Raw genomic sequence first — 69,152 nt, 5'->3', positions numbered from 1 at the left:
TCCTAGAATTCGAACCACTTAACCACATCCTCATTGAATGTCGGCAAGGTGAGCTTAGGAAGGCTGGCACTTATAGACGCAGAGGTGTGATTTTGGGAAGATGGTAAAGCCGCAAGAGGAAGTGTCTCTTGAGACGGTTGTGGAATAAGCGTCGGAAGACTTTAGTCTTGCGTCGTTGGATAGTCGAGATCCGAGTTGCAAAGCGGGCGAGAGCATCATTAGAATCAAGAAAGACATGAATCAACCCATCCTCTCCATTACAAGCACGATCGTATTCATTTCCCAGTTTAGAAAGTCTAACACTACTAGTAGATGTGCACCTATCATACTTGCGCGCGCGCGCGCGCGCACACACACACACACACACACACACACACACACACACACACACACACACACACACACACACACACACACACACACACACACACACACACACACACACACACACACTTGACCTTTTGAGCTGTCCATCCTCAATGGATGATAACAGTGTCTCTATGGACAAGATGACAAAGGAGGTACAATAAAACTTAAAAACTTATGACGAGCTACGGATGTGCTCGCAAAAACCAGAATGTCTTGTGAGATCTCCTTTCCTCCAAAAAGATCTTCTACACTGACAATGAAACTGGTAGTGCTTCTCAGTTGATGGACGTTCTTCTCCAGATGTCGAACTACTTGTTCTGTCTGTTTATTTGAGATTTCCACATAGTCCTTTCCTGTAATAGTGTATACCAATCTTTTTCTGGTATACCACGGAGGTTCATGTCACAGGAATCTGTATCGCGCCATCTTTTCTTTGCACCATGACAAGGTCGTTTTGAAGCTAACTCCCCAAACAGCATCTGTTTAGGGAGTCGTTTATTGTCCATTCGGGCGACATGACCAAGCCAACGGAGCTGATGGTTTTTTAAAACATCTGACATTAATTCTTCCATGCCAAAGTCTTTTGCTAATTCCCTGGATGGAATTCTATCTTCCCATTGCTGATATTTGGTAATTCCCATGATGGAGCGAACACACTAATTGTGAAAAGTCTGTAGGTGTCTCAGGTTATCAGATTTGACTGTCCAGGTCTCTGACCCATACAGCAAAATTTCCAGGACCATCGCTTTATACACTGACCTCTTTGTATCGGTAGACCAGTGCTTATTGCGAAAGGTTGAATTTCGTAAACACCCAAAAGGCTTAGCTGCTATAACAATTTGACTGGAAATTTCCTCTCTAATTTCACAATCGGTGGCCGCAAACTTTCCAATCTCAGCTTTCGTTGCTTTGTCAAATGGTGCCGCTCGTGAGACTTTCGTTGCTTCGTCAAATGGTGCCGCTCGTGAGACTTTCGTTTCCGTCCACTTTTTTGTAGACCGATGTTCTCCCTGTGTACGGCTGCTACAGAAGTTGCTGGAGCAACTTCTGTGCTGTCTACAGGCTTGAACCAATGGGTAAGCGACATTACTGGTCTTACGCAGTACGCTGCTGTTCGAAAAGGCGTATGTAAAGCACGCGTGCGCAAAGTAAGAATTGCTTAACGTAATTTATTTTAACGATGAGAACTTGTTCGTTATATTCGTTAACATTAAATGATCGCTATACTTTCTGGATTTACAGTAAGCTAGAAACTGTACGTATGCACTAGCTAACATACAGACAATGTAACTTACTGAGGGGCCGTTACCTGCAGACCAGACAAATATATCTAGCTATGGACTGTAGATGGATATATAAATTTCTTCAATCACAGTACAGTACATCTTCACATACAGACAACACGCATGCAAAAACAGAGCGACTAGCCCCTGTCAAATAGAGCATGGAAAACCATGGTATTTCCATGGAATTTTCATGGTACTTTTACCATGGAAACACAGGCTTTCCATGGAAAACATGTGAGAAACATTCCATGGAAAGCATGTTAAAATACCATGATTTTCCATGGTTTTCCATGGTATCATGGGTTCATGGAAACCATGGTTTCCATGATCATGTGAGCATTAATTAAATTCCCAGGTCATGCAAAGAGAGGGCCTGGCGTCAAAATTCTTGTGGGTTTTTCTGCCTCGAACGCTGCATTTTGTCAATTCTTCCTTACTAAAAAGCTTGACTGCCAGGTCTCTGACAGCAATTGAAGGTTTCTGGGCTTCTTTAGTTGTGGCTTTTAGAGTTGCTTAATAACGCATCAAACGTTCAGTAAAGTGTTGGAATTAAAATTAGCACTAGGAACTGTCCTACTCATGCTGTGGCCATTTGTGTCTTCGGAGTTGTCCTAAAATTAAAAAAACAAGCAATCATTGTTACTAAGTGACTATTTAATCAACAATACATGAGCTATTATAACTTACATGATCACTGTCGCCTTCATATTCATAAGTTCTTAATTTTGAATTCAACTTCGAAACTTCCTGTAAAATCAAAATATACCAATAATACAAGATAACAAACTAAAAGAAACATTCTCCAAAATTACGTATGTCCAAGTAAAGTCTAGCAATCAATTTAACAACAACAATCAAAACCCTTCCAAGTGCAATTGCATACAGTTGACCCTCAATTATCCGACCTCCTTTGGTCAAACTCAGAAGACAAAAGATGAAAGAACAAAAACAAGCAAAGTGTCTGAGCTTTAATTACACCTTGAAATTTAAGTCCCCATTAAAGCTATTTTCCGGAAATATGACTTGAGAAGCTCTGAAACATGTATACTACAAACAAACCTAGTAATGGCATGCAATGCTGGCACATACAATAGACGTAATTCTTCCATCAAGTTACAGGATTTTAAGCACGAGCAAAAAAGAAACAGTTCTAGTACACAAAACCAGCTACTTTTTTTTACTAATAGTCAATAATAGTCAGTAATGTCTACGGCATGTGTACCCTTTTAGAGCTGCACTACACCTTTTGCAGCATCACTGCCACATGATGGTATCCTATTTTCATCAGCACAAAGATCAAATATGCAAGGATCAAATAACAAAAAATGTATTGCAATCGAACAAAAATCATTCATACATACATATGTCATGATATACACACGTATGCATAAGGTAGATGACAGTAATACATAAAAACCCTGTATTGTTCAAAGAGGAACTGCTGTGACTACAAAGTGATGATGCCAACCTTCAATTAAAGCAAAGGCACATTTAAAACGGCTGTGTAGCATCACTCAGTTATTATACTCAAGTATCTAATATTGTAGAATAACACTCTTTCATAGTTTACTGTAAATAGTTAGATAATTTACTCAAACAATTACACACACTTTACCTACAGAATGTATGAGCAACATACATTTATGGCATTCCTACAGATCGCTTCCCTGAGGTTTGCAATGTCAGAGTACAACTGGAGACTATAAGGTCACAGTCAAGCGAAAACTGTATAATAGCAGGCAGTCATCAAGACCAACTGTTATGGCTGACAGAATATGATTGTGTCTCCATGTGTACCTCCCTTGCTGTAGCTATAATGGGCAAACATTCAGAACATGTCAGTGTCTGTACCGTGAACACAGCAAAAGAAAGTTTGTCACAGAGTTAGATTCCAACATGAATAGATCTGTATGCATCATTCTGTGAAGCACCATACATGATTATGATGATGATGATGATGATGATGATGATGATGATGATGATGATGATGATGATGATGATGATGATGATGATGATGATGATGATGATGATGATGATGATGATGATGACGATGATGATGATGATATCATAATGATGACAGCGACGAGTTAATCATTGACTTCTACACTGTCCAAGAATCGACATGATGGTGCTACAAAGTAATCTATAGTTTGATCATCATGGTATGATTTTTTTCAGCGAGAGTCAGTTCAGAGAGAACGACAAAGTAAAGATATCGTAAGATTTTCAAATACAAATAGAGTGAAACGTTGAGTCCACACGACCAGATATCGTTGTATTGAGCAAACAAGACAAGAAAGCATGGTTTATTGAGGTCTCTATCCCTTATGACTCAAATGTTCAATCAAAGGACATTGCATGGGAGTACAGAAGACTCGAAGATCTACCTACTGCAGTCCAGATTGTACTGATTGTCATTAGAACAACGAACATAGTGACAAAGACTTTCTACGTTATTGTGAACGCATACCTAGATTTGAATGACATTTGATAAGAACTTGCAGACTGCTGCTATTTTAGGTACATTTTGCGTAAATAAGCCATCTAACACCATCCTGCTGTTATATTACGTTGCCCGTGTACAAATTTGAAATAAATGATGATGGTATGTCCATCGCTACAATGAAGACTGTATATCAGTTCCGTTGTGCAACATACCTATATACATTGGTTTATGATACAAATTTGCATTCCTTAGTTATCCACATTTTAACCCTCTCCTTTTATTCTCTCCTATATCAACAGTCCCTCAATAAAGGTTTTCCTACTTCCTGTCACAAGCTGGTGTCTCTACAACTGCTACTGTTGCTACAACCCTACAACGATAGTAAACTGTTACAGCTATCCTAATTACAGTTGGTCACAGCAGCGTCACCAGCTTTCCGTGGTTGAGGGGGCCAAATGTCAGAGGTCCAGGACCAAGCCCAACTACATAGAAATCAGCCATAACTGGGAGTGATTCAAACTGCTTGTCCATTGCATGTTCCTTTTAGAGCTTGTAGTGTCAAAAAGTCTACCATGTGCCAAAGTCTTGAGGGAGCTAGCTAGCAATTGCCCCCCCCCTCTCCGGACTTGTGATCTGCCCCATAACAACACCACTGAGAGTGACATATCAAATAAGAGGAGGTAGTCAGTACATTTTAGCTCCAAATGACAGACTGAATAACTAAACTTATAGTGTGAAATTATTGAGGTACAGTTTATTTGGTCAAAAGATCAATTAATTAATATGTACACATGGTCAATCATTTAGTAAATCTCTCAATGGCATTCAGTCTAGAAGATCTATAAGCTAGAAACTGTACGTATGCTCTAGCTAACATACAGACAGTGTAACTTACTGAGGGGCCGTTACCTGCAGACCAGACATATTATATATCTAGCTATAGACTGTAGATGGATATATAAATTTCTTCAATCACAGTACAGTACATATTCACATACAGACAACACGCATGCAAAAACAGAGCGACTAGCTACTCATAACTAACCTCTTTCAAGCTGTTCAGCCCTGTCACAAGACTTATCACGACTTCCTCGGCTTTTTCAAGTCGTTTCGTCAGTAGACGATCGCCAGTCACCTAAAAAATACAAAAATACATAAATTAAGCAACCTGCTAACCACTCAAACTCGATCCAAGTTGACAGGCCGATTGTTGACAGTTACAGAGACGAATAACGAGTTCATTAACGCACGTTACGTAGGTAGGAGCACATGTAAACGCCTACATTTACATACAGACTACCGTTTCTTCTAGATCTTCCTCTTGATCTGTCCACATATCATCAGAAATTGTCAGGTCTGGGCTGTTGCTGTAGTCATTGCACAGAAGGCTCGAGTCAAAACACATAGATTGTAGTCTTTAGGGCACTAACCTTTCAGGTTCACTAGGAAAACTTCTTCCCATCTGTTTTACAACAAGATCGCCTGCCGTTAGTTCAGCCCATGATTGCAGTTTCTTCTTTGACTTCTGTACGTGGTAGATCGTGATACTTTCTATTGCATGCACATTGTAACTAGATATACCACTCTATAATTACTTTCTTTGAAGGTTGATCCGTATCATCATTGGAGAATGTCTTCCGTTTTGGCTGTCGCTTTGATTGGCTTAATCTCTCAATCTCTGATCGCTTGATTTTTTTGTCAAGCTGGTCAGCTAGGTAGCTTTTGTTGCCTACAAATCCAAACATTGATTTACAAATTAGTTACACGCGCACGGTCCCACACATCCACACAAATACACACGCGCGCGCGCGATGTCACGTCACAGCCAATGGCCGCTTAGGACCCCAGTCAATGACCAGGTACTCATTTATACTCCTGAGTCGAGAGAAGCAAATGTGTGTTAGTTTCTTGCTTAAGGAAATTATGCCATAGCTCGCCATCACTGTGACTTGAACTTGCGACCCTTCAAGGTCCCGGATGTAAACACTCCATAAAATTGACTCTCTAACCAACTGAGCTATCACACACACCACACACACACACACACACACACACACACACACACACACACACACACACACACACACACACACTCACACACACACACACACACACATGCATACAAGGTAACGTAGATAAAATTTGCAATTCATTGGTATTGTCGGTATGTCACTGCTGTAGAAAATTAAAAGAGACCAAACTTCAAAATCATTTAATATGTATTTGCAATCTTTGCTTAAAGCCTAGATGGACTATGCATCTAATAATTACCAGCATATTAAATCAATTACCATAGCGATAGCCTAACAGATTTGTTTATTTCACCCTTCACAAATAGGAGAAAGATCTTTCTGCTTCTGAAGACATGAAAGCATGTGTGCCTTGCCTACCTACAGCATCTTACCAGTCACGTACCCGTAGAGTTAGGGGAACGTAAATCACTCTAAGTAATTTAAATAATATAAGTATAGTTTCACTATACAGAATTACATACTGCTGTGAACCATCAAACAGATGGTGACCATCATATTAAGCTTATACAATTCAGTTGAATGTTTCACTTGAATTGAAAACTTACTGAAGCGTGGTGTTTCTACTTGACACAATAACCCGCTCACAATGTTTGGGGAGGCTGAAGCCTCCCCCAGCCTCCCAATTCTACGCCAGTGCATGTATTATGTTTCCAATAAATATACCTTTGCTATAATATACATATATTCATTTTATTGATCGCCATCAAGTTTTCTAACTTTGAGAATAATCGCTTTGAAAACAACTAGCAAAAGTGCTATTACTTTTCAACAGACTTTTGAAAACTTGATGCAACAGTTATCAGTGTGCTTGTGGAAACACAATGTGAATATATATATATATATATATATATATATATATATATATATATATATATATATATATATATATATTATAACATACAGGCTTGGTCACACCCTAGTCACGTGACCTGACTGCATTACTATTCATAACGTTTCACGTGTCGGGTAATGACTAGCATTACATCTCAGTAGTAGCTATAATGTAGGTACACATCACTATGTTTGTATTATGCAGAGACGTAAATAGACACTACAGTAATAGATTGCAATTGCATGTGAACCTCCACTGTACTCTAGTGCTGCTGTACTTTATTCAGAATCACAGTAACATATCCTTAATTAATTATTGCAGTAGTATACGTACCATGGTTCATCGGATTCTTTCAGGATGATGTCCAGTAAGTAGATAAGCCCTACATACTAGCACTCATTCACTCTCGATTGAAAGAAGAGACTTAAAAAGATTCCTCATGCTCCTGTTGCAGAAGGAGCGGACAGAAGCGTGTTGCCGTCACATTACAGCATACGGGCGAATGAGGCTTCAGCCCACTAACGCACGCAAGCATTATACGGGTGTGTGGATCGGGGACGTGTCACTATAGCCAAACCCCATAATTTGTGGTAGGTATGCTATTTATATCACTAGGTTTTTACACTGATCTATATCCATGCAGGAGAGAACTTCTGCGGTCTCAATGTCCACAATATTTGTCACCTCCCCGACCAAGTGAGAAACTGGGGACCGTTGTGGACCCATTCATGCTTTAATTTTGAGGATTTGAATGGATGGATCAAGACGTTCTGCCACGGAACAGGAGACGTGTGTCATCAGGTGAGAAATGTGCTGCATGAGCATACTCATTGTCAATATCAAGACAGCACATCTATAATGCAGATTGTGAGAGCAATGTCGACGTGGCAGGCGAACGTAAGAGATTGTGTAGCAGATTCGTGTGACGATACTGCGTCAAATGCATTTATTCAAGACATGATGACGTCCCTCCCCTATTCGAAATTGCATACGCGACTTTTGCAGTCTAGGTATGTGGTCGTGATCTTTCACTAACTCATGCGGTACACGCAATATTGCACATCTGCTATTCTTCAGAACCAAAAATTGCAACATTTTTCAACCATGCAAGCCCGCAATTTTGAGCAGCAACCTGTACGATGCAGTAAAAGAGTTAGATTCCAATTGTGGAGAGCTAGGGGAAGTGTCTCGCATCTTACATAACGGTGAAGTCTTTTACGCTGTCACCTACATCAAGAGAGAACCCTTTGTCGTCTTACTTCGCAGTTCGTCTGTTGCTATCATAAAGAAATTCCTTTATTCTAGACAGACCAACAGAGTGTGTACGTAGTCGTAGATGACTTTCAAAAGATGATGTCGGTATTTCGTGACCGACTGCCGATGCTAACGAAGATCAAGAAAAACAGCCAGGCGAACGAGAGGTATATACAATATCACTATTACCAGATGCTTTTTAAGCATGTACACTTGTTGATTTACACAATTTGTATCTTTCTTCTAGATCTTACATTGTCAGAACAGAAGACGTGATAAAGAAAGTCATTTACATGAACACCATCCCTACCGAAACATATGCCTACATTACTCAACAGCCAAACCATTTTGAGAAATTATGACTGCCTGTTGTGTACATGCAGGCGGATAAATTAGCAAAGACAGTCGCTGAGGCTTTCTTTCTGGTCTATAGAAGATTACAGAAATTTAGAGAGAAGAGACAAGTATAGATCGTGACTCTTGATCATCAAATGCACAGTTTCATTGATATTTTCCAGTATAGTCTTGACTTGTCATTGTTCCAATTCTCGACAATACTGTATACGTACCTGTGTACGTATGGAAATAAGTCTGATATTGAAGCATAACTGTATTTGAATACAGGTTAATTGCAAAGCTCCAAATCTCTGAGCAGCAGCTACTACAACTAAATATACCAACCAGCAAAGCTACAAAATATTTGTCTGCAAACTTACACTCTGAAAGCAAAACACACACACACACACACACACACACACACACACACACGCACACACACACACACACACACACACACACACACACACACACACACACACACACACACTTCACTACACGAGATCATGACCACAAAAACTGTTGAAACGACGTTTGACTAACTGGCATACTATACGAGAACTGCATTAATTGGTGATGCAGTGATTTAAGAATGTAATCTATAGATTACGATCATTGGCATATGTTATGATACACGTACATGACAAGCAATTTTTAGTACATACGTACATAATTTTTAATACATACATACATAATACATACATACTATAAAATGCTAAGCATGTCTAAGTGCCATGCCACGAAAAGTAAGTTATTGTTGGTATACCATGCTATCCATGCTATCACCATGCCATTAGAAAGCTTAAAAGACTCAGGTACTCATGGTGTACCATAAAAACCATACTAAATTGTATCATGCCATTAAAAGTATAGTATTCATGGTATACCATGCTATCCATGCTTTTACCATGCCATGAAAAGTATGGTATTCATGGTATACCATGCTGTCCATGCTATCATCATGCCATGAAAACCAAGGTATTCATGGTAATACCATGAAAACCATACTTTTACCATGCTCAAAAAAGCATGGAAACCATGGTATTACCGCGAATTCCATACTTCTACCATGCTCTATTTGACAGGGGTATTTCTAGTCAAGCATGGAACATTTCCATGCAATTTTTTCTTCCTTCCATGGATCCATGGAAATAACGGTGGTGCTAAAACTAGGGTAGTATACCCTGAATTCCATGTTGCATGGATGAGCCACTTTTTCACACGCGGGAACTTTATTTGGCACAAGAAATAGTAATTGGAAATTGATGTATTGCACAATTGACATCTAGACATACTTTTGTAGCTATAATACCCATCCATGCAATGTCATTGGTTGTCTTTTACTCGCAAGTATTTCATTTTGTCTCCCAGGATTTGGTTGATCTCCCCTCCAGAAATGTCATGGTACTTTTTGATCATGACTAGGCACACAAACCAAGCTCAGCTTCCAGTAGCCACATTGCACAGTATAGCAACACAAACTATTACATTACATTTTTATTGTTTGAGACTCGATTATTGAATGCTATTATGGGCAATATACAGTGCACAGGTAGTCTATATCAAGTTACTTGCTATTGTAATTAATTATTAAAGGGGTATTGTACTTGTACGTGTGTGTTAGTAATGCTGCTGAGACTAAACTTTCTTGGTGCTTGCATATAATGATTTTAAGACAAATATTAATATGAGAGCAAGAAACTTATTGTCATTAAGCAATATGGAGGGTTGCTTCAACTGTACGAACGCATGTTGACTATTCTAGCTGCATGAATTCCAGACTGAAAACTTACAAGCAATATAGCTCGCTATAAAGGGTGTACGTGCCATGAATGGAGTTATATATTAGTCAAGAAGTAGTTTTTTGTAAACTGTGGTCATACTGCACTAACTGTGTAATTCTTTAAGCTTCTTAGGCGGCTGACAAGGCTTTGCTTGCTTATCTTTGTGGGTTCTCAGCCCACTTACACTGCTGGTAATCAATTCGTCTTTTGTAAAGACAATTGCAGCTAGTTCTCTCACGACCACAGAAGCGGATGATGCAGCTTTGCATTTTGTTTTCAAAAAAGGCTAGAAAGACATCAATCATGAAATTAGGTCTCTGAATTTCTGCTAACAATGACGAAAAACCACAAACCATGTCTAGATTGTTGCCATCTTCATTCTCCTAAAACAATTAACACATTATTTAACTTAATAGTAATAAATTGAAGACACAAGGAAGTTTAGAAAGATGTTTTGTGACGCAATTGTTTATCTAGAGCAAATAATGCAACACGTGCAACAAACTGCACGCAGGGTGTGCTCCTTAAGCAGTGTCCAGCAATTGAATCTTACCTTTTTCAAGTTATCTGCCATCTTTTTCACAGTGTTCTCCAGCCGTTGTACTCGTTCTCGTAAATCTAGATCTCCAGAGTGTTGACCTTGCTGTCAAAACAGCAGTAAATAATTAACTTATGGCTTCAATCAAGTTAATCTAATTATAACACGACTATGGTATAGTAATTAGTGAAGAGTGTGTGTGGCGTATGTGTGTGTGTGTGTGTGTGTGTGTGTGTGTGTGTGTGTGTGTGTGTGTGTGTGTGTGTGTGTGTGTGTGTGTGTGTGTGTGTGTGTACACAAATCTCAAATTTCTCCCCACGACCACGTTTCATGATAGGACTTACCTTAAAAATATCGGTTCCGTGTCCGACTGCAGATGAGTCGAAGAACGATTCGTCTATGTGACCAAACGGCGAAGAAAATGCTTCATGAAGTTCCGTCGCCCCATCCTTTTGTATGGTAGCTAGGGACTGTGTGTACTTGACAACCAAGAAACACCTTCAGTATCTGACTGGTAACCAGTAAGTGTTGCATTGTAATAGTGTACTTACAGCAAGGACCACAATCGATTTATACCTGTCTTTCTAGTGCACAACAGCAACCATCAACACATGTGCGTCACATCATACTTAATTTAACTAACTTAATAATTATGTATTAATGGAAAACTAAACTGCAGGGAACGGCAATTGCGGAAGAGACTTCGAGTCAACTATGATAGTTTTGCAAAAACCGGAATTGCTTACGCAGATGAAATACAACAAGAACAAGAACAATTACAACGAAAAGCACGCCGTCTAGCAGAATCAGCGGTAATACGGCGGAGTACAGAAGACGCAACTGCCAGACAAAGACGATTAGCTACAAATTCACGAGGGCAGTATAAACGCTTTCCTATTTTCCTATTTTCACATCCGGTCTGCTCACTTTCTTTTGCCGCTGATTGGTAGAAGGTTACAATCTCGGATGTGAAAATAGGATCATCCTTTGTAGCACACGCCAGACGGCGCGCTGAACGTTTCTCTTCGGATATTAAAAGAACAAGGATAGACAAATACTCAAGCACAAGCGCGTTCTCTAGGTAAGCCGTGGTATTGAGGAATTCTGCTTCAAAGTCTGACAGGAAAGCAACTCTACCGAAACCATTATACTTTAGAGAGGAACCACTGACGGCAAGAAGGCAGATCTTTATAATATCTTCGCATTCACATTCGTCATTCTCGATATATCCGTAGCAGTCATCCGTAAACGCATTGATTCGTTTGCAGTGGGCGGGCTTAATCCACCAGGAAGCGCGGAGCAGGTGCGTGGGCGTTACACGTCACAGAAACATCGCTCGTTCTCGTATACAAAAGCGAAGATAACGGAGTAACTTATACCGATCGGTTTGTCTTGGTAAGATCTACTCGTACAAGTTAAGTTCATTTTTGTTGGACTTCCCCTTTAAACATGAAGCAGCGACATCAGCTTCTGTCTCAAGCAAGACTCTACATGCATCGAAACCCTATCTATCATCTATCTATCTATCATCGAACATCTATCATCCACCAGATGAGTCGTACCTGTCAGTTACCTTACAGTCTGTACAACAACAACAACAAGGAACAGCCGACTGTGGCTTGTTTGTTATAGCATGGGCTGCAGCACTGGTTAATGGAATTGATCCTTCCTCAGTTGACTATGAGCAACATGAAATGAGGACATACCTTCTCTACTGTCTCCACACAGAGAAACTGACACTTTTCCCAAAAGCAACCAATCAGCATTGTATGTCAAAACACTGTGAGCAATAGCAAGTCACTGTTGGTGTTTGCTGTTACTGGCAACTGCTACGAGCATTTTTTCTACCGCGCAACGACTTTTCTGTGACAATTTCTGTGCTTACAAACAGTACTAGGACGTGGTACTGTGTGTTTTATCGTCTAAAGAAGTCAAAATAGAATTATAATGAATGGTATTTTTGATTGCAGTTAGCGTAGTTTCTATATGAATGCGTATGCGTATGTGCTATGTGTTAGACCGACCCAAATTAGGTACATACTATATTATAGACTCTACAAGCTGTAGTACAAATCATCTGTGTAAAGCCACGTGTCCGTATAAGATTCACTCAATTGCTCTATCTTTATACGTTTTGTAAGAATCTGTGCACTTTATAGAAAATCTAGAAAGAAATTCTTACTGTACCCTCTAATTTCCAAGCATCTTAATTAATTGGTTTGCTCTTCCATCAGCGTCTGGAAATTCTAAACTGTGTACGTATTATATATTATAAACATACTTTCACATGCTAGATAAGGTCTTAATCAGTATAGGAACACTACCACTCTGTTCACACGAGTTGTAATTAATAAATTGATACATACACATTACGCAGCGTATTTGCATAGAACCCAATTAACTCATTTTCGTATATACAGCTAACTTAAAATACTTATGCAGTACGTGTACCGTCCAAAAAAGCAACACAACACAACATATTCTCTCCAACAACAAGTTTACTCTCTATTTTCCTCCAACCAGCAAGCCTGTAAATCTACTAAACTCAGCAATTCCATGAGTCTTGCAATTAAAAAACAACTATGCAGGCTTTTGTCGTCCTCCTGATGACTTTCCGTTTTTTCTTTAGGTCCGCGTACACCGAATTCTGGTATTTTCTATTGACAAATCCCCTATGATTTCAATCCGAGACGTTTCATCGATTCCCGTCTGTATAGAAGACACAGATTTGATAATGGAAGTCATCTAACTGCAACCGTTACACAATTGATCGCATCCCATACGTAGTAATCAAATGTATACTTACGATAGTAATTCGCACGTCTGCCCAGACTAAAAATGTGGTCGGTTCTTTGTCAATTGCTACTGAACTACAACTACACTGCATAATCATGGACAATGTCAGACGAAAAAATCGTAATCAGTCCGTGACTGTGAGATACTTACAAACCGACAAAAATGTTACACAACACTCACCTCCAAATATGTTGACGCCCACGTTTATAACACATGTCTCAAGTAACAACACCTGTTATCTGACCTTCGGCAATCACCTTCATAATTAGCTACCTCATTCTTAGCATCACCTGTAATTGAGCGAAAAGAGAAACACACACACTTCATAAGTCAATAACCATTTACAAATGGCGCTGTCTTCACTAGTGTTACTTTACTCGACAACAGTCTCATTGCTTTTCTCACCTATCACGTCTGTCTATACCTAACAGCTACCGCTATTGGTGATACACCACACCTGGATATGTACGATAGCACCAGCGTCGAGTCGTTATTTCACGTACAACGCTGTCCAGACGACGTCACCACTCTAGACAAGGTTGAAACATTACCTAGTGGTGAACTAATCACTGTAATGGTAAAAGTGGTGTCTTTGAGCGAAACAGTTACCATACCAGGCAAAAAATTTACAAAAACAAACGGTGACCATTGCTGACGCTCTTCGTCAACTGTATTTACTCTTTGGCAACAACACGTGAACACTCTGGATGTTGCAAAATCTTACAAACTAAGCAATGTTGTCATCACCACTTACAAGGAAAAACGGCAATTGAGCTATCAGCGTTTCGGCACTACGGCTACCTCTGTTGCCAACTTAGGCAACACCTGCAAAACGTCAATCAACGACGGCACTCGAACATTAGAAAACGTCTCTCTTCTTGGTGTACAACAACTCACCATATATGTTGCTTGTCAGAAATGCAACGCCAAGGTCACTGCTCAAACAGACAATTGGAACCTAGGAGTGTGCACCAAATGTTCTACGACGAAACTCATGGACAAAGCCCCAAGCAAAGCTGCAGCTTCTGTCCTCATTCAACCTGAGCTACAATTCACACCTATTACTGTACGAGCATTCGACACCGTCCTCTACAAACTCGCTCATCTTCCGAAAGTTTCGTATAAACAACTGAACGAAGCGACTCTTCTTTCAACGAACAATTTTGATGCAACTGTCGACGAGCAACACACACTAGTCGATGTCAAATTGCTTTGATCCACCTCGTCCTAATTCATCTCCTGCATTGACACTGTCAACTATTAACACGTCCCGGACTACAGTATCATCGCAATCCCTACGTATGTACACTAGCTCTACTGTATATAACACTGTAGATAGTCAATGTTTAAGGATATCACTAGAAATATCAGCAAACATACCATACCACTGTCGTTACAACGGAACTGAGTGCACATTTATGTCTTGATCACAATCGCGAAACGGCGACGGCTGTCCAATACCTACCAGGCTTAAATACGTAATTACCGAGCGCAGTCTAAATTACTAAGAAGTTTGTATGTTTGCTTTCATGACAGGATTTCAACAAATACGTATTGTGTAGCTAGAGCGCGGCGTTTCAGTAGACAGCCAGAAAACTCCGTTGCTACGTGCTAATCACCAACGCGAGGCGCCTCTACGGATACCGTAAAACTAGTACGTCAGCAAATCGAGCAACCGGGACACCAGCAGTAGCACGAACTGGACGTGAACAGGAAGCGCAAACTGAGGGAGAACGACAGAGGAAACCGAAGAAGCTGAGCCAGAATCTGCGTCGTCGTCGTCATAGAAAAGAAAGAGCCGAACACGGGTGGAAACAGGTTGAGAAGTAGTAGCTTCCGAATAATGTGCCGGCTGACGGCGTTGAGCGTGTGCTTTAGTAACTCGACCGGTAAGGAGATGGGATATCTCGTAGACCAGTCTGAGAGTTTGTGCCGAACTCGGAAAGGACCTTCATAGTGGTTAGTGAGCTTGGGAGAAAGATCGGGCTTACGAGCGGAAGAATGAAGAAAAACAAGGCTTCCGTCGGCAAAGTTTCCAGGCGACGATCTACTTCATCTCTGGTCGAACGTGGTAGACAATAAGGCGGCACGTTAATTGGCGGGTGATCTCCAGTGTCAATGTGATGTGCATGTGCTAGCACATTAATACGACCCAAATCGTCCGAATGCTGCGCAAACAAGTCAGAATAACTGTTCAGAAGCGCATTCAGTTAAGACTGTTATGAAGACGAGAGTTGGTCGTTAAGCAAAGAAGACGAGCTGACGACAGAGTCTGAGCACGACGGAGGTGCATCATTGCACAACGACGACGACAGATCGCTATCAGCGACACCAACAGGTGTGACGGTTGTCGGGTCTAGAATAACGGTTGAAGCGTACGAGACAGTAAGAACAACACAAACACGACCGCCTGAACCAATACTAAGATCAAATGCAACATCAGGGCGGTCTTGATCGGTAAAGACACTAAATATTAAAAGTGTAGATATGGTACTTGAACGAGGAGATTAAAACGTTACTGCACCGTTACCGTACAGAATACTGTAAAAGAAGAAAATGTAACGGGAAGAAAAGTTAACGATTTCCCCAAAATTACATGTTTTTGCAGGTTAGCGGAAGAAAAGTTAACGATGTCAGTACAACCAGTTGCTAGTACGCAGAATCCAGTTGAACAGTAGTACAGTAGTTTATAAACAAAACAAAACCAAACTACAGTACCGACCCATTGAAACACAATGTCACCTGGTCAACGTCAATGCTACAGCAAACTGAAGAAGAAATAGGAACTACCACCAAACAAACAAAAGTGACCACAAACAGGACTGTGAAGTGCGCTAGCACCCTTATGGTACAATAGTAACAGTACTTATTTGGTAGCAGCTGTGATCCCTGCTTCAAAAAAGCCACATTTAATAGTACCTTGCTGCTCCTTGGGCCAGCAGATGGTCTTGACAAGCCACTGGAAGTGAATGAGCTTCAGCCTAGAGGTTTCATGATAACCTTTATGTCTTCAATTGCCACGTTGCTGTCAAGGCTAGACTTCACCTCCTCTGCATACCATTCTCCAAACTTCTTCAAATGGCGCTTTAAAGGATCATTGATGGAGATGTCCAATGGCTGTAGCATTGCTGTACATCCTGCTGGTATGAACACTACCTTGATGTGGTGCTCACCTAATTTCTTGAGGACACTTTGACATCGATAGGCGGCAAAGACATCCCAATGGCACAAACCAAACGTGTCTCCAGGTAACTGCAGATGTTGTCTTTCTCTTGCCATGTGAGGGCTCAACACCTTTTCAATAAACTCAATCATGCTTTCCTCAGTGGACCAATGATTCTGACCACTAAAGATGGATGGCAACGAGGAGTTTTCCCAGCGTAGATCACCTGTGGTGGGAGCAGTTGGCCATCAAGGGACACAGATAATAGTACAGTGATTTCACGTTTATCATCCAAAGAAACAATTGCCACTTGCTTGCTACCCTCTGCAGCCAAACTCCAAGGGTTTACCGGCACCATCTTAGATCCAGTTTGATCACAATTGACAACCATTGCTGGCGGGATGTGAAACGTGCTGACTGCCTCAGCCACCTTGTTCAAAAAGGAAGCCTTCATTTCTGGGAAATCGGGAGGAATTTTGCGAGCGGTGCGCGTTCCTTTCCTCTTGACGTAGTCAAGCCTAGTCAAAAATGACTTGGCCCAACTTTTATTCAAGTCGATGTGTCTGCCGTGCTCCTTCAGAAGTGACACGTTTTGTGCGCAACGATGCCCTTGGCCGATGCCAGAACAATATCCGTACTGATAGGAGAACCATCAGAGCGCAGGCTACGGACGAGTTTCTTCGTCAGATCATCAATCTCAACCGGCAGCAAAAGAGGGCACCTTCGAGGGCCAGACGACTCGACGCGAATTTCGTCGTACTCTTTTCCCCGCTTCATCTGCTCTTTCAGATGGCGCTTGAAGTTTCTTACTGTCGCTTCAGGAACGCGATGTTTAAGTTCACGAGAGAACTTCTCCACCGCACTTCTATTTTTGTACACTTACTTGTTTCGTTTTCTCTATGCCTAGAATTGTCAGTCTAGAAGACGTTCACGACAAAATCGTCTTTATCAAGACAAGCAGACATTGCCCCACAACTTCGTAATAGGGAGACCAAACTCCTACGAAACTTTTTGAATATATTACAGGGATCGAGTCACGGGAGCGATGGCCAAATTACACGAAACGACAGGGAGTCACACGGAATAACAAATAATTATAACGAGTCTGTTAATATGACTTGGATGCATGTTACAATAATAATGAGAATCACGCAGACTACTCTACATGTACGAGAGATTACGCTGATGATATTGTTTGTTTGTGTTTTATAATAATATATGATGTCGGAAGATGATAATGATGATGATAATGATCATCATGATGATGCCATAAAGTAGGATATGAGTAAAATTCTTTAAATTTGTCTATCATATAATTATTACATATTGCTATGGAAGAGCATACAATATGTGGCTTGAGCAAAACTATCATGATTTCTATCTTGCCCTGAAAGCATAGAAAGTAAGGTTGGCATCATACCCTGTTTACCATAAATTTTACCTTGCCATGAAAGCATGGAATCTAGGGTGACCATGAATGCCCAGTTCTTACCATGCCTTGAAAGCAGGGTAATCATGGTTTACCTTGCTTTTTCTTGCAATTCCCATGTTCTCAAAGCACGGTAACCATGGTGTAACCTTGAATTCCCTACTATTTCCTTACTACACCTGACACGGGCAGTGCCAGACAAAGCAAGGAATTTCATGGAATTTCCATGGAAATTTCAAGGCGAAATTTCCATGAAAGCATCATATTTCTACCATGGTTACCCTGAAAGCAGGGGAAAAATTTTCCATGGCAATCAGGGTTATTATTTCTGTTCAAGCATGGAACATTTCCGGAATTTTTCTTGCTTCCATGGATCCATGGAAATAACGGTGGTGCTAAAACTAGGGTAGTATACACTGAATTCCGTGTTGCACGGATCAACCAGTTGTTCACAGGCAGGAACTCTATTTGGCACAAGAAATGGTGATTGGAAATCGCTGTATTGCACAATTAACATCTAGACATACTTTTCCAGCTATAATACGCATCCATACAATGTCATTGGTTGTCTTTTACTCGCAAGTATTTCAAGTTGTCTCCCAGGATTTGGTTGATCTTCCCTTCAGAAATGTCGTGGTACGTCTTGATAATGACTAGGCACACAAACCAAGCTCAGGTTCTAGCATTTAGCCACATTGCACAATACAGCAACACAAACTATTACATTACATTATTATTGCTTAAGACTCGATTACTGAATGCGACCATGAGCAATATACAGTGCACAGGTAGTCTATATCAAGTTACTTGCTATTGCAATTAATTAAAGTGTATTGTATTTGTACATGTGTTTAATAATACTGCTGCGACTAGACTTTCTTGGTGCTTGCATGTAATGATTTTAAAACAAATCATATTATTATGAGAGCATGCATTTTATAGTCATTAACGCAATATGGAAGTTTGCTTCAATTGTTCGTACGCATGTTGACTATTCTAGCTGCATGAATTCCAGACTGAAAACTTACAAGCAATATACCTTGCTATAAAAAGAGTACGTGCCATGAACGGAGTTATATATTAGTAAAAAAGTAGACTTTTTTTGTAAATTGTACTCATACTGAATGTCTATATAAGTACTAACTGCGTAATTCTTCAAGCTTCCTAGGTGGCTGGGAAAGCTTTGCTTGCTTATCTTTGTGGCTTTTCAGCCGACGTACACTGCTGATAATCAATTCGTCTTTTGTAAAGACAATTGCAGCTAGTTCTCTCACGGCCACAGAAGCGGATGATGCAGCTTTCATTTCGTTTTCAAAAAAGGCTAGAAAGACATCAATCATGAAATTAAGTCTCTGAATTTCTGTTAACAATGACGAAAAACCACAAACCATGTCTAGATTGTTGCCATCTTCATATTCTCCAAGAACAATTAACACATTATTTAACTTAATAGTAATAAATTGAAGACACAAGGAAGTTCAATTGAGAAGAATTACGTTGTCACTTTCTAATTCTTCATTTCCAATTCTTCATTTCCAGTTCTTCTATTAATGATCTAAATTTAAAAGCGCTGATTCATTAATTAGAAAAGATGTTTTGTGATGTAATTGTTTATCTAGAGCAAATCATGCAACAAGTGCAACAAACTGCACCCAGGATGTTCTCTTTGAGCGGTGTGCAGCAATTGAATCTTACCTCTTCCAAGTTATCTGCCATCTTTATCACAGTGCCTTCCAGCCGTTGTACTCGTTCTCTAAATCTAGATCTCCAGAGTGTTGACCTTGCTGTCAAAACAGCAGTAAATAATTAGGTTATGGCCTCAATCAAGTTAATCTAATTATAAAAAACGACTATGCTATAGTAATTAGTGAAGGGCGATCTTGCATGTCTAGCTAAACCAACTGACTACTTTAGTTTACTAACGATATTGTACACGAGAGTATACGCCTATACCTGATCACAGTCAGGCGTAATGCATTCAACATTGATCTCTTCTGAATCTTTGTCAGGCTCGCTGCAGTTACATAGAAACAGATCAAAGACACGATCAATAGCGAAAATTTCCTAAGTCAAAGACTCAGCTAACCAATGCGGTTCCAAGTCTGCAGTTGCAGGTGAATCCGGATCCATTCTTTCTGACACCATTATTCCACATTGATACCCAGCAGTTGAGCGTGCTCGGTTAGATCTGGCCGGCTGCAAACAAAGTTCAAATATATAACACCAGATTGTAACTTATTTAGCCCGTCAATTCAACCAACCGGATAGCATATGGCAGTATGCAGAAACAGGACTAAATTAATGACAAGAAGGTCCGAGTTGTCCACTGTAACAGAAGACGAGGGCGCGCCTAGAGAAGCGTCGCATTGTCTGTCGCCTTCTAGGATGGAGTTTTCTACTTCTAGATACGGCAATTCAGGTGTGCGCGCACACGATCTACCGTCGTATGTCCGCGGCGAGCCAGCTCTCTCGCGCACGGGATAGGGTTCCGAGGTATTTGTGTCGGCATCCATCTCTGCCTACCAGTCGTGTGAACGAGGGTCCGGTTCGGGACACTCGCTGACTAAATGTGATGCACTCTTGCACCGATAGCAGTGCCTCAACATTTTCCCGCACACTCGCACTACCAGATTGTAGTGACCAATTGTGATTAGAGTAGGAAAGTCGTCGGCTGTACAATCCTTAAACTTAAATAATCGGACACCCGTTTCGATGGTTGGATGTTTCTTGCTGGCTAGGCCTTCTCGTCGATACAAGTGTGCCCGTTCTGCACAGTATGGAAGTCACGTGATTATCATCCATTTCAAAAGACATCAACACCGTGACTGCTGTGTACTGAGTCTTCGGTTTCTGTACGCTTTCGCACGCGAAATGCCTTGCTTTGACGTCTACTCCGTGTGTCAGGAGTGTCTCTTTGGCTGTTTGATTCTTCAGAGTGACTTGGTAGTGATGACGTTGTACTCTGGCTATGCAGCTTACTTCGTCGACGCATACGTGTTGCAACACCGCCTCTTCTACTTCGTTATATGATACTGACAGGCTTTCGTCTATTCGAATCCTCAGTGACAAGTCGCGTACAATGTGCGCCGCCATGTTGACTTTGACGAACACAAGCGCAGTCACTCGTACGGCAGAGAAACTCTGCGTACAAGATACAAAGCGAAGAACAGACACGCAAAAGACCTGAAACGGTTGGTTGGCTGTCTGTCTGCACGACGTTTCCCCGTAGACTGAGACTTCTTGATCACGTGTCACTCGATCAGTCAAAGACAATGAAAAAAACTGGCGTCAAATGACGCGTTCTTCGTATCAAACAGTAGCTAAAGACGTCAGCTACTGAAATGTGATCGACAGCTAGAGCGAAAAACTCTCCAAAGCAAGAAAAGACGGCAAAATAGGGAGCTCACAGAAAACGTGCACACCCTAACTATCTATCTATCTATCTATCTATCATGTATGTATGTATGTGATGTACATGTACAGTGTATTTATCTAGCTGAGAAGCAGTTTGTCTACTGTGTCTGCTGCCGAAGCTACAAACCGACTGTGAGGGACAGTACAACATCAGAACAAAGAAGAGATACAAAAAGCAAGCGAATGGAACGTCCCTGTCTTGCAAGGATGAATGTAAGCATTGAAACTGAAGAGACTGTGAAGGTGTGGTACGTTAGTGGCCATACTGGTCACAATCCAGGTGTAAAAGAGAGCCATTTTCTCCATCTCCCGGCCTCGTGCAAGGACAAAATGATTCAGAAATTGATAATGGAAGTGACAATTGAGCGAGTTCTTGAAGGTAAGACAAACAATGTGTTTGTTGCTCTCTTTGATGCATCCTCGAAATGAATGTGTCAATTGTGTTGGTCTATTTTTGTCTTGAATGCACTAGTCTCCTTGATGCTTCTCACTTCCTGTAATGGTTTCCTTGCTTTACAAACAATTTAAATTGGGAACCAAGATTTTCAGTTCAAACTTACTAATTACAAGTAGGTAGTGTAGCTATTGTTGTTGACTGTGGTTGTTGGTATATGGACTTCAGGCAGGAGCTAGCTAGCAGAGAGAACAGAGATGAATTTGACAATCTTGCTCGGCAAGATCACTTTGTTACAAGACAGGATGTACGAAACTGTCAGAGGAATTCAATCGACTTTGCCAATTTTGGTCACACAAGTGATGCAGAGTCTGTCCAATCTCTTGTGCAGAAATTATAGGAGGAGAAATACAATCCAGTTCTTCTGTACAAGGAATGGGGCATAAAAATGACATTGTACCAGATCTTCCAGCAGAATCCTTCCTTTGTGTCTTCAAACAAAGCACAAGAAAGAATTGTTTCAGAAGTATGCCATGAACGTTCTGTGCATGGATTCGGCACATGGCACAAACCATTATGACTTCAAGCTTATCACTGTGATGGTTGCTGATCAGTTTGGGCAAGGTGCTCATTGCCAGAGATGCGTGGCTTTTGCACGGGATTGACTTAACTTAAATAAACAACTAACATATTTCCCTATGCCACGTAGGAAGAACGGTTGGTTGGTGCATTTGTAGCAAAGAGGAAAAGCAATATGTGCAGCACTTTTTACAAGCCATCAAGGATGCTGCCCCAACTACAACTATCAAAACAGTCATGACTGACGATGGTACCAAAAAAGATAATTTACTGGCACCAATGCAAAATAAACATCTAGAAATCAAATGTTTACTGAACAATCATTCACATTCTAAAGTGGTACCGTATCTTCTCACAAATGTGCCGTGGCCGAGAGGGGTCATGCCGTGTGCAGTGCGCGCTCGTGCCGTGTGCAGCGCGCACCCGTGCCGTGAATATTTTGAAAGCATTCTTGTGTTCACGCGTCAACCTCGGGAAAATGAGTCAAGCGCGTTCGGGCACGTGCAGCGATTTCATTAAATTTTTAGCTGCAAGAACAGGTAGGAAAGAAAATAAATTGTATTTGTCAAATGTTTTTCTTCTGTTCTTGTTGACTTGTAACAGAATTGCAAATGTTCGCAGATGTCTACGAAATCGTTCGTCTGCTATGTTTACTAGTCTAGTTCTGCAAATTGACTGATTTGTGAAAAGGGAGTTAGACTACTGTAGCTTGTTAATTTAAACGGGAAAGAAAGTCCAGTTATACGGGGGTTTCTTGCTATGCAATTTGGTCACGAGGGTAACTTGCGAAATGTATCCGAAGACTCAAGAGGGTCTTACCGAGGCAGCGCTTGAGCGTAGTCCTCAAAGTGTGTTCATGCATTTTCCATCAGGTTGAATCTGGCGGAATCTGAAGAACTAGCACAACCTTCATGTGACCCGTCCTGAACGTACATGCATGTAGTTCATTGAAGCACTAAAGTCCGTTCACGCATTAGATGGACTGAGGAATTCAGCGCGTAGCAGGACTATAGTATGGGTTTCCGAGATCTAATTGATATCGATGGACAGCTCTTGAAGAGCTTAATTCAATTATCATAATCATATATTTCTTGCTATGAAAAGAAGACCAGCATAAGCAACTTCCGGAATTGTAATGAGTTAGCGGTGGAGACAAGCTTAAATAGATCAATCTAGAGACAACCCCAAGTGAGATAACTCTTTATCAAACTAAGAAGGGGTGTAACAAAATACTAATGACGCAAACAATTAGAAACTCGTGTACAGTACAAGCAAGCATTTATTGATTTCCTGTGTCTTGCATTTGATCTTCGTCATAGCTCTCTGTGAAATCAGACTCACCACCATCTGACTCTTCGTTAGGGTTTACTTCAATCACCATATCTAGTGGTTTGCGTCCTTGCGACAACACACGCTAAGAATGCAATTAGTCTAAGATAGCTTCTTATACAAACATAACATCCCGCTTTCTTGATAATCTGTTTAGCTAAGGTCCAACCCTCAGACACGAGTACATGTAATTCGTGAACAGACTTTAGTACTGTAACGAGATAGCTTGACATCACTAGAGTGACGTCATACTAGTAGTTGTATTCTACCAATCTTGTAAGCCGGACACAGTTGTTAGCGCGTAGTCTTGTTCAGTTGTGTTATAGCTGCTAGTGTTGTAAGCAATAAACTAGCCACACGTCACAAGTACACACAAACCTCCCCAATCAGGGTAGTATGGGACCAGCCACTGTCCGGATTTGAGAATTGCCCGAAGAGAGAAAGAGGTAACGCGCGTTATGTTCTTGGGATCCCAGACCATTTTAATATATGGTTGGTGATCGTCGAGGCAGTTCTGCGTACAGTATAAGTGTACAGTACACAATTGTACATTGTCCAGAAGCAGCCATAAGCATGTCCTACCTACTGGTGCGTGACTTTCTGGTGTCAATCTAATTAGTGTCTATACGTGGAGTTTCTTGCCAAAGTGCTTACCTTGGAGCCCCAAAACCTCCCATGCTCTGGGTAAAAGTGCCCGGATATCGGAGGTCCAGATTAGAGAGGTTTGAGTGTAGTACTATTGTGCATCTAACAGTTTCTCACAAGTCGTTGACCATGCAGAAACATGATAAGGTTTTTCGGAAGAGTGAAAACTATAAACTTCAACAATAAAACATTTCAAGGATTTTGTCATTTAGCTAGTCAGATGTTGTGCTGCAGTGTTAGACTGGAAATATCACAGCAATATAAATCAGTGACAATGAACTACAGTACAAAATTGTACATCAAACCTTAAGCTTGCAGCTTCCAGTTTACAGGACATATTGCAAGCTTGTTTAGGACATGAACCTTGTAAATTAACGCTGGCTCCCTAGTGGTGTTCTATTTAGGGAGGCTTCATTGTACTTGGGTGTGGGTGGGCTTTCTAGAGGAAATGAGTTTGGTCAGAACTACATTTATCAGTGGCGGATGTAGGGGTGGTGGCACCGGCAGCCGTTGCACCACCCCCACCCCCACCCCACCCCATTTCTCAGATAAACCTAGCTTTCTCGAGCAAAATTAATATATCGGCAGGGTCTGCATGCACGACTTTGGCCGCCATCGCGAGGCAGAAAGTTCAAACTACGGTAACCTTACAACTAGTACTAGATTACAATCGATTGTCAATGTGGTGCACCCCTCATTTCCAAATCCGGTATCCGCCCCTGATTTATGTATATGTTTATGAGATGTACTCTCATATGCTATAGCTGTTTTATCTGTTTACTTACATTGAAGGATACAAGTTGGAGGATGACAACTGTCCTACTTCTCAACGACTTCTCTCAGCCAAGGAACTCCTCTCTACTGCAGCAGAGACGCAGAAACAGCTGAAGCACTTAAAAAGCAAACAGGCTGAAGAAGCAGCAGGCAGATATTCTGGAATTCGAAAGAATTCTAAAAACGTCGTTGTAAGTGTTGACATTAATTAAGTGCAAGACTTAATTTAATGCCTGTTACTTGTGAAGTTGTAGTCTGACATTATAACACCATAAAAAGTCATACCTGAATGATGGCTGATGATGTTTTGAAACTTCTGCAGTCACTTAATTAATAAGTTTTTGTTTTATTTTTCATAGTGGTTCTAACAGATAATTTATAAACATCATGATAGCATGTAGCATACAATTTCCACAGACTGTAACCAAATAGTGATTATAAAGTGGTTGGATATCAAAGTAATTTATCAATAGCACCAAGTATTAACTTAATTAAAGTATTACAGTCCTTTTTGGTAAGTATAATCAGAATCAACGATGATTGCTGAGATACTGTGTTTGAAACACGTGTAGGTGTCATTCTGTTTGTTGGACAGAGTAGGAAAAAAACCTTGAGAAGACAGCACCAGTTGAAGTACTGCTGGAAGTCGATACATCGTACAGCGATTGTGTGGCTGCAGCTAAACAGGCATTGAGTATCGACCCAGAGAATGAGCACAAGTTTCTAATAACGTGTCTTGGAGGAGTTATTGTTCCTGAACCTTCCATCGATATGCGCTGGACGATTGGAGAATACAAAGCAAAGAAGAGACCATCAGGTCTCCTGTCTCTTGCTTTGTGTCAACAGGTAATTTATGATTATACAGTTAAAATGTCAGCTAGTACACTAATTAAGCAGCATGCTATCAGGACATAATCACCAGTAGCAACAGGTACACAGCCAACAGGAAGAGGAAGTTTTCAAAACATAGTATAAATAGTTTGTGCATGATAACTTTCCTAGTTTATAGTTTGTTATGGCACTGCTTTAGCATGTACTAGCAACAAACAAAGTGAAGAAAATGAAGAAGAAAGGAGACCCAAATTGAAAAGAAAATACAAACGTCTTGCCAACACTTTTTATAAATAGGAAATCACGTGACTGTTATTGTTGCAGTTCGTAAATTTGTTAGTATTGTACACTACAGTGGCATTTGTAGCTGTAAACACGTACGCAAGATATAGCCTCGCAAGCCAGGCTCTTCCGCGCAGTCGCTGAGCTAACCGCACGTGAATCACACGAGGAGGAGGAGCTTTTACCGGAATTGCTCCAGCGCGAGAAGAGCCTGGTCGCTTTCGAGAACGTCATAGTGACGTGGGACCCCCGATCCGATTTCATAGCTTGATAAAGCTAATTCGATTGCTCTTAAAGAGCTAAATGGCGGTGTCTGTGTCACGACTTCACTGCAGCCAAGTAGGCCTACCAAGCAGCGCAGTAGTTTGAAGAACTGAACTCCTTTATTGCCTACGCGGTTACTGTAATTACGTAGCACTCAGAGTTGAAGCAGCACGCAGAGTCCGTGCATTTTCAACACGTCCTGCATGCGTATAGTACGTTGTCAACAAGACATGCACCTACTATGTACTGAGTCACGTCTATAGACTTGTAGCAAGCCTACAATTTGTTCTAGCCTAGATCTACTAAACGAGATGGCTATGGCTTCATGCAACCAGATGTAGAAAGGCGTGTAGCTAGATATCTTTGACCTTTGTCTTGTTCACACACGTTACTAAAATTTCTTAGTAGTGCACGTTTTGGAAGTTCACTGACGCACTAGAAGTACACTCGTTGTGTCAGTGGCAATAGCGACTATATGCATGTTGTATTAAAGAACTAGAGCAAGTATATAAGAAAACTCTATAGATAGGTAGATCAGTGGCTACTGTAGAAGGTTGGAGGTTGCATGTACATGTGTGGAAAGTGCTTGGTCTGGAGAGACAGCTAGACGTCTTTGCTACTATGTTTCCAGTTCACTGTGGAGAGAGCCATTCCCGTACAGAGCGAGCTGCCTGGTAAGTTCAAAGTACCACATATACGTTCATCTCAATCAGTCCTCAACTGTCAGGCTGCGTGAGCAATACACTCCATCTGATGTGGACTCAGTTCCCGTCTGGAAAGTTCAACAAGATGTACGCCACCGCTTTGGTGAAGTGTTGAGTGACAAAGAAATAGGGCTCATAGTGTTCACAGCATTTCCCCAATGTACTAGACGCAAGAAGAAAGGTCAATCTAGGGAATACTACTATGTTGGTTTCAAACCTGCAGTTCACCAGCACTTTGTTCAACAACTGGCACCCACAGAAGTATCAACTAGCGTCCCTACAACACCAGGTTAGTTAATTTGTGAAACAAAAATAGGAATTGCATCATTTCTTATGTTACCTTTCTTGTCCATTGGCAGACATTAACTGGGAAGCAGTGACCTTAGTTGAACAACTGGTACCCACAGAAGTATCAACTAGCGTCCCTACAACACCAGGTTAATTAATTTGTAAAACAAAAATAGGAATTGCATCATTTCTTATGTTACCTTTCTTGTCCATTGGCAGACATTAACTGGGAAGCAGTGACCTTATGTCTTATTTCTGAGATGGAGTCCCTGATTCGGGCAAAGGACCCAACCTTTATCCAAGGTCCAACTACTGAGGATGCCATAGGAAAGTTTTCACTCAGTAGTTTGGCATTACAAATGAGAAGGGAAGCACCACACCTGTATGACTTGCTCATTGCAGTTATACTTCCTCCATTACGATATGATACCTCAAATGAACCAACCAACACCATAAAAGATGCAGAAAAGGGGGCAACTCTTTCCCTGTCAATGCTACTAAAGCACAGGTCTAACAAAGCAATGGCAATTCCACTGATGATGACTATGATGATGATTGGAAGGGGGACTAACCGACAGGTACATGCACATTCTTTATTAGTTGTGAAGAACCACAACCAGAAAAATTTCTGTCAAGGTGATACATGACCTAAACCATCTAGGAGTTGCTGCCTCCTACGATCAAGGTTGGCGATATCTGGAAGGCATAGCAGAAGAACAAAGAAAAGTGAAAGAAATATGCAAGGGACCATGCCTGTGGGTTTACGACAACCTCAACATAACAAAAAATGTAGCACACCAAAGAAAGGGTAAAACAACATTTGCACTATTATAACTCACATTATGACTCGCATCACTGCTTGATGACAGAAGATCAGACTAAAATGTGGAACATGACCACAAGACTAGTAATCCAAATTGATGACATTCCAGCCGATCAGCCAACAGCCACAGCAGTAAGTGATAGAATTACTTTTTGTACAACCTGCTATTATAGTGCACACCCAGTCAAATACCTGTATGTAGACAGACACAGGGATAAAAAGACACAGACTAAATACATCAACACATTCCTACAATCACATTCCTACAATCACGTTCCTACAATCACGTTCCTACAAGCAGTAACACTCACATGAATATACCCAATGACAACAGACAAAGACAATTATTTTAGATCAAAGCTTGAGTAGCTATTGATAAATACGTAGACAAAGAGGCGACAAGACCTGAAAGAAGAAGATATTCTTCCATCTTCAAAAGATGCTGATGAAATCTACGAAAATGCTACGTCCTACCTCATGTTCTTCTTGACAAGCAAATTTGATTACCTCCAACATCTGACAAGTGTGTGTCCACGTCCTGTGCCCTACAAGACACCAACAAAAGCAGTAGTTGCACCACTCGAGATATTAGATATTAACGAAAGAAGTACGGATGGCAACATTCAAGTCTTAGAAAACTTTGCACGAGACACAGAAAAGTCAGAAACAACACCGGTTGTAAGTGCAGTCAAGCATAAAAACAGACAAGCTCATTTATAATTATAACAGTTCCTGTTTAGCCAATTGTAGGTGACCAACTGACCTGCAAGAATATCAGAGGGGCTAGAAGGCTTCGTTTACCTGAAACACAAGAACTTCACAAGCTTACTTGGGCAAAAGAGTCACCAGGTGAATAAAATTGAACATGTTTTGAATTGAAGAACATCTTAGGATGGCACATATTTCCCTCTTCAGGAGACTTTCACTTCACTTGGGAATGCCTCACTGTTTGTATACAAACTCTCTGGGGTTCAGCAAAAGCTATCGGTACCCTGAAACACCTTCAAGACATTGTGCATCGAACTTCAGTTGATAAGAACGTGAAAAAATTTAGACCTGCTGACGAATTTTTGACTCATGTACTACATCAAAAACTTAATTAAGTCATTGAAATAGATTTGAAAAATTAAACTTGTGACTTTGCAGGCCTTTGAAGCTCATCTTATAGCAGCAATATGTAAACATTTTGGAATTCAAAAGAAATCTGATCCCATACCTCATCCCAAGAATATCGAATTTGACTGGCTCAGGAAAAATGCAGAAGAGATATTATCAAAAACTATTGCCATCAAAGATGTTCAGTATCCGGACACAGACGACGAAGATGAGATCTACATGTACCATAGAACTCTACTGCGCATGGGGTATCTCTATACCAATCTAAGACAAGCTATCAGGTATGAGAACGGGCCTGAAATTATACGGATGTGGCGTACCTTCTTGTTGTATTTCCTGGGAGCTGGCAAGTCCAACTATGCGTCAGAGGCTGCTAACCTGCTCGCAAACCTGGCAGCCGACTGGCCGACTCGAGTAGCCTACATTCACACCCACCATCGAACGGTCAACACTGCAGGAAAAGCAGGCCACGGAAAGCCTGTTGATCAACTCATTGAACATTACAACTTGTAATTAGCTACATACCAATTGCATACCTTGCTTTTCAAGTTTAGTTGAGCATTTCTCTCTCTTTCTAGAATCGTCAAAAATGCAGTAAGATCAGCGGGACCTAATCTCACAAAGAAACACTTGGCAGTTGTCTCAAGATCAGCCTTTGCTCTCTATGAAGCCACGCAAATGGCAGATACTACACTAGGCCGACAAGTAGAAAAATACCATTCAGTGAGATCTCCTGATGGTGACATAAACGACATGGTAGAGGTGCTCTTGGCCGAAGAAGTTGTAACAGAAAAAAGTGGGCGGCGTTTAGTGGACTGTAAGTTTTCAGATCCTCGTAGATTAGGCATTTGGAAGAAGGAGGCAAGATGGATCACAAAATTCCTTGCTAAAACGAGCAAAGACGAAGAACGTAGTGACGAACAAGCACAGGAATGCCGGGAAGTAGAGGACCCGGATGATATAGAGTTATTTTAGTAGCTAGCTATAGGCTACTTTTCTTGACTCTCTCTGACGTTTTGGTGGCTTTTAAAAAAGCCGGTTATGTAGAGATTAGAGATTCTTGATAAGGTGATTTCTGTACATTATATACATTGAATTCGAAGTAACTTGTAGGAGGAATTACTAACTCTAGGACTTGTCATTGTGTGGGAAATTGAATATGTCAGTGAGAGCTCCTCGACTACACTGACGTTGTTGGATTTCGCGTGCGGGTAGCTCGTTGTCGTCATCACTCGCGAGCCTTGAACGACAGGCTTCAAGAACAGCGTAAAGGGAGGCGGCATGACGCTGTGAAAGACCAGGTACGCATGCAACCTTCTCCTCTGACGTCAACTCACTGCTGTTCCTGGCTATGTAGTCTAGCAGCTTATTAGAGGCAATGATCTCCACTCCAAGCCCTTTCTTACCCTCTATCTCGGCTGTAGTTGCTCGCCATCTGCTTAAAGCTCTTTTCAATCTCAAGGTGTCTTCAGGCTATAGATATAAGTAGGGTAAGGAAAATTTATACCTCATACATAGTAGAAATGTGTTCCTTCTCACCAAAGTCTCGTCAGTCACCTGAACATGACTTCTTTTATTACTTCTCCGCTGTGAAGGATGGTGTGAGTAGACAAACAGTCTGTTGGGATCCTGGCTGTGAGTAAGACAAGTGCTACAGCAAGGCAAACCCCCTTGTTCTGTCAGGTCGGAGTCCAAGGCTGCCATAAATACACTTCTAATGCATCTTTTACCGTTGACCAAACTTTTCAAGTCATCTTTTACACATTTTGCTTTTAGTTCAGATGGTCTGTACAACAGTACAGTAGTAGCAGGTAGCCCATCTCGTCCAGCTCTTCCAAACATCTGTACACAATAGCTACACAATTGTGCAGGCATGGTCACACACCATGGATAAAAAATACCTGGAACATCTGTGGAATAGAGTCAGGTAGCCCATAGAGGATTACCAATCGGATGTCTTTTATGTCGATTCCCTGAAATAGATTGAAACCGCAATTCTATCAGAATAACTGCATGGCATTCACATTTAGATATATCTATGTTGTAAGATACCATGCCAAATCCAATGGTAGCAACAACTACCGAGACCTGTGAATTTTTGAGCTGGCTCTCTGACTGTCTTCTTCTCTCTGTGGTGAGAGAAGAATGGTGTATTTCTGCAAGCCCAGTCTTCGACAACATCTGCCAAATGGCAGTGGCTGATTCCTTTGTTCGAACAAAGATAACCGTCTTTTTGAAGTCATTGCTTTCTTGTCGTAGGTCTTCAATAATAGGCATTAAACTGAACTGGAGTTATCATTGCAAAGAAGACCTTGCATAACTTGTATACTTTTATTTACAAATTTTATTCATACTAACCTCAGTTGTTGCCTTTTTCTTCATGAACAGAAAAAACAAGTTAGATCTGTTTAAGGATCCTCTGATAACTTTGGGATGATCAAGCCCAACTCTCTCAGCTATGACATCAATGGTAGCCTTTGTTGCTGTTGCTGTAAGCACCATCACTGGACATGTTGCAAACTGTCTAAGTCTGTGTAGTTGTGCGAATTGGACTCTGAAAGAGTCACCCCTGTATCACAAGGTTTCATAACTATAGTATGTCTGTGGATATGTGTAGTGCCATAATAAGTACCATTCCTGGACACAATGAGCTTCATCTATGGCAATTAATGAGATTCGTTTTGTCAGCGTTTTCATTTGCCCTAGCCATTCCAAACTTGTTGTACATTCTGGAGACAGGAAAACTGAAAACACATTCAGGTCTGGTATAGTGTCACGGTGTGTGTACAATATTAATAATATTAAATTTATGTATAATTTAATTACTAGTACATGAAACTTTCTAGACTAAAATGTGAGATGTCATGCACCAACCAAAGTGACAGAGCTGTAGGTCGCTTGTCCTAGCGTACTTTAGTTCTCCCGGATGGACAAATGACGCAGCTCTGAGCCCAAGATGCTTCAATTTCTCCATCTACCACTCATGTAAGTAAATAAAGAGCGAACGATGCCAAATATGCCATTCTTACCTGATCATTCATCAGTGCACGCAGCGGACTTATTACCAGGCAACACAAATTACTACCCGCAATGAGTGGAGGTAGCTGGTAACACAGTGACTTCCCAGCGCTGGTCGTCAAGCGAACAACCGTGTCGTTTCCGTGTACCACTGATCGTATAGCTTCCAATTGACCGGGTCGGAACTCACTGAAGCCAAACACGCTCTTCAGCAGAAGCGTAGCTTTCTCGCAAATCCAGTCACTACTTTTCGGCGACGCCATCACACAGTAGAAATATCTACGCTTTTTGCGCGCCTTCTTCTCTAGCCAATAGCAAGCGTACTGTACTTTGCGCTTCATGTATCAAACGCAATGCCATTTAGCTCTTTAAGAGCAATCGAATTAGCTTTATCAAGCTATGAAATCGGATCGGGGGTCCCACGTCACTATGACGTTCTCGAAAGCGACCAGGCTCTTCTCGCGCTGGAGCAATTCCGGTAAAAGCTCCTCCTCCTCGTGTGATTCACGTGCGGTTAGCTCAGCGACTGCGCGGAAGAGCCTGGCTTGCGAGGCTACGCAAGATACAGTATTTGCATTGCTTGCAAAATGTCAGGCAGTAATAGTAGATCCCAGCTACCGCTTCTTCTTCGAAGACCAAGAGCTCTAGTCTTTCGCTTCAGCCAGCTCATGCTACAATGCAATTCACAGTATCACAAATAGAGGTTTGCAAGTAAATAAGTAAGCGTTCCTAGTCACCTCCGAACAATGTGATTCGCAGCCAAATACGCTAGAATCACCTTCGAAGGTTTTCCCTCTTGATAGTAAATTCTAGTTCTCTCTAAACCAAACCAAAATCGTGTCAGTCAAACTGCAAGCTAGAAAATAATGAGTAGATACCATCCAGCTGAGCAGCGTCCATTTGGCAGTACGTTGTAGGCTGAAACGAGTATATTTGATTTGCGCATGCGCCATAGCTAACACGTGTAACAGAATGTAATTAGATAATACACTTGTATAAGTACAGTCTACCTTACATTTAGCGACATTGGGTTTAGCGACACATCGGTATTAACGACCGAAACGTTTTACCCTATCAAGAAGGTAGTACAAAATATGTCTTCCTACCTCGGGTTTAGCGACAGCGGATATAGTGACAAATTGCATTTACCGACCTGTCTAAACTGTCCAGTGTAGTACTAATTTCCTCGTTTATACCGACCAATGTAAATTTTGTAACGCATGCGCCGATCACGTGTCTTGAGCATGGCTTCCAGAAAGCGAAAACGGCTGTCATTCTCAGAAAAATACGCGATTTTGGCCGAACTCGACTCTGGCGTGTCACGGAATGCGTTGGAAAAGAAGTACGACGTCCCTCACGGTACTTTAGCTGGCATCATCAAAGACAGGCGTCGAATAGAAGAAGCAGTTGCCAGCGGAACGAGCCTAGGTGCTAAGAGTTCAAAGTTATCGAGATATTCTCAGATCGACGCTGCTCTGCTTGAGTGGTTTCGTCGAATTAGGACCAATTGTCCAGAAACTCCGATAACTTGTCTGGAGATTCTAACGAAGGCAACCGCAATAGGAAAAGAGCTGAAAAGAAGAGAAGTTGCTGCTTACAAGTCGTTTGACGAAAATTGCCTCGATCTCAATTGGGTGGATCGCTGGAAGAAGAGGAATGCGATAGCATCAAAGAAAATGCACGCCGAAAGTCAATCAGCCGACAAAAATGCTGCAGCTGATTGGGTGCAAAATCAGCTGCAATTGATTCGACAAGAATTCTCTGATGACAACTTCTTTAATGCAGATGAAACTGCGCTATTTTGGAAACTCATGCCTGATAGAACCCTCGCATTCAAAGGTGAAAAGTGCCGAGGAGGAAAACATTCTAAGGAACGCCTAACAATTCTTGTCGACGCCAGTGCTACGGGAGAAAAATTGTCTTTATTTGCTATTGGCAAAAGCAAGAAACCACATTGCTTTCGCGGTGTGGCAAACATTCCCGTAGCTTACGATGCTAACAGAACTGCTTGGATGACGAAGCAGTTATTTGAGCCGTGGCTGAGAAAGTTAAACGCAAAAATGCTTGGCCAGAAAAGAAAAATTGCGTTGATTCTTGACAATTTTTCAGGCCACCCTCAGGTTGCCTTGTCAAACGTGAAAGTATTCTTTCTTCCTCCAAACACAACGTCTATAGTCCAGCCAATGGATGCAGGCATTATAAAGAACTTGAAGTTTCACTATAGGCGATTGTTGATGAAGAAGCCATTGCTCTGCTACGAAACGGAAACGCCATTTGCAATTAACGTTCTTCACGCTTTAGAGTGGCTAAAAATAGCATGGAAATCGGTTGATGCTCAAGTCATTCGCAATTGCTATTGCCACGCAGGATTTCGCCGCGTGGGTGAAGGAGTGGAAGAGCCGCGTCTTCCGCATTCCTTTCCGCTTTGGAGCAACGCAGAGGATGCCTGGTCTCACACAAGGGATTGACTGGACCGAATTCGTTGACGTAGACCAATGTGTTGCGGTGGGGCCTAGCAGTAAAAGAGACTCCGTTAATGATATTTTAGACACAGTCTTTCCAGAAACAAGAGAACCACTCGATGAAAGCACTACCTCTGACGAAGAAGATGTCGAAGAAATTGATACTTCTCCTCCACCATCGTTCAAAGAGGCTATGACAAGCATTGGATCAGCATTGGACTATCTTCGGACAATTCAAGGGTCAGAGGCAGAGTGCCTGAAATTGGCAAATATTCGTGAGTATATGGTGGACCAATACTTCAAAAACCAAAAGCAACAGCGCATTGAACAGTACTTTAAACCCATAAATGAAAACTAGATTGCTCGCGAGTTGATATATTAAACTAAAACAAATGTCAAACCTGTTAGTAAGCCTCTACAAGGCATTTACTGTGCGTAAACGTGTACATTGGGGTCAACGACACATCGCAAATAACGACCTAAATATTATGCCCTTTTAGATGTCGCTAAATGTGAGGTTGACTGTATATTTAATTGATCTTTATTAATCCATATTTCTCCTAACTGTAAGTTATTTAGTTGCACAACAGCCGTAAGCAACGGATAATTGAACGCCTGAATCGGTTACTTGAACGCAAAATACTTTAGAAGTGCAACTGAAAGTCTGTTTCCTAGTTAATGGCCCACATTCTATATTCTTCATGTCCCCTGAGACTGCTGTGGAGTAACAATGTACAGTAAGACCTGCATGAATCAAATGTTCTTGCTGAAGTTAAATAACAGAAGACTCATTGTCTTTACTGTGCTTATTGTGAGCTGTTGTGTCAGGTAACTGAGGTATTTAAGCTTCAGGTGCTTTGTTGAAGTACTTTGTTAAGCTTCTTGACTTTCTGAAGACAATGCTTTCATCTTCAGGCCTGTAGGCTGGAGGTTTAGTGGGTTCATTTGAACTCCTATTTGGTGTGTCAATGTCAGCTTTTCTGAGTCAACTTCTTTCATACATAGCAAGGAGTTTCGCTCTTTTCTGTTTCATTTGGTACTTCTAGTTCTGCATCTAGTTCTGCATGAAATGTTTTCAAACTACGAATCATTACATGCACTTTGCACTTTGTGGCAGCCATAAGACTCTTGTCTCAGAAGTCATGTCCGAGTTGCTGGAGGTCCATGAGAACATGAACCCTACCGAGCAGCACCACAAAAGGACTATCAGTTCGCTTTCAGAAGAACTCGAGACCCGCCTACGCAAGGCGACTCGAGGGCGCCTGACGTCGCGGCCGGGAGTCTGAGAATATCGAAATTCTCCACACACGAAGACGAAATCGAGACAGAGAAATCCGGAATAAGCGCCGCTACCAGGAGACCGGACCCCCGTCGCCACGACGCAGAACCCGAGCGTCAAGCGGCGGCGACATGTACGCCGCTGCTGGGCGCACCGGCCCATTGACGCGCAAGCACGGCGCGTCGGAGCGCTGAGTCGTCGTAGGCGCACCATACCAAAAGTCTTTGCGCGATCTCAAAAACATCTACGGAACAGCTTCCACGGGTCATACCCATGAAGCAGCACTTACATTTACCAAATTACATTAATAATTACATCAAAATTTACAACAGCAAATAAGAACAAAGAAGCAGGAGCCACAAGTGTCAAGTGACTAAAACACCCTACAGTTGTTCCGTCGTAATGCTGCCGAAAGGCATTCAGGTACGTACCTCTAACAGCAACGTATATCTGCAAAGGTCTGCAAAGGTCTGCACGTTAGAGATACGTAAGAAAAGAAAGGACATGTCTCATGCATCAAACTAACAATGTGATGTGTTGATTACAGATATGGGTGGTCGAAGAACTTTGTCAACAGCAGAATTTGACCTTATTAAGTACTTGAGATCACATAGTAGATCATCGGCGAATGAAAGAAAATCTCAAATACAATGGAAGGTTTTGCAAGTCCGTGTGCAAAAATCAGTTTGCACTTCGACATGTCTTCGATTCCAGATCGAAAAACCCTAATGGTATTGAAGAAAGACGTATGGTTTCATCTTCAAATAAAATTGTAGTACACGCAGAAGAAGTAGAAGAACTGATCACGACCCTCTACAACCGCAGCAAAGGCGCTAATGCAAAGACACTGTATGGTCTAATTTCAAAGCACTTTGCCGGGGTGGATGAAAGTATCATTCAAACACACATTAGTGCAACACGAGAAGCCCAGTCTTTCCACCCTAAGTTTTAACAAGGCACCTTTGCAGCCTATAACCGCTTCTGAAGTACAGGAGCGAAGTCAGTTAGATCTGGTAGACTTCTCAGATCTTCCAGTTGAAGTTGAGCCAGACGGTCTGACGTGCAGGTATGTCCTTAGCGTTCTAGATGTGTTCAGCAGGTAATTACCATATTTGCAAAATATTCAAGATGAAATAAACCTTACTTTGTTTAGGCATTTGTTTCTCCGGCCATTGTCTGGAAATTCTCCTTACCTGGTGGCTCAAGAACTGATTGATATCTTCTACATCGTTAGTCCACCGAGAATAATTCAGACAGATCAGGGCACCGAGTTTCGAGGAATGGTTGAAATGTTGTCCTCAGCCATGAATATCACTGTAATTCGTAGCAGGCCTTACCATCCACAATCTCAGGGAAAGGTTGAGTCTATATACATACCGTACGCCACAAAAGCACTAGTATGACTTACCAGTGATATATCGCACATTGAAAAATCTAATCAGTCTCTGAAAAGCAAAATCAGGTATGATATGACATTGAACGGCACGGAGGGCGTCCATTGGGTCGAGGAACTCCCCATTTATGAGCACCTCTACAATGTGTCGCCGCATCAGGCTTTAGGTAAAGCATATTTCAGTAATACAATATCATGTCTGTAATTTGTATTAAATATTAGGATCTAAATTATGTCCTTTCGAAGTCTTTTATGGCAGGCCAAACAACGCTGTCCTTTATAGCCATGTCATGAAGACGATCGAAAATACAAATGATTACAAGTATGATGATGTGTGTAATGGTGACTTTGTTGACATGGACAATGAAACAGACGCTGCTTCCTCATTCAACAGTCTCCAAACGGTGCAAGAATCTATAGCTAATTCAGAGATTGCAGACAGTGATCAGGGTAGTGTCCGAAGCCATTGCGTCGCTACCTGGCTCGAAACTTGTCGCTTGCTACGGGAGGCTGCCTTAAAGTCTACCAACAAAGCTGCCTCTAAGATGATTGGTCGTCGCCTTGGATTGAGGGTACCAACAGAGTATAAAGTAGGAGATGACGTCTTAGTCCTCTTTCCTGCAATAAGACCAGGCCGAAGGAGAAAGCAGCAGTATCATCGTTTTATTACGTCTGTGCCTGGCAGAGTAGTAGCAGCGCAACCAGATCAGTACCGATATCGAGTGGAGTTTCATCATCAATGGAAGTCAACCACAAAATGGCTTTCGGTAACAGACATCACATCTCCGTCGCTGTCTTTAGAAAAATCTACAAGTAAGGTCAGTACCATGCAAGATGTCGCACTAATATAACGTCACGTTTGGAAGCTATATATTGACGTGTTTTCATTAGATGTAGGTAGATCAGCCAACTTGTCTTTGCTAGCACCAAGTTTTTGATAACTTGCACCGTGAACATTCGGCACAGCTTTATGCAAAAATTGAAGATGACTGCGAAACACAAAGCTAAAATGACGCTGGCGAGGTACGGAAGAGAGTTGATTAGACAGCCGTAACGAAACAAGGTTTACTTGCATTGTGTGCGCAGGAAATTCCGCCAACTGCAAAGAGCAAGAAATCGCCTTCCGGAGAGTTTCCAAGATTTGGCATACTAGACAACCTCGCCCAAACATCGTCAGCTATTTATCAGCTTTCTGCTTTGACGGCCACATCCAGTCTAGCTATTTTTCAAGTTTGCTCTTTACTTGCACCAAAAACTCAGGGAAAGTTTTCCGAAGGATGACAGCATCTTGTCACACCCAGGCGTAAGCGCTGTTACGAGTGACGGTTCGGCTAATCATCCACTATCTAAAATTGCAGTTGCAAAAAGCGAGATTATTGAATCATCTTTCGACAGGCTTAAACCTAAGCCCCAGAACAGTTGCTCCTGCTCTCCTAAATGTAGTCGCCAAGCAAGCGCTCAATGCAGCTTCAGAATGCACAAAGCGTGTTGCAAAAAAGCAGCATAAAATGTTCTGTGAAGTGTCACAATCGCTCCGCAGCAGATTTATGGTATTACAAAATTTAATAGTAGTTATTGCATGTACATCGTTGAGTAACTTTCTTGTGCAGGGAGGAGCATTTGATGAAACTCACCTCCAGTCATTCTACAGTTGTATCATCGCTCTCGCGATGTGCTGCTGATTCTCGTCAACGGTAGCCTGGACAAACATTGAACGAGTGCAGAAATGTTTGTCTTATTGTGTAAAAGTGGGAAGGAGCGGATAGAAACGGACGGTGTTCTAGAAGAAAGGTCTAGCGATATTCCTACTATGCAGAAAGCTAGTGAGTGTCACGTGGTCACATGCACTGACCGTGGTGTCAGAATATTGATTGCTGGACTGTTGGGAAGCAACTTCGTGTTCGTTTGTTGGTAGAAACAAGCTGATTCTAGCATGACTGACGAAATTTACCACGTATTCCTAGCTACCAGTAAGCAGAAAGATTCCTGTTTTGTACCAGAAAAAAGATGTACAGGAACTAGCCAAAGTCCTATGGAGTGATGAGTCTACTTTCGAGCTATTTCCAGCTAAAGGGCGAGTGTGGGTTAGACGGGGACCTAATGAGAGGTTTAAGGAGGAGTGCCTAGTGCCTACAGTTAAACATGGTGAAGGACTCTGTTATTGTCTAGACTTTTCTAGCTTTAATAAAACAGTAAAACGTAAGTTTTCATAACGTTTTGCTGAGGTAATTATTGCTGCTAAGTTATAAAACAAGAAAAACTGGTATTTTGGCAGGGTGCCCCAAACTTTGGCTCTCAACTAATAAATCTCTATATTCAGCATGTGTCCAAGTTTGGATGGACAGCTTTGATGTTTGCAGTACAGAACAGAAACGAAGAATTGTTAATCTTTAACCATGGCAATTACAGAGCGAACAAGCCGCACAACAAAATTACTGAAAAAGCAACTGTAACTACGTTTTAGCAATAAAAACGTCGTCTTCAAATAAATGATTCAGATTTCAACAGCGTAGGGTTTTAAACGGTGTCTATTTTTTTCAAACGACGTCGCGCCAGTTTCTTTCAGAGGAATGGGACGAGCTTCGCCGAGCAAGTAGACAGGGTGAGTTCTTTGAACTTGGAGCGACGTCCATGATAACAGGACGGTCGGACTCTATCCCTACCGCGAGTTTCTTGTAAACAAAAGGAAAAGTACGGCGACATGTCAACTGTAAACGATAAAAAAAGTGCGACGACACGCTGGTGCATGGGCCAGACAAAAAGAAAATGTGACAGATAGACCAGTCATGACTGTAGCCGACTTCTGTCAGTATATCAACACCCAGCTCGGCTTGAGACAAGTCAAGGTACCTTAGAACGCATGGACGTAGATAGCGCTTGTGCAAAATAGAACAATGCTAAATCCCTGTTCAAACGCTCCTCCGATGGGGGTCACAAAGAGTTACTCTGATGGCCAGCGAAATGGCAAAGTTCGATTCAGGGTTGAATTTGCTTGCAATTAGGCGATACAAATCCTACCAATTATCTCCTAGCCATAAGAAGAAACTGTTATTCTTCGGACTACTGAGTCTATTTGAGAACATGGCAAGAAAGCATGCGAAACACACAAACCAGTAAGAACAACTGAAAATAAGTGTTGTAATTAAAATTATATCTCAACGCATTGTATAAGTCCATGGAATAAACTTCATCCCTCCTCTGGCTCGAGTGAAGTCTTTTAACGTGGTAGACTCCTGCATCGACTGGATCCATTGTGTGCATTTGCGTGTATCACCAACCCGGTTCAATCAATGGCTGTCCAAGAAAGGGAACCTGATACATTCAATGGTGACAAAAAAGTGTTACACATCTTTGCAGTTAAACAAAATTCTATTTGACACTTACTTGATTGCTCCTAGGTGTCATTAACATACGAACCGTTGTTGACGATCTCAGTTCCTGATTTGATAAAGATATCTCTTACGTTCAGTGAAGAAGTGGGCCAATTGTATCGGTAAAATCGAATCTTCTATACTGGCCTTACAGTCAACTATATTCTATTTACATAGCAAGGAGTTTCGCTCTTTTCTGTTTCATTTGGTACTTCTAGTTCTGCTTGAAATGTTTTCATCCAGAGCATGGCAAATGAGTCAAAGCTAAGCACCATTGGCGTAAAAAAGATAAACAGTACACTCAAAATTTGCCATCGAATCAAGAAACTCATAGACGAAAACAACAAGTCTACCATGGCTTCAATCTTCCCATACATCAGTACACCACAGTACACAAACTGAGCACTATGACAAAGGATGTTCCAGCTGCTATTAATGTACACCTCACACCAGCTGGGAGAGTCTCCCAAGCAGGACAACCCTTTTTAAAAGCACATCATCCATGGATGCACACACTGTACATGCATGGTAAGAATGTCACACTGATCAGTCTGTTGAACAAACACTCCATCTTTGCAAATATATGTATGGCAAAAAAAAATTGTTGCCATCGTGCTCTAAGAAATAGGTTAACCTGACATTTTTTTGATTTTGTGCATTCAATCATTTGATTTACAACCCTTTGTTGTAATTATCGACATAGGTAACATTTAGTACAATTGCTTTACTGGTTGCATCCCGTTTTCCCGTCAGTTTTGAGAATCATGTTCTTGTAATGACTAAAGCCCGGTTCACAGTACGACGCTAGCACGAGCGTCTTGCGAGCGTCAGCGTCACACTGTGAATATGTCAGCGTCCGCGACGCTCGCAGGACGCTAGGCGAGGGTCCACGACGCTGGAATAGAGAAAAGTTCTAATCGAGCGTCCTAGCCGGAAGTGACCCAGCGTCCGATAACATCAGGTGCTCGTTTTCAACCAATCGAAAGTCAGTCAGCGCAACTGGACGTATCTGGGATATTCTATTCGTTCACATGGCATCAATCATTAGTTCATCGATAGAAGTTCTCATTGAGTGTGTGTGTGTGTGTGTGTGTGTGTGTGTGTGTGTGTGTGTGTGTGTGTGTGTGTGGTGTGTGTGTGGTGTGTGGTGTGTGTGTGCGTGCGTGCGTGCGTGCGTGTGTGGTTTTCCATGCGTTTGGCAAGTTCAGTCAAAGGACTGCAAGGACATAAGGATGAAAGACAACGCTTGAGACAACGGCGCAGCAGCAACAAAAGCAAAACGTCGTCGTCCATGTCTGTCGCGAGCACATTGTACACACGTTGTTACTTTGCAGCGCCTGACCACTGTCGCAGTGTCTTCTTTCTGCGATGGACGCTCGTAAGACGCAATACTGTGAATGGTATACAGCGCCAGCGTCTTCGCTGACGCTCGTTTTAGCGTCCTTGTCAGCGTCCAGGACGCTCATAAGACGCTATGCCAGAGTCCTACTGTCAACCGGGTTTAATTGTCACAGGACATGATTTATGATGCTGCAAGAGGCGGTGTTGTTCCACACACGCATAAGGTTCAAGGTGCGTGCGTGCGTGCGTGTGTGTGTGTGTGTGTGTGTGTGTGTGTGTGTGTGTGTGTCTGTGTGTGTGTCTGTGTGTGTGTCTGTGTGTGTGTTCTTGTGTGTATAGATAGTGCCAGTTATTTCTCTAAGACAGTAATACCAAACGGTGCCCGCCATCGGTGGCACGACTGATGACCAAGTTTGGTCTTACTCGGCATGTGTCAATCATGCAAGGTGATACTAGTTGTGACTAATAATTCCACTTGAGTGCAAATGATGCCTTTAGTGAACTATTTAAATTATCGACGCACTTACACTACGCCTAAAGAGTCTACCTGCGTAATATCCGGGAGTGCTATACGCTCGATTTCAGTGCATACGCGAGATTTTGTGTTGTTCTCACAATGACACCAAAGAGAAGGAAGACAGCTCTCACAATGACACCTGCAGCTGCAGCCAGTTAGAAACGCAAACGTTTAGAAGACGAAGAACCGAGACAACAACGACTAATCAGAGACAGGATGGCGAAAGCGCGTGCTCAGCAAGGTGAGGCGGATAAACTAGCGCGATTAGACAGCGACAGACACAAAAGTGCTACAGCTCGCGCGAACGAAGACGACTTAGACAGACAGCGACGACTTCAAATCAATCTATAAGCGACCAACCGATGGGAACTCATCTGGTAATTAGAGTCTGGTGTACAGCGAAGTTTTCGTTTCTGTGTCTGCTGCAGGTGCTGCTGGACTTGGTTCTTGTTTTAGGCGAGTTCATTTGCTCTCACGGGTTGCGTGGCAAGAGCGCGCAGGTCGTACGTCTTCTTGTGCGACAACTTGGCAGGTGAGTTGTTCTTCGCGAAATTGCTTATAGGCTCGTCTGGACGTCAGCTACAGCGTTAAAGCTAGCAACAGGACGAGCACTCTGTCCTACACTTCATTGGCTTCCGTACTGTCACGTACGGAAGTTGCATGATCATGCACTTCCTACGTGAGATGTTGTCCTTGTACGTACACGCTGATTGTTGAATGCTGTTCGTTTCCTTTTAGTACGTCATATGTGATTATATCCTACGTACTGTACGTCAGTGGCCAAAGTGAACAGGGGTTGACGTACTTTTGCGACAGAGAAGAAGTGGGCTAACGAGGTAACGTGTTGTGCGTCGGTTGTGGACGTTTTTGCGTGGGGTTGGTTGTTGTCAACCGTTGCTTCCAGTTTGAACGTTCGTCAGGGCCGCCTAAGTCGACAGGAGTCGACGTACATGTCATCTTTTGGTAGAAAGAAGTGGGCTAACGAGGTGACGTCTTGTGTGTGGGCTGTAGACGTAGACGTTGTTGCGTGGGGCCATGGGGTTGTTGCTGTCATCTGTTGCCTTCAGTTGTCTGTATATATAGCGCTTTGTAACTCTTGGTTGGGACAGTTTGCAGCTATTTTTTCACTGTTTACGTTGTCCAGCTATATAGCTATACATTATATTTCCATGGATGCTTGTTTTTTGCGCTGCCAACCTTTCAATAGTGAATGGCAGCGTAAGAAGACAAAGAGACTTTAATGGTGGCAGCTGTGCAGAAGCAAGAAGACTGTTGAAAAATGTCAGCCTAAACTCTTTGGGACGCCCAATAGTTACTTACTGTCAGAGATATGAATCAGATGATTCCATACTTCTTTGCAGTAATTGTGAAATGAAGTTGACAGATTTGGTCAAGTGTGCACAACGCAGCCATGCTCTGAAGGGAGAGGTAGGTAAAGATTTATGACAAAGCTCTAACTACAACAACAATAGCAAGTGAATATTGTAATTTTAGATTGAACAACTGTTGACTAGTGTAGCAACAACAGTTACAAGTGGAAGTCTAGCCAAAAGGCCTCATCTGGACACAACTGAGACAGGCAGTTGCACAACTGAGCAGCTGAGTCATGCAGGAGAGTGTTGTGACAGGTGCAGCAGGGTCTCCAATTGTTCGGACGCCTAGTCCTAGATCCCCATGTTTAGATCATACCAGCAACTCACATGCAGTCACAGCAATGGATCAATAATTATTAACAAATGGGTTCATAATGTGTGGTGTATGAGTAGTTAACTGTCCAGTACAGACGAGGTTCAAAGATATTCAAACTTAAGACTCCAAGGAGAAGGCGTGCTGTCAAGCAGTGTGTTCGCAAATCATTATCTGCAATGTCTAGTTTTATGCTACAATCTAGAAAGGGAGCTGGTGCTGCAATGAGCAGCCTGAACAATATGATAAAACGAGAAGTGAAAAGGCTACGGAAGCTGAACAAATCGACTGTGTTCCTGGGCGGCAAAGAATCTCTCACCAACTTTTGCTGGGACAATGTCTGGTTGGAGTTGCATAGGTATGCTCCCACTCTGATGGACGTTCTGTCAGTTTCGTTGTTAGACCCAACAGACTACAAGCCAATGGCCTTAGGGGCTCTTGTAAGAAAAAATGTATGTATGTATGCCTGAACAATATATTCACCAGTGCTTGTTAAAAGCAAAGACAGTGCATCTTTCAGCTCTATTTGGACAGATTCTATATCAGTAGTTAGCCATACATTTGCTATGCTGCATGTGTAAATTAGTCGATTTTTGTATGTATGTATATGTATCTGTGCATGGATGGATGGATGTATAATCTTGTATTTTAAATTCTGGTTTCAGCTTCTCAGTATCGAGCATGGTTACTGTATTACATGATCCCTGTGCTAAATGATGAACTGCCACCTTGCAACTGCCTCCATGCAGCTCTATCTGCTTCAGCAATGCATTCTTTCCTTTCGTCTGATATAACAGAATCAAGGTTGAAGTCAGTTAAAAGCCGTCTGCAGGACTTCGTCGACATATGGGAGGACCTGTATGGTATGTTCAACTTGTGGATCTTCATTGAATTTGAAGTAAGGTCCTGCATATACTTTATATACCCTTGTATACATAGGTGTTGAGCATTGCACAATCAATCTGCACTTGCTCCTCCATATGTCAGATCATGTACGGTCGTTTGGCCCTCTCTGGACACATTCGTGCTTTGAATTTGAAGCTGCCAACATTAAACTTATGAAAAAGGTTCATGGTAGAACTCATGTTGAGAAGCAGGTAATTTCTATGATTAATGCATATCTGACCGCAATGCTCATGCAAGTTGTATAAAATTCCAAACAGATACTAGATTCATGGCAACAGATGCATTTCGATCCTGATATTACGAGTGTATCCGAGGAGAGGTGGGTGCCCAGATGGGGGTAATGACCCCACTTGCCCATCATCGAGAAGCATAAAAACACACAGAATATTAATTTATAATATTTTTTGTCGCTACTACTTGTAGTGCTGTAAATGTGTTTGTTGTGCATCTATGTGGTATAGTACGAATATAGCAGGAACTGTTGTGAATGTAGAAATGTTGTCATGAAACTAAATCAAAAAATTGACCCTGAGGGCGTGAAGTTACGGATAGGCAGAAAATTAAAGCGAAGGAAATATTGCAATAAGGTACGTACGTAGTATAATGATATATTTGCTGTATTACGTGGCTCTAATGTCATTGAAATTTAGGGACCCAATTTTGTATGGCATATAGACGGGTATGATAAAATAAAGCATTTTGGGTTTGCAATTCATGGCTGTATAGACGGGTAAATGTAATATTCCCGATTATTGGTGTCAATTGTAAAAATTTCTGTGTGTATAGTGTGTGCATTCACGCAAAATGTTGTGGCTGCGAGTTTCCAAAAAGAACAATGATCCGCGAGTAATAGCTGGATATTACATAGAGACTGTGAGAAATGTTAGAGGTACATATGTGACATGATATTGCTGCAGAATATTTTGTGAGTCAACCTATTTTCTAGGATGTCCTCGAGCAGTGCGAGCAGACCGTGGGACTGAAAACACTCTTGTTGCCTTTATCCAACCATTTCTACGCCATTTTGATAAAGATGGATTGGCGAAAGAGAAATCGTTTTGGTATGCAAAGTCAACAACTAACCAGGTATCGGAAGTATTCGATTTTGGGCAGTACTTTGGCAAGTAACTGGTTGACAAGATAATTGTGTAAGATATTATCCATCTATACCTAGTAAATATCATATTAGTGAGCTGATTGGTCTGTGACAAGCACCAGGTTTGTGGCAGGTGCTACAAACAGCACTGACTACCTGGTCTTACACTATTTTTAAGGATCTATTTTACATAAAAAGATACCACCAACGATGTCAATAGACTGAAAAGTGATTTCAAAGACCTATTGTCAAGGTTTACATTGCAGTTGTACTAGCGATTGTTGGACATGTTAAGTAATGAATGGTTATTACGGATTTACAGGGTTGTAGTCACAAGAATGTCTGAGTTTTCTGACCAAGCAGGAGTGAACTGGCATATTGCATGCAAGTATCCAAATGAAATGGCTACTAAATCTACCGCGGTATTCATGTACACAATGAAAACTGCATGAGTGGAAACTTCACGACTTAGTTGGCCTTGTCATTGTCTGCTTGATTGATCAGGTGCCTCTAGCAGAACTGCTGCTAAATAAGAATAAACTCCCAGATATGTGCAAAATCTTGGAAACCCTTCAGCAGTACGTTCCATCTGTTGCCGTCACAAGATCGTACCAGGTCGGCCAGGTGAACTTAACACTGGAAGATCATGACTTTTCTAAGGTTTTGTTAGGTGGTGACCAACTGACAGCAGCTACGGCTAGAGGAGCTGCTGCTTTGAGAGACAACCACAACACCAGTCATGAACGCCTAGAAGGATTTGAGGCTGTAATAGAATATTGGCATGCACGATTAGCATTTGCCAAGGTGCTCAAGATGCATTACATGTCTAGAGGCTGGTATTGATAAAGTCTGTTTAGGTCATCTGGAAACGTCTGTATTCGGGGAAGTCTGGAAAAGATGCGGGGACCTTGCATCAGCTGAAACAACTAATCAACAGAACTACTGTCCGTGCTGACCCAAGCAAGGATTTGAAAGCTGTAGAAGCTTTCTTTTTTCTTGTTTGGCAAGCACGTGGTCGCCAGTGCCAAGGCTGTTCTGACCAAAGAGATCATCGTTGCAGTTGATGTTCTGGCTGACAAGATGGTTGAGATGTTTGTTGAACTATCTCCATCAGGATTTCCTGCTCATCCTGATGGTGTATACGCGTACGGTCTAGAAGTATTCAACCTAGGTCTGCTGTATCACGGTTTCCATGATGCAATTCGAGATGGTGATGGCGATCGTGTAATTATATACTGGAAAGCACTTTTGATCATATTCAGAACATCAAACTGCCACAACTACAGCAAAAAGGCATTGCTTTTACTTGTACAACAACAAAACCTTGCCCGAAAGATTGGCGATGCAAACGAAATGGTCAACGTTTGTAAATAACAAAGGTAGAACGGATGTAACATCCCTTGCGATCTAGCAATGAAGAATCTGAATCGAAGACTAAAATCCATTCTTCACAACATGGGAGCTAATATCCAGCCTAGCTCGATTGTTAGAGCTGCCAAGAGCATTGGTATAGTAGACAATATATGTACAACATTTGAAGAATCTCTTCACATCCATTCTGCTTCTGCCCATCATCCAGTGCCTTCTGTCAGTATATCAACACCTAGCTCGGCTTGAGACAAGACAAGGTACCTTAAAACGCTTGGACGTAAATAGCTCTTGTGCAAAATAGAACAATGCTTAAGCCCTGTTCAAACGCTCCTCCGGTGGGGGTTACAAAGAGTTAATCTGATGGCTAGCGAAATGGCAGGGTTCGATTCCAGGTTGAATTTTGCTTGCAATTAGGCGATACAAATCCTACCAATTATCTGCTAGCCATACGTAGAAACTCGGACTACCGAGTCTATTTGAGAACATGGCAAGGAAGCATGCGAAGCCCACAAACCAGTAAGAACAACTTGAAAATAAGTATTGTAATTAAAACTATATCTTAATGCATTGTATATAGGTCCATGGAATAAAATTCATCCCTCCTCTGGCTCGAGTAGTCTTTTAACGTGGTAAACTCCTGCATCGAATGGATGCATAGTGTGCTCTTGCGTGTATCACCAACCTGGTTCAATCAATGGCTGTCCAAGGAAGGGAACCTGAGACATTCCATGGTGACAAAGATTGTTACACATCTTTGCAGTTAAACAGAATTCTATTTGACACTTACTCGATTGCTCATAGACGGCATTAACAAACGAACAGTTGTTGACGATCTCAGTTCCTGATTTGATAAAGATATCTCTTACGTTCAGCGAAGGAGTGGGCCAATTGGAACGGTAAAACTGAATGTCCTGTACCGGGCTTAGAGTCAACTATATTCTATTCACATAGCAAGCAGTTTCGCTCTTTTCTGTTTTATTTTGGACTTCCTAGTTCTGCATGAAATGTTTTCAAACTACGAATCAATGCATGCACTTTGCACTTTTTGTGGCAGAGATAAGACTCTTGCCTCAGAAGTCATGTCCGAGTGGCTGGAAGTCCCTGAGAACATGAACCCTACCGAGCAGCAACACAAAAGGACTATAAATTCGCTCTCAGAAGAACTCGAGACCGGCCTACGCAAGGCGACTCGAGGGGGCGTCTGACGTCGCGGCTGGGAGTCTGAAGATATCGAAATTCTCCACTCACGAAGACAAGATCAAGACAGAAATCCTGAATAGGCGCCGCTACCAGGAGACCGGACCCCCGTCGCCACGACGCAGAACCCGAGCGTCAAGCGGCGACATGTACGCCGCTGCTTGGCGCAACCGGCCCATTGACGCGCAAACACGGCGCGTCTGAGCGCTGAGTCGTCGTAGGCGCACCATACAAAAAAAAGGTTCGCGCTATCTCAAGAGCATCTACGGAATACCTTCCACGCGTCATACCCATGAAGCAGTATTTACATTTACCAAATTACATTAATAATTACATCAAATTTTTACAACAGCAAATAAGAACAAAGAAGCAGGAGCCACAAGTGTCAAGTGACTAAAACACCCACAGTTGTTCCGTCGTACTGCTACCGAAACGTCTTCAGGTACGTACCTCTAACACCAACGTATATCTGCCGAGGTCTGCACGTTGGAGATACGTAAGAAAAGACGCATGAAGACTGACGCGAAGAAGTAGATTATAGGATTAAGTTCCTTACTAGATGTGTTGGAATTAGTAAGCGAAACTAACATGGCAAAACTTGTGTCAGTTGATACTGTCATAGAAACTATGACCAATCTGTTAAGGTATTCACAGATCCCTGACATAGTGTCAATCATTATGGCGATTTCAATAAGGATTTGTTATTAAAACCAGACTTCAAACTAGCAGGTCTCATGGTCAATTTGGATATTCCCAATTGGTACAACTCGTACTACAGACAAGACTACTTTTATAGACTATATTTATTGCATTAATTTACAACCAGAATGTGTTGACGTTTATGTTGCAGATGTGTACTACTCACACCATAACGTCATCTTTTGCTCCATACCACTCTCCTAAACAGTTGCATTAGTAGAACATTTGATTAGTTGTACAATCAGAGCATTTAAACTGGCGTTGTGAATAGCTGAAAAAGTAGCTTGTAAATATTTTGAATGTTTATAGAACATGACAAACAGTGGTAAGCATATATACTGTTTAAAATGTGTATGATCGTCATAGCTAGAAAACTGGCAACAAAATAATGCAATTATTTGCGTTAAATGCTCGTGATTGTTCAAAATATTGCATTTTCTGGAATGCGTAAACGTGTCATTCTTCTAGACTGGGCCTCTCCTTTAGGAAAATCCTGCATCCGCTACTGGACGATGTGTGGCAGCTAGGTGCTGTAGTACGGTTTCCGAAGACCCTGAACAAGGACAAAAGTGGACGGACCAAGCCAGACAAACGAGAGATCGTTGGCAAGCCCCGAGTGATTCTTCCGTTTGTGTAGTCGTTATTTTGGAGCAGACTACTTCGAAGTTAATCCAGGATTTTGCGACATATTTAGTTTAGGTTACCGGCCGCCGAAATTGAGCCTCAAGCCGTGCATACCGATTGAGACAGAGCGAAGGCTGGGCATTTGAAAACACCAAAAAAAGATGAGATTGGCATACGAAAAACGTGAACATGTCTGTCTATACAAACTCATTCCGCAACATCTTTGCGAGTGCCCTGGAAACGAACAGAGCTCAACGCGACCCGAAAACGACACGCACTATCTCCGTCTCACAGCCGACCGCCACGACGACCGGCTACAAATGTGGAGGCAGCATATCCTGCCCCGAACAAGTACCAATGGCTGGCATCACGACAAGTCTCACCAGACGACGGGTCAACGCGACGACCACCGTCGCCTCCACCATATCTACCGCTCCCGCCGCCGCCGCCGCCTCACAGATACCGCCACCGGGAACGCACAACACCACGGAACCACAGAACCAGACGATGCATATACTAGCTCTACTCCAACAGACCAACGACATACAAACCGACGATCCGAGCTACGTGACGACCGAACCACTACCGTGCCTACTCAGCAGACACGCGTACCTGTGTCGCAAGTTAGAGAGCATCAATCACCATCGGGTAGGTATTCATACACATGTGGAAGGAAGCGAATCTCGTACCGACGTGGCTACAGATCTCAAACGACGTCGAACCAGTCTTAAGCCACAAAACGGACGCCCTCGACTTACTGACCGAGCACTATGATAAGGTCCAAATAGAAATCCGAGCACACAAGGACAAGACGGAGCGCCAGATTGCAAACAAAATCAGCGCAGAACCCGACCCCGTCGAGAGAGAACAACAGACCTAAGCAACACAGAGGCACTCCACAGAGCTCAAGCGAGATATGGCGACAACCCGTCTATACAATGGAAGGAGGAGAAACGTAAAAGGAAACGAACTGAAACATCCAATGTCATCCTCTACTCGAAAGAACCGCCGTCAAACGCCATATGAGACACCAAACGGTAATAACACAAAACGGATACGTAAGGGCCACACTGAAACACCCGACTATATTCCTACTCACACTGAATCTGTATTGTCTTTTGTACACAAACACAGGTCGAACCAAACACCATCAAAAAGCGTCCCGATCGCCCAATCACGACTACGGCGCAGAAGACTCGGCCGGAAGAGCAGAACGCTAACACCGAGCACAGACACCGACTCTAGTTCTAATTGTCGATTCTTAAACCACACTGAAAACATTGATGACGATAGCAAAGATGATTATAATAATAGATATTATGTTCCGAACTGCACACTAGAGCCTCGCACCACCGACGCCCCGAGCACTAACAATCCAAAGCCCATAGACGACGACACCGCCGCCGCCGTCGTCGGGAGATACGTCGTAAACAGAAGTCACGCCACACTATCACACACCGAACTATCAGTACTCGACAAAGGACTCACGTTCGTACCCAGAGACAAAACCGAACCGACAACGCACCATCCGAGAATTCGATGCCTTCGCACGAAAGCTCAGACTCAGACTACACACGAACCGATGGCGAACGACACGACACACGAACAACGAAGCCACAAACGAAAACACGGATACCGCCGACCCAATCGCGGAGAGAACCGCACACGCCTACGGCGGGACACCGTTCAAGAGACGCTCAAAATGGGACCCACCCAAAACAGACAACGCCGCCTTCGAAGAATACATCGAAAGAACACGCAGAACACTAACCGAGACGACACCAACAAGAAAGATATTCCAAAACCTCACCAAAGAAGAACGCACCGCCCTAGAACGACTCGGCAAACGCGACGACATAGTCATAAAGAACGCAGACAAAGGATCCATAATCGCACTGGTATGCAGGTGTCGGTGTTGAATGTGCTTTCTGCTGTATCAGCTAGTAGTTCAGTTGTCGCGCCTTTGCTTGACAATGTGTCACCTTGCATGGCTTCAGTCAGGATGGCTGCTGCACGCGGTGGGAAACCTGTCGTGTCAATGATGCAAGAGGATCATGACTTTGCTAATCACTTGGAAGATGGCTCCCTTGTTCAGTCAGTCACTGTTCTCTCTAAGGACTGCTCATCTACAAGAGATAGTGGTGATATCCTATCCGTGGATGACACTTTGGATTCAGTGCAGTGCAGTGCTATCAGGGAATCACCATCCCCTTGTGACTCTGAGTTCTGATCTGATGACTACACATCCTCGTATAGCTTCTCGGCTAGAAAGGACGGAAACTCCTACATCTCAACTCAGTCCAGACTGCTGTGGACCCTGCACTTCGTCGAGAGTTTCTTGAGGAGTTGTAGAAAGTCAGGTAAATTCCTATCTGTGAGAGACAACGCCTTCCAAGGATCTTTGTGAACAGTGGAACCTTGAAGCTTATTGGTGATCTTAACACGATCATCAGTTCGTTGAAGGATGAACCAGATATGAGTGGAATCAGTTACCTGGTATACTCTGCTGCTTCGCTAGTGTCCGACTTCTAGACTGACTGGATACGTTATTCTTTATCTCTGCAGTTGCACCTGTTTAGAAGAAGAAAGAGGCGGCCACCACCGCCAACTCGAATTCCTTTCTCCAAACTTGTATGTGTACTGGGGTATTGCAATGTCAATCAAGAGATCCATTGTTTGTGTTGCAGGACGCCTATATGATGAAAATACATAGGACGCTCCAGGTACATGCAGTCGAAGTGAGTAAAATTGAAATTTACTAAACCAAATTTCACATAGAACAAGCCTGAATCCTATGCGGTTCGAGTCCTACGGCTTCAGGCGAAATTTGGTACACGCCGTTGTACCTGCATAAAATGCGCATTTGAGTGCAAGGGCCAGCAGTCCTGGGCCCGCCATGTCCGCAAACAGCACAACTCCCGGCATCCGATACCAGCAGAATTTAGAGAAGTAAGAATATCATATACTCAGAATACGTGCTGTCTCTTCTTCAATGTCTTTGTTTAGTTTATCAAAAAAGGATTGATAAGACTACCAATTAGAGGCAACTGGAAAGCTCAACATGTGAGAACACAACTTCCGCATGATCACACAGAAGGATGTTATGATTAATTAGCGGAAAGCAGGATTTTCTACCCCTAGTGTGAACACGGCCAATGTATATGGTTACCATAGGCATGTTTGCTGCTTTGTTGCAACTGAGGGACTGGTTGTTGCTGCTCAAGACCAAGCTCTTCGGACTCGGTACTATGAGCGCAAGATTCTACATCGTGATGTCAGTCCTACTTGCCGCATGTGCAGTGTAGGCCTGGAGACAGTCGACCACATTGTGGCAGGCTGTAGTGCTTTGACACCGATGGACTACACTGATCGACACAATCAGCTGGCCTCCATCATTCACTGGAATGTTTGTCGCCATTTGAGGTTCCAGTGGAGAGCAGATGGTACCGGCATTATCTTGCTAGGCGTGTGGAGACGGATGACATTACTATGATGTGGGATACCACTATCCCCACTGCAAGGAAGATCAAAGCCAATCGTCCAGACATCTGTCTCAGAAATAGGAAGACAAACACTTGTCTTCTTATTGATATCAGCTGTCCTGCTGATGGCAACGTTGGCAAGAAACATGATGAGAAGCTGGCGAAGTACAGCGACTTCCGAGTGGAGATAAGCCGCATGCGGCATTGTCGAACACTGGTGGTTCCGGTGGTCTTGGGAGCTTTGGGCACAGTGCACGCAGGTATTGCACGATGGCTGGACATTATTCCAGGTCATCACAACCTGCAGCACTTACAGAAAACAGTGCTTCTGGGATCTACTCGGATCCTTCGTAAAGTCATGTCTTCTTTCTAGACAGCCATGATGGTCTAAGTACTTCTGAAGCAGGGTTTGCTTCCGGTACTTGTAATAGACTTTACAAACCAGACTGATCTGGTTGAACACGACACATAATATTATTATTATAGGATGACACAAGCATTTCAACTCTGGCAGTTATTTCTACAGAAAAGGGTATAAACCAGAATCCTCTGTGCAATATACAGAGCAGCAATAAAAAGATGTTATGCTTCAATTTAGATAATTTATATACGTTATTCTTACAGGTTGTAAATCTGACGATTCAGCGACACTTTGCAATGCACTACCAAAGTTGCAGAAACAGATTGACTTCAATGAGACTTTTCCATTGGAAGTTCGTCGCGAAATTTGCCTCATGGATGCTATGGCTGCTCTAGAGCAGCGAGGTTATAATCCCGCCGTACCACCCCTGGTAAAACTAACATGAAAACCCTAATTTATTTACGAATTATTGATCAAAAGTACTTTTTGTTTTACAGGTACAATTTCCTGACGAAGAAGCCAGACACTGGAAGTGTCAGAAGAGAATTGTGGAGCTACTTGGTAGAAATGCCCGCGGTTCACTGTTTACTGGGATTCACAACCGTTGCATTCCTACCCACAGCGTTCAGCATCTTCAAGTAAGTAGTTTGATCGAACAAAGCTCTATCCGCGATTATTGCACTGTGTATATAATCTATTGCTATTATTGTAAAGCATGAATATTATCGGAAATTTGCAACGCTGATGTCTATGGCAGTAATACAAGACGGAATAGGCTTTCCTTTCTTTGCACCTTGTGCGTATGAATATCTTTGCAGAAAGGCGGCCACAGAAATTAGGCCAGAAATAAGCGACATTCCTGACGAAGATTTTCCCACGTAAGCTCTTCAGGTACGTCTAGATACCGTTTACGATAGTTATTTATTTAATGTTCACTCAATGGCTAGTGTTTCCTCAAACAATTAAAGTTTCATCTCAGCTATCTCAAGCAACTGACAGTATCAGTCCTGTGTCCAGCGACGAGAAAACAATTCAAAAATTTGTGGAGGTGGGATATACCAAGGCTGTCAGCCAAAGCCACCAAGAAGAGATACTCCATTCTATAGCTGTGCACCATTGCCCATTAAACATCAAAGCTGAACTTGATCAGCTGCGCGATGGACTTCGCACACTTGGCCTTCTACAATCTCTAGAATGGTATCCGTCTTTGTTTGAGACGCTGTTTATTGCCAAGAACACTTCTTCCATGACGGCTGGTAATGACCTACTGTTCTCGTCTACAAGTCTGTTCGTTTGCTTTTTTGTTTATTGCTGCATGTGCAGCACCTCGTCACAGGACTCCAAGTCCTTCCCAGAACGTCATCACCAAAAAGTCTCCTAGTGTAAAGGTCAGTAGAGTATATCATTGAGACATGTTGTAGACATTGCTAAAGAATGACTGATTGGATAGGTGGTTTTAAAGTACAAGTCAGGACCTAGAACATACAAAATTCCACTCCCAGAAGAAAGAAGGCAATTAAGGTGTGTTCGAGGGTCCTTGTTTCCGATGTCAGCAGCAAAATGCAACTCTGCCATCAAATCATTGAATGTATTGACTGCCAGAGAAATGAGAAACATCAGGAAACTTGGCAAATCCAGTGTGTTCATGGATGATGAGGCACTTTTAAACTTCTCATGGGAGGGAATTTGGGATGAGCTGCAGATGTATGCTCCCACACTATTGAATGTAATTAGCATCCTGGTGGCTGAAACTGAGAGGCACAAGCCACTCGTCTGCTTCATTGCTTCGATGGCTCTAAAGCAACAGCATAAACATCTGTCTCTTGTACAACGTGCAGTTTCACTTTTGCTGTATGGAAATGCCACCACCAAACAAGTTCAGGAGTTTGAAATGCGCATAATCCAGTAATTATCAACATTGTTTTTGTGCCACCTGTAGGTATTTTCTTGTTTACAACCTCTGATGGTTTGCATGTCATACAGAGCTACAATTTACCTGCTGGGCGTAATAAGTGCCAACTTTGATTCTGAGGTGAAGTCTAGGTCAGATAACCTGAAACATCACTTCCTGGTACTTAAAGCTACTTGTATATATTTGAATTAATTAACTGAGGTTTTCTATAACATGTAGACAGAAAATGAGGTTATTGGTGTTGTTGTGTCAAGTAAATCTGCCCACTCTCTCTCTTGCACCAGGCTTCAGATTCACCAGATAAACAGACTGTAGACATGACCGACATAGACACTACATTTGACACAACTGACAGGCAAGTAAACCGAACAATTGACGAGACAGTTGACACATCTACAGACTTAGCACAACAACTTGAAGTTATGGTACCTGTGAATAATGGGCATTCCAAGGATCAACCTCAGTCTGACTCACTCTCAAGTTCTCTTTGAGATCAATTGACTGACATTGAGGACACTATTTCAGAAATTGGAAATGAAATATAAAGTTTGGAGAGATTAGTCAACACTCTCTTAAATATAGAATATGTATGTACTGTTTGTATTAATGCCTCCTGTGCCTGCAGATGACGTAAACTTCTTCCAATTATTTACTATTTTTTCTGTTGCTAGAGATGTCATGCACCCTCAATTACAGTGGAGTGGATTTAAAAATAGTGGGCGATAATATCGACAAAAACATTAGGCCATCCAATCAGCGAGTTGATCCTCAAACACGATCTTACCGTGACAGGGTTCTTGTTTGCCGAATGAAAGACTTTAAACAACAGGCAGTTGATGTGGTGTGGCAAGTTCCTTGCAAGTACCAGAAGGAGATGTCAACTAAATGTAAGATGGTGACAAACATTGGGCTATGTGTATTGGGCATGGTAACAACGTTCATGTTCATATTTAGGTACCATTAGGTGTGCTGCTACACAACGAAAATCACTTGCCAGAAATGTGCAAAATTCTTGCCTGCCTGCAAGAGTATGTTCCCTCACATTCAACTGACAGCAGGCTTGATGTGGCAGATCAAGCAATACTGGTGAGGAATGTCAATTTCCTCCCAATTTTACTGGAAGGGGATCAACTCACAGCTGCTCGGGCACGAGGGTCGAAGTTTCTGAGAGCCAGTCATGACAGCGCAAAAGACAGACTGGATGCATTGGTTCCAGTAGTAGAAGATTGGCATGCTCGCGTCACCTTTGACAAGGTACGAGTGGTAGTGTACTATATAATAGACAATGCTTAACAACTGTACCAAAATGATGCTTGTGCAAGCTATATGGAAACGCCAGTTCTCAGATAGGTCAAGCAGGGACAAGGGCACACTGTTTCATTAAAGCATGTGCTGAACAGGACCAGTGTTCATGCAGATCCTGCTAAGAGCTTCAAGGCTGCTGAAGACTTCTTCAACTTAGTTTGGGAAGCTCATGCAGTTGCAGCTACACAACATCTGATGTCAATTCAGAAAGATGATTCAGTACTATCTTTGTGCAAACGTATGATTGATTCTTTTGTTGCGCTGCTTCGAAGTCCCAAAGAACGGCCAACTCTTCATGATGCAGTTCACGTTTATGACCTAGATGTTCCGAGCCGTAGTCTCGTATCCAATGGTTTCCATGATGCTATTAGAGAAGGAGATGGTGACCGAGTGATTTGGTATTGGAAGTTACTTATGATGCTCTTCAGGGAATCAGGCAGGAGAAATTATAGCAAAGAAGCATTTCTCATGATCTTGCAAATAAATTCTTTGTCTCAACGAGTAGCTGAGGAGATAAAATGGAGCCGTTTTGTGAACAGGAGAAGTCGTGTGGGATGCAATGTGCCCCGTTATTTGACCATGGAACATTTAAACAGAAGACTCAAGGGCATAATTCGTAACATGGGAGCTAACGTTGTTCCCTCAGCTATAGCTCGAGCTGCTAAATCTATTGGTGATGTAGATTGTGTATGTGAACTATTTGAGCAGAGTGTCCAGGCATCTATGGTCATTTCTCTAATGACCATCAGTACTGCCGCGAAGGTGAGGACGCGTGGTGCAAATACAACAGCCACACTCCTGAGTATCACCGCAAGTACAAGGAGAAGGACATCGCACAAGAGGGTTTGGCCCTGTTGGAGCCAAGCCGTCAGCGCCTCACTGATTCTGATCTACTAGAGAAGGTGCAAAGGGGAAAAAATCAGAACTCCAACGAAGCATTTCATAGCTTGATTTGGAAGCGAGCTCCAAAAGACATCTTTAGCTCCTTTCACGTAAAACATCCAGCTTTTTCTCCGGAAACACGTATTTCCAACACACTTCTGTAGGTGATCAGGACCTCAACAGCTCTGGCCGTGATCCAGAGGAACGCAGGCAATCTGGGTCTCCTGAGAGTTCTAGAGGCAATGAATATCATGGACAGAACGGTGTCTCGTTGTGCTCTAGAACGTCTCGATCAGCACAATGAAGGCGGACTAGCACACAAGGAGAAACCGGAAGTGAAGAAGCGGAGGCAGGTCTTTCGTGCAAACCGCAAGAAGCGACAGGATCATGCGGAACGGACTGAGGAACCGTCTTACAAACCGGGTAAATCTGTCAATGACGAATCTGTGACTGTAATCAAATTTGAAATTTGTGTCCATAGATGCCTTCGTGTTTGGTGACCAACCTGACTCTGACCAACCGGGTCCATCAGGTGTTGGAAAGAGTCAACCGCAAAACCGACGGGCCACTAAAACGAAGCCACCTGCGAGAAAGTCAAAGAAGAGACGTCTTCCTCCGGAGAACAGTGGTACCCATGACGCTTCTTCCTTGCGTGCAGATGCACAACCAAAAAAGAGATCGGCTCGTATCAGACACCCTGCAACTCGATTATGTGTTGACGACTATCAAGTAGATGATGATGACGATGATTGATGTCAATGCATCCTGAGTCTGGGGAGAGTAGCCGGTCGCGATACCATTGCTGCTGTAGATTGAGATCAGGACTTGTTCATGCAGCACTATCCACTCTCTATGAAGACTTATTGTAGGTTGTGCTAACTCCCTTTGTATTTTTTTGAAGAAACGATGATCGTTAGATGAAAATATGATTGTTAGATGAAAACGTGATTGCTAGATGAAGATGATTATTATCCAGTATATTTGAAATGAAGTGATAAACGTGTCAGAAACATGTGCAATGTGTGAAGGATGTTTTGTTGTGTCGCAACGGTTGCCCAGAAGCATGTGCGTAGCGACAAGTTCTTGCAGATTCCTCAACGCGCTCGCAAACAACCACGAAACTAAGCACGGAACTACATCTCTATAACAGCAACAAAGTTTAGAGCTCATTTTCACGTCTCAGACCGTTCCTTTCGAACAATTACCCCGTAAGTGTAGTCAGAGTCACTTAGATTTGTCTAAAAAATTCATTTTGCGTCCGTTTGGTAATCGGAGGCGTAAAAATTTCTTCAAATACAACGTTCTACCATTCTGCCGAGTCACAGCCGGTTTGAGCAAAGTTTGTGATCGACCTCTATAGAACTACGGCTACCTCAAAAACCTACAAAACGCGTAGTTTGGCAAAAAACACGAAGCCACGAGTAGAAAGGAGATACGTAGACATGTTCACAGCCGGAGTTTGAGCTCGAAAAGAGCGCGCAATTCAAAAAAACATTGCGGTAATGGGAGGTGTGAGATGCGAGAGAGGGCCAGCGCGGCATCTTTAACTACGATCGTTATATGGCTTCCAATCGATGGCCGAAGTATAACGATTATAATGAGTAATAATTTGTATCAACTGAAATTCACACCTCGATATTAAGACCGGTTCAAACCGGTCACAAGGATGGTCCAAGTAGGGAGGTTCCACTGTATACATAAATACTTGTCTTCCTGGATTACGATACAAACATACGCTAAAATGAGAGAACAGAGCCGTATAATGCTGATGTGCTGTGTAGGGCGTCATCAGTTCATCACCCAGTTCATAACCAGGCTCTCGTGGTTCAAAGAAACTCTCACAAACTGCAAAGAGTTTAAAAAGATTGTTTGGAGCATTTCTCAGACAAGCGTTTAAGATGTTGCTAAAAGCAGAGATAAAGTTTCGCAGTCTTTCTGAAAGTAGCTTATTGTCAGCAAAGAATGTTAGGGAAGTATTGACACATAAGGCTGAAGAGATTACACCTGAAGACATCTTTTTCTGTCACTCTGTGAAACGAAAGCTACTAGCCAAGTACTTTAGTGTCTGCCCTAAATTTACTCTGCAAGAACTTGAAACTCAAGAGAAATAAAGATCTCGAGAGGGGAAAAATGGATGTAAACTGGAAATTGGAAGTATGGCAATGCGAACTTGTACAGAAATAGGAATATATTTGCTGTAGTAGTGACAGACAGCCACGTTACAGTTCTATTTGTGAATATCTAATTCTAGGTTCTCGATTCGCTATGAAGCATTGATTTTCTATGAAGTAAAGATTCCAATTAAACAATTTACATACCTAAGAGATGATGGCTGGTGCATGCAAGTTCAAGTTGAGCTATTTCGTTTTATTCCATTGTCGTTGTTGTTATTCCGTTGTTGGTGTTGTCGTTTGTTGATCTTTTTGTTGTTTCATCCCAGGAACACGCGCTCTGATGGATTGCTTCAAAATGTCGGAAGAAACGTTATTCTGGGATATGGCTGTTGATACAGATCAAGTAGTTTAGCTTGTGTTGTGCAACGTCTACACTCAATTAACGCGTACGTGTTATGGCAACACATGCTTGTTGATTGGTAGTCATTAGAAACTCACAGCACATCGAACAAATGTTTGTATTACAGACATGGCTACAACACAACAACTACACCTAAATACAGTCTACTGGTTCTTCAGTTTAAATAAAGCAGTCACTATTACGTCTCTGATGCGATTGACGCAGTGCAGTCTACAGCGGTGGCCGTCCTCTCGGAGTCTAAGTCCTGAGCGACCGTTCTTTTCTGGAGGCGTCCGCACATAGCACAGTACACAAGTGCAGACGCTTTGACGCCACAATAATTGCAGTCTTTCCAATCGACCATGCCTCCAAGCGTTCCGGCCATCACTGCACACTACCATAAAAGCATGCGAGAAACTTCTAGATATATTATAGTTATGCAACGCGTAAAACAACCGATCTTACAATAGCTTTGTCGTCTTCGTACGAGTCGTCGGAGTCTTCACGACTTCGTTTGCACGGTTGCCCGATGTCGGGACTGTACTCACGATCACGAACTGGCGCTGGCTGATCACTTTGCTTGTCTGCAGCTGAAACTGGTACCTCCGTCGATTGGGAAGTCTCGACTAGAAAACCGACATCATTTTCTAGCTCTGTTAATTGGCGAGTTTAGAAACTCGTACAAATTTGACAACGGCGATCGCGATTCTGACGCATTTAGTAGACGACACATGCCATACACAGCTGCATGTACGGTAAATTTAGAACAGATACATACCCCTAGACTGCAATTGATGTCCACAGTCCCTAGAATTCTTCTTCCTAGACTTCGATTTCTTCTCCATGAGGTAGGCCGCCGGATAGACAACTAATTAGAACTCTACATGTGCGTGCACGTCTATCTAATCTAGAGGAGGAAACTCTTTGAAAGCGGTTGAAGATACGTGGACATGTTTTGAGGAAACACTAATTAGCGGCTGTCTTGCAGACGCCATTTGTGACTATAGACGTGCATTAGCTGAGAAGATGGTGCCCGGTCAAACACCTGTCTACCATCTGGGATAGCTATTTGACAGTATACACGAGTTTGTTACTCTGTCAGTACACGATTGTTTCCAGATACTAAACAGGTGTTTGACCGTATAGCACCACCTTCTTCTCAAATTAAAGGCACGTTTAGTGGCATATGACGTCTGCAAGACTTAGATCTGGTAATTAGTAAACCGTCCGCAAGTCAAGCAATTACCCACAGCGTTTAGATGCGGTGTACAAATAACATATTGCAGTAACCAAACTTATCAGTTGAAGTCTGCAGATCGATACGGTCAGTTCACTTGTTACTTTCATTTGCTATATTTGGCGTCGTTACTAGCTTTCTGTTCATCACCAGTAGAATGGAGCTGTTTGATCAGTTGAAGACATTTATGTCTGATACCCGGGAACAAATGGAGAAGATTAGTGAAGACGTGAAAGGAATGACGAAAACCTTAAAGTTGTCAGCAGGGTGGAACAACTGGAGAATCAACAAAGCAGCTTGGTGCAGTCACCGTCTTCTGGAGCAAGGAAGGGTCAATCCAGCATGCGCAAGAATCAGTTGTCCAGGGTATGCTGAATACACAAACACTAACTCTAATGAGAAGATTCGTAGAGTCATCTTGTTTACACCGCGTCTATCTCATAGAATGAAATGGCTGACCTTTTTGACGTTCACGTCATGATCAGTGATCTCGAGCTCCCCTTTACAGACAGCTCCTGGTCGGAACTGTCCTCTGACATTAGAGCCCAACTTCTTAGCAAAGCGCAGCAGCTGCTGGCTATTTCGTCAAACGAGTCAACAGTCCTACGTGGAAATGACGGTGATGACTTGCCAGGTGCAGGCGAGCAGTCAGAAGCACGGCTGGCAAGCAGCACTGTGATCTAGCAGCAATGGAGAGCCAGTTGCGGCATGCGTACAACAGGCGTCAGTGGAGGAAGATGAAATCATCTGTTGAGAAAAGACGTGAGCGACGCCATCTGTCGAAAACGCACACGCGAACCTTGGTAAGGGAGTACGTTGGTTTATGCGCCGTTAGATTAATTAATCAAGTAATTGCTTTTTTCAGAGAAAGCGAAACCAAGCGGAAAAGGAAATTTTTGCAGCAGCAGCAATCAAAGACGCCACCACACTTGCTAAGCAGCGGCTGGAGATATCGCCTGTGAAGCATGCCGATGTGTCGCCTCCGCCTAGGTCCGACGATGAAAATGGCCAGGAGCAAAAAAGAATGCGCCAAATTAGACAACTAAAAGCTGCAAGGGAAAGCAAAGGCAAGCAACATAAGGTGCACGCGCAAGATTCTCCAGTTCATATTGACTAGTTCTCTAGAGAGCGATGACATAATATGTGCATGCATTTAGTCTAGTGTGTACGTACCGTATTTCCGCGCTTTAAACGGCATGCCGGTAACACCGGGGTTTACCAAGAACAGTGTCAACCCTTTCTGGTACCCTAAACCGGCATGCCGGTATAGAGTGAGGTATGCCGATAGAGTGGGGTAGCCTTGGACTCAGGTCTCGAGTGCGCGACCACGTAATGCTAGTGCGCATGCATGCTGATGGCGGACGACGTCCAGTCGACGACATCCTGCTCTTCCAAGAAAGGAAGAAAATCGTACACGATTCAGAAGAAGATGGAAGTGTTGCCGAGGTTGGCAGAGCTGGGTGGAAACGTGGCGGGAACAGCTCGGGAATGCGGAGTACCGAGAAGTTGCGTGCAAGACTGGTCGAAGACTGAGAATCAGATCGAAGCAATGAAGAATGACAAGCAGATTTCGACAAGAAAGAGGACAAGATCCTCCGCAATGGCTGGATCAGATGGAGCCAAGAGAAGAGCTTGGTATCCTGAACTAGAAACGGAGTTGTCGTCGTGGGTAGACAAAAGACGTGCTGAGGGCATAACTGTCAGTGGGAGATGTATCAAGCTACAAGCTCGAAAGCTCTATGACGATATGTCTGAGGACGAAGGCGTTGACTTCTATTTTTCCAACGGCTGGCTGGACAGATGTTGTAAGCGCCATAACCTAACTTCAAGGGCTGTAACTTCGCAGGGTCAAAAAGTTCCTAGTAATGCCAAGCAGCTAGCAGAGGAGTTCTTTGCTTTCTTGGATGGAAAGTATGCCGAATATCAATATCCCCTGAAAGCAATTGGCGGGATGGATGAGACACCCCTCTACTTTGACCTACCGAGTTCAAGGACCTACGACACTCGAGGTGTGAAGTCAGTGAAGGCGAACACTACCGGCAAAGAAAAGGTACGGTATACAGCGGTGCTTTCAGCTATGGCAGATGGGACAAAGCTTCCCTCTATGGTGATCTTCAGAAACTTGAAGAACATACCAAAGGGAAAATTTCCAAAAGATGTTGTTGTTCAAGTCGCTACGAAAGGGTCAATGACGTCTGAATTAATGAATACCTGGAAAAGAGGGGTATGGAGCAAACGGCCTCAGGGTATGTTTAAACCTATATCTCTCATAGTTTATGACAGCGCAACAAGTCATGTCAAGAAGACTGTCCTATATTCATTCCATCAGCATTACTCTACGGATGTGGCAGTCATTCCAGGAGGAATGACACCACCCTTACAGCCAGCGGACGTTTCTTGCAATAAACCTTTCAAAGGTCTAATGAAGGATAAATGGATACAATGGCTAGCTGATGGTGAAGCTCATTACACCAAAACTGGGAAGAGAAAATCTGCTTCTTATGAGATGATAGTCAATTGGGTATCTCAATCTTGGAAGGAGATATCCGAAGACATCATCAGAATGTCCTTCGTCAACTGTGGCATTCTCAGAAATCAAGGAGATGCTGGTAACTACCACTGCAGACTCGCAAGTATATTTAATGACCTTCCACCACTGGATGAAGCTCTGCCATCAGTGGCAACAGAAGAGCACACCGGCATTTCCGACGATGAATGCTCTTCCCAAGAAAGTGAAGACGATGACAAAGACTGTCTGTAGTACGTTACAGTAGGGAGTGCATGCTTCTCTTTCTGTATTAGTGTTAATGTTAAGTATGTCTGTTTATCCACACAAAGCTCTGCAACTTTCCATTTCAACACTTGGTGAAGGATGTTTGTAATTTTACCCTTCTAGACACCGGCATGCCGGTATGCCCCGGGGTATACCGGCACTTGCTAGACCCCGTTATAAACTGGCATGCCGTTTAAAGCGCGGAAATACGGTATTAGTATGAAGTTAATAAAAGGTGTGCAGAAGAATACCTGAGTAGATCGTTATTTGTAACGCATAAGATTAGTGAGATTGCAATCTGCGCACCAGAATACCTGAGTAGATCGTTATCTGTAACGCGTGAGATTGCAATCTTTACGATATGCAACTAATTACGATCAGTCACGTGCAATAGGGGCATAAAACCTAAATATACAAAAATGCAAAATATGTGTTAGCTAAGCATGCGTAGTAACGTACTATAATTTCACAAGGTAATTTATTGGTCAAGTTAGATATCAATTACGAGCATGCGTAGTATCTATGTGCAATCATACAAGCGTATCCTGACAGAAGGGGTGCAAATCAGACGTAATCATAACGTGGATGATTACACAGAGATGATGACTCAACAATCCATGCGCCATCATGCATGTGATAACAGACGTGTTTCCTGTGACGCGTTTCCGTCTAGACGTACACGCGTTTTCGTATACGCGTAGGTATATACGCGGTCTACAGAGCTCCATTAAATAGTTATACTTAGACTAGGCGAGTGCAAACTACAAATGTCTAGGAATTCTAGCTACTCTGTCTGTCTCAGGCAGCAATAACCAGCTGCGCATGCGTCGACTAAAACCCATGTTGTGTTTGTAACGTTTCCTGGTTTTACTTTATCGATCCACAGAAACCCATGCATAACACATGTTGGGTTAGATGGGTTTTGTGTCGCGTTCCCTGTGGACAAATGGTTTCAAACCCAATGGGCCACCAATATACACCACAAACTAAAAATACACCGCCCCAGTTAGCCCCTTCTATCAATGACAACGCTAGCAATGCTGAAAAAGAAGTTCAGACAATGTCTAGCCTGGTACAACAGCATAAAGTGCGACGCACCATCGTGCAGTGGACATCGCCATTTTTAACTCTCCGCAAACCCGGATTAACGGTAACGTCCCGGAAGTACATATAAGTGACGCTGTAGATACAAAATTGAAATGCAAGTAAATACAGTAATTTACGGTAATCTAGCAACATTTATAGTATCTGGAGGTAAGCGAGATGTCAAATTACCGCCACAACAAGTCTTATTCTATGTGTAGACAAAGCGTGAGCTACATACCAAAGCGTTGCTTGACGAAAACTAGGCGCAAACAGAACATTTCGGTAACTTCCGCGATTTCCATTTTTATCCGGGATCTGAAAAACAAATGCAAAATGTTTGGGGATTTCCCAACTAGCGCACGTTAGCAAAATATACGGAAACTGTTTGAAAGCGCTTCATTTCAATTTCAAACTCTTTCAAAGATGGCGAGACCCCTGCATTCCATGGGGCATAAAGACTTAACAATGATCTGTTAATTGAGATAAGCGACCAACCGATGGGAACTCACCTGGTAATTAGTATCTGCTGTACAGCGAAGTTGTCGTTTCTGTGTTTGCTGCAGGTACTGCTGGACTTTGTTCCTGTTTTAGGCGAGTTCATTTGCTCTAACGGGTTGCGTGGCAAGAGAAGCGCGCAGGTCGTACGTCTTCTTGTGCGACAACCTTGGCAGGTGAGTTGTTCTTCGCGAAATTGCTTATAGGCTCTTCTGGACGTCAGCGACAGCGTTAAAGAAAGCAACAGGACGAGCACTCTGTCCTACACTTCATTGGCTTCCTAGGTGAGATGTCCATGAACTTCCTAGGTGAGATGTCGTCTTTGTACGTATACGCTAGGTACTAGTACATTTGGTGGTTCCAAGCCTTTAAACCATGACCGGTTAAACTCGGTACGTTGTAAGCTGTCACACTTAGCATTACTAATACTTGATGAGGTGAGTATGGTGGGTTCCAACATGTAACTACTTATGCATAAAAGAGTACAGCAAATTAAGGGAGTCCTACCTGAGAATACTTTTGGTGGTGTGAGTGTAATGGCTGTAGGGGATCTATACCAGTTATCACCAGCGTGTCAATCCCCGGTGTTCAGTGTTGTTAACGACAGTTACAGCAGCTGTACCGTTCAGGCTCTTTGTGCGTTGATGAGTTTCAAATGATGGAGCTAACTGAGATAATGAGACAGAAAAATGACTCCAAAGTTAGTGAACTGTTGTGCAGAGTAAGAACAGCCACTCATACTGAACCGGATATAGATGTGCTCAGACCTAGGGAGGTTAGTCCAGACACATCTAGTTGTCCCACTGAAGCTCTCCATGTTTACAGGCTAAATGTAGATGTAGATGATCATAATAAAAACATGCTGAATGCATTGGCTCCATCTAGTCAGCAGTAATGTATAAATGCTTATGATGCTAGAGCTGGTCAGACTAGTCACATTGATCTTTCAACCTTATCTGATAAGAGGTCAGACAATGGTTGTTTACAGTGTTTTGATGAAAGTAGCCATTGGAGCTAAAGTCATGCTTAACACAAATGTTGATATTACAAATGGTCTAGTTAATAGTGCTGGAGGTGAAGTAGTCCGTGTTGTCTCTGACAATGACAATGCTCTTACACACATCCTTGCCAAGTTTGATCATCCTAATGTGAGAATCAAAGTCAAACTGTTTAGTCTACACAGTTCGGAAAACAGTACCCATTGGCTGTTCTTTGAAATGACATGAAGCAATATTTCTAGCTAAGGGTAAACATGGTTCAGAAATTACTCGATTGCAATTTCCTTTGACTTTGGCCTGGATCACAACCATTCACGAAGTGGAAGGACTTACATTAGACCAAATTGTAGATGACATGAAAGATGGTCGCTGGACAGGCATGTATGTAGCATTTAGTCGTGTCAAAAACGTAGAGAATTTGTACATAGTCAACTTCAATGGAAACGCCTTTGAAGCTAGCGAGGATGTTAAGGCTGAGATGAAGAGATTAAATACGAATCTTTTGAGTCCCCTTACAGTTTATACATGTCCAGACAACTGCATTACTCTTGCACTGCTCAATGTCAGGTCACTACATGCCAAATTGGCTGATATTGACTGTAATGACTCACTTACATGTGCTAGCATTCTTTGTTTATTGAGACATGGCTTACTCCGAAGATGGAAACTACTTGTGGTCGTGATAACTACCAAGCTGCTAAAGCAGACCGTTTATCTAGTGATAACAAAGGTGTTGAACTTGTTAGCTTCTCAGAGGCCATCAGATTTGTTAATCGCAATAATGCTTCATTGGAGAATAATGCTATGGAGCTCATGATAACTGTACTTAGGTTACCTAGTGGGCAGTGTTTTCAACTAACGGTCATCTATAGATCACCATCTGTTTCAGTTGATACTGTCTTAGAAACTATAACCAATCTGTCAAGGTATTCACAAATCCCTGACATGGTGTCAGCTATTATGGGCGATTTCAATGAAGATTTGTTACTAAAACCAGACTCCAAACTAGCAGGTCTCATGAGTCAATTTGGATATTCCCAATTGATACAAACTCCTACTACAGACAAGGCTACTCTTATTGACCATATTTACTGCAATAATTTACCACCAGAATGTGTTGACATTTGTGTTGCAGATGTGGACTACTCAGACCATGATGTCATCTTTTGCTCCATACCACTCTCCTAAACAGTTGCATTAATAGAATGCATTAATAGAATGCATTAATAGACACGCAAAAATCAACATTATTTTAAAATTCTAGACGATAGTTCTAAAGGCCTACATACCTGGAAAAATAGTTTTAGATTTTTAAAGTTAAGGTTTATACGAGAAAATTGCGCTGCAATGTGCTTCCGGTTTGTTGCATCCGGTTTCGAGCAGTAGATTAGGGGCGTGTAGATATGACGTCAAGGCGAGAACGGAGGTCGTGTTAGCG

General features: G+C 42.4%; 9 protein-coding genes and 2 long non-coding RNA genes across 16 annotated transcripts; 7 read left to right on the top strand and 4 right to left on the bottom strand.

The window, feature by feature from the left end:
* Positions 1-1,924: 1,924 nt before the first annotated feature.
* Positions 1,925-7,409, bottom strand: LOC134178777 (uncharacterized). The gene is made up of 8 exons (XM_062645669.1): positions 7,300-7,409; positions 5,697-5,830; positions 5,532-5,626; positions 5,402-5,468; positions 5,147-5,236; positions 2,343-2,402; positions 2,233-2,266; positions 1,925-2,167 (listed from the first exon to the last, which is right to left on the bottom strand). The coding sequence occupies exons 1-8, from the start codon at positions 7,307-7,309 to the stop codon at positions 1,995-1,997; spliced, it is 663 nt and encodes a 220-aa protein (XP_062501653.1). The 5' UTR covers positions 7,310-7,409; the 3' UTR covers positions 1,925-1,994.
* An 11,345-nt stretch (positions 7,410-18,754) lies between these two features.
* On the bottom strand, positions 18,755-20,650 carry LOC134178239 (uncharacterized). Its single transcript, XR_009969607.1, has 7 exons — positions 20,528-20,650; positions 20,353-20,462; positions 20,220-20,280; positions 19,962-20,050; positions 19,655-19,821; positions 19,411-19,587; positions 18,755-18,919 (listed from the first exon to the last, which is right to left on the bottom strand). It is a non-coding gene; the product is annotated as an uncharacterized LOC134178239 (long non-coding RNA).
* Positions 20,651-21,722: 1,072 nt separating this feature from the next.
* On the top strand, positions 21,723-27,000 carry LOC134178237 (uncharacterized). Of its 5 annotated transcripts, none has more exons than XR_009969604.1 (4): positions 21,723-22,059; positions 25,420-25,592; positions 25,997-26,247; positions 26,310-27,000. XR_009969604.1 is itself a non-coding variant. In XM_062645072.1 (3 exons), the coding sequence occupies exons 1-3, from the start codon at positions 21,723-21,725 to the stop codon at positions 26,093-26,095; spliced, it is 609 nt and encodes a 202-aa protein (XP_062501056.1). In that variant the 3' UTR covers positions 26,096-27,000. The 5 variants fall into 5 exon arrangements, 2 of the variants coding, with proteins under 2 accessions (XP_062501056.1, XP_062501057.1); XR_009969605.1 differs by having other exon boundaries at positions 21,783-21,893; positions 21,961-22,059; positions 25,974-27,000; XM_062645072.1 differs by having other exon boundaries at positions 25,997-27,000.
* Positions 27,001-27,030: 30 nt separating this feature from the next.
* On the top strand, positions 27,031-28,226 carry LOC134178527 (uncharacterized). The gene is made up of 5 exons (XM_062645402.1): positions 27,031-27,452; positions 27,506-27,771; positions 27,842-27,919; positions 27,990-28,120; positions 28,173-28,226. The coding sequence occupies exons 1-5, from the start codon at positions 27,400-27,402 to the stop codon at positions 28,224-28,226; spliced, it is 582 nt and encodes a 193-aa protein (XP_062501386.1). The 5' UTR covers positions 27,031-27,399.
* Positions 28,227-28,231: 5 nt separating this feature from the next.
* LOC134178235 (uncharacterized) lies at positions 28,232-30,895 on the top strand. 2 transcript variants are annotated; one of them, XM_062645070.1, is made up of 8 exons: positions 28,232-28,348; positions 28,407-28,578; positions 28,643-28,725; positions 28,981-29,271; positions 29,334-29,442; positions 29,509-29,672; positions 29,740-30,218; positions 30,288-30,895. In XM_062645070.1, exons 1-8 carry the CDS (start codon positions 28,262-28,264, stop codon positions 30,682-30,684), a joined length of 1,782 nt encoding a protein of 593 aa, XP_062501054.1. In that variant the 5' UTR covers positions 28,232-28,261; the 3' UTR covers positions 30,685-30,895. The 2 variants fall into 2 exon arrangements, with proteins under 2 accessions (XP_062501054.1, XP_062501053.1); XM_062645069.1 differs by having other exon boundaries at positions 28,640-28,725; positions 30,288-30,894.
* Positions 30,838-32,270, bottom strand: LOC134178236 (uncharacterized). Its single transcript, XM_062645071.1, has 3 exons — positions 32,068-32,270; positions 31,249-31,995; positions 30,838-31,182 (listed from the first exon to the last, which is right to left on the bottom strand). Exons 2-3 carry the CDS (start codon positions 31,582-31,584, stop codon positions 30,838-30,840), a joined length of 681 nt encoding a protein of 226 aa, XP_062501055.1. The 5' UTR covers positions 31,585-31,995; positions 32,068-32,270.
* On the bottom strand, positions 31,587-32,990 carry LOC134178526 (recQ-like DNA helicase blm-1). The gene is made up of 5 exons (XM_062645401.1): positions 32,795-32,990; positions 32,342-32,453; positions 32,068-32,278; positions 31,762-31,995; positions 31,587-31,682 (listed from the first exon to the last, which is right to left on the bottom strand). Exons 1-5 carry the CDS (start codon positions 32,988-32,990, stop codon positions 31,587-31,589), a joined length of 849 nt encoding a protein of 282 aa, XP_062501385.1.
* A 414-nt stretch (positions 32,991-33,404) lies between these two features.
* Positions 33,405-37,072, top strand: LOC134178525 (tigger transposable element-derived protein 4-like). Its single transcript, XM_062645400.1, has 4 exons — positions 33,405-35,066; positions 35,116-35,475; positions 36,018-36,026; positions 37,016-37,072. Exons 1-4 carry the CDS (start codon positions 33,948-33,950, stop codon positions 37,070-37,072), a joined length of 1,545 nt encoding a protein of 514 aa, XP_062501384.1. The 5' UTR covers positions 33,405-33,947.
* Positions 37,034-37,910, top strand: LOC134179162 (KRAB-A domain-containing protein 2-like). The gene is made up of 2 exons (XM_062646054.1): positions 37,034-37,567; positions 37,622-37,910. Exons 1-2 carry the CDS (start codon positions 37,353-37,355, stop codon positions 37,869-37,871), a joined length of 465 nt encoding a protein of 154 aa, XP_062502038.1. The 5' UTR covers positions 37,034-37,352; the 3' UTR covers positions 37,872-37,910.
* A 27-nt stretch (positions 37,911-37,937) lies between these two features.
* LOC134178524 (uncharacterized) lies at positions 37,938-38,874 on the top strand. The gene is made up of 3 exons (XM_062645399.1): positions 37,938-38,028; positions 38,084-38,679; positions 38,753-38,874. Exons 1-3 carry the CDS (start codon positions 37,938-37,940, stop codon positions 38,756-38,758), a joined length of 693 nt encoding a protein of 230 aa, XP_062501383.1. The 3' UTR covers positions 38,759-38,874.
* Positions 38,875-53,235: 14,361 nt separating this feature from the next.
* On the top strand, positions 53,236-53,679 carry LOC134177874 (uncharacterized). Its single transcript, XR_009969568.1, has 3 exons — positions 53,236-53,300; positions 53,357-53,392; positions 53,448-53,679. It is a non-coding gene; the product is annotated as an uncharacterized LOC134177874 (long non-coding RNA).
* The last annotated feature ends 15,473 nt before the right edge of the window (positions 53,680-69,152 follow it).

The sequence above is a fragment of the Corticium candelabrum genome, chromosome 4 (genome assembly GCF_963422355.1).
Source record: "Corticium candelabrum chromosome 4, ooCorCand1.1, whole genome shotgun sequence".
Classification (NCBI taxonomy): domain Eukaryota; kingdom Metazoa; phylum Porifera; class Homoscleromorpha; order Homosclerophorida; family Plakinidae; genus Corticium; species Corticium candelabrum.
This window is presented reverse-complemented; position numbering and strand designations above follow the sequence as displayed.

Excerpts from the sequence above, each read along its gene's own strand:
- LOC134179162 (XM_062646054.1), top strand. The coding sequence starts at position 37,353 with ATGAAAGTATCATTCAAACACACATTAGTGCAACACGAGAAGCCCAGT. Across the intron at positions 37,568-37,621 it reads GTTCTAGATGTGTTCAGCAG|GCATTTGTTTCTCCGGCCAT; the intron begins GTAATTACCATA and ends TACTTTGTTTAG.
- LOC134178524 (XM_062645399.1), top strand. The coding sequence starts at position 37,938 with ATGACATTGAACGGCACGGAGGGCGTCCATTGGGTCGAGGAACTCCCC. Across the intron at positions 38,029-38,083 it reads GTCGCCGCATCAGGCTTTAG|GATCTAAATTATGTCCTTTC; the intron begins GTAAAGCATATT and ends ATTAAATATTAG.
- LOC134178525 (XM_062645400.1), top strand. The coding sequence starts at position 33,948 with ATGCGCCGATCACGTGTCTTGAGCATGGCTTCCAGAAAGCGAAAACGG. Across the intron at positions 35,067-35,115 it reads GGAAATCGGTTGATGCTCAA|GAGTGGAAGAGCCGCGTCTT; the intron begins GTCATTCGCAAT and ends GCGTGGGTGAAG.
- LOC134178237 (XM_062645072.1), top strand. The coding sequence starts at position 21,723 with ATGTATGTATGTGATGTACATGTACAGTGTATTTATCTAGCTGAGAAG. Across the intron at positions 22,060-25,419 it reads AATTGAGCGAGTTCTTGAAG|GATACAAGTTGGAGGATGAC; the intron begins GTAAGACAAACA and ends CTTACATTGAAG. Across the intron at positions 25,593-25,996 it reads AGAATTCTAAAAACGTCGTT|AGTAGGAAAAAAACCTTGAG; the intron begins GTAAGTGTTGAC and ends TTTGTTGGACAG.
- LOC134178777 (XM_062645669.1), bottom strand. Across the intron at positions 5,237-5,401 it reads AGGAAGATCTAGAAGAAACG|GTGACTGGCGATCGTCTACT; the intron begins GTAGTCTGTATG and ends TGTATTTTTTAG. Across the intron at positions 2,403-5,146 it reads GGCTGAACAGCTTGAAAGAG|GAAGTTTCGAAGTTGAATTC; the intron begins GTTAGTTATGAG and ends TTGATTTTACAG.
- LOC134178527 (XM_062645402.1), top strand. The coding sequence starts at position 27,400 with ATGTTTCCAGTTCACTGTGGAGAGAGCCATTCCCGTACAGAGCGAGCT. Across the intron at positions 27,453-27,505 it reads CGTACAGAGCGAGCTGCCTG|GCTGCGTGAGCAATACACTC; the intron begins GTAAGTTCAAAG and ends CTCAACTGTCAG. Across the intron at positions 28,121-28,172 it reads AGTTTTCACTCAGTAGTTTG|TTATACTTCCTCCATTACGA; the intron begins GCATTACAAATG and ends TGCTCATTGCAG.
- LOC134178526 (XM_062645401.1), bottom strand. The coding sequence starts at position 32,990 with ATGGCGTCGCCGAAAAGTAGTGACTGGATTTGCGAGAAAGCTACGCTT. Across the intron at positions 32,454-32,794 it reads GCTACCTCCACTCATTGCGG|TTTTCCTGTCTCCAGAATGT; the intron begins GTAGTAATTTGT and ends ATGTGTTTTCAG. Across the intron at positions 31,996-32,067 it reads AGAAAAAGGCAACAACTGAG|TTCAGTTTAATGCCTATTAT; the intron begins GTTAGTATGAAT and ends TGATAACTCCAG.
- LOC134178236 (XM_062645071.1), bottom strand. The coding sequence starts at position 31,584 with ATGCCTGCACAATTGTGTAGCTATTGTGTACAGATGTTTGGAAGAGCT. Across the intron at positions 31,183-31,248 it reads AGGTGACTGACGAGACTTTG|CCTGAAGACACCTTGAGATT; the intron begins GTGAGAAGGAAC and ends TTATATCTATAG.
- LOC134178235 (XM_062645069.1), top strand. The coding sequence starts at position 28,262 with ATGCTACTAAAGCACAGGTCTAACAAAGCAATGGCAATTCCACTGATG. Across the intron at positions 28,349-28,406 it reads GAAGGGGGACTAACCGACAG|GTGATACATGACCTAAACCA; the intron begins GTACATGCACAT and ends ATTTCTGTCAAG. Across the intron at positions 29,443-29,508 it reads TTGGGCAAAAGAGTCACCAG|GAGACTTTCACTTCACTTGG; the intron begins GTGAATAAAATT and ends TTCCCTCTTCAG.